We start from the raw sequence: 63,319 nt of genomic DNA, 5'->3' as shown, positions 1-63,319 counted from the left end.
ACCACCACTCCCCTCACAATGGGCTGAATTTGGTCAAAAACCATTACTTCTCCCCTTCCCCTGGATTCTGAATGGTAGCATTCAGGTGTCAAGTGGTTGGAGTGTCCTAACTTTGACCACCATCGAGTGCTATCCTTTCCTTGGGTGCTAACCCACTGCTTCTCCTGGTTCCCAGGCACCCCAGCCTGCTGTCCATGTGCAGGCCAGGAACCCCTGACTGCCTCCATGCTGGCAGCAGTACTTTCCCAAGAACAGAAGCAGGTGCTGAGTGAGTGACCCATGTGCCTACAAAAGAAGAGAGGGCCAGAAGCTTGTGCTGACCCAGACACCAGGGTTACTGAGATTCCATCTGGTTTTTTACGAACTATCTTCCCCACAGGAGAAGTTTGTTCCTGCTTATCCAAACAATGCATTCAAACCTGGCTGTAAAGATTATAGGAAAATATGCACAGGGCAAGGTGGGAATGGAGAGGGGCTGGAGAGCTTCCAGGCCCTCTCTAGGCATGCTGCGTTCCAAGCACATCAATGTGTTCACCAACCTGGAAACTCCCCAAACCGCATTAAGAGTGTTTATATGAGGTTTCATTACCTAGGCATGGCTGATTAAACCATTGGGCGTTGGTGATTGAACCCAATTTCCAACCCCCTCCTCTCCTCAGAGGTTGAAGGCGGGAGCTGGAAGTCCCAACCCTCTAATCACGTGGTTTGTTTCTCTGGTGACCAACCCCCATCCTGAAGCGAGCTAGGGGTTCTATCTTGAGTCATCTGCTTAGCATAAACTTAGGTATGGTCAAAATGGGCTCATTATGAATAACAAAAGACACAGCACTCAGGATATTCCAATGGTTTTAGAAGCTCTGTGCCAGGAACTAGGACGAAGACCAAATATCTATTTTTTATTATACCACACCACATAAAGGACGCCTGGTCAGATTCTTCTTGAGGTTTGGAATAGTGAGGGGTACACAAACAGCTCTCCTAATCAGATCTCATAGTCTCATTCCTATAAGCATCGACTCCCTGGTTTGGCATGAGGTTGGTAAGATCAGCTGTGTGTGCAGCCACTGCTTAGCTCTGGGAATACAATGGGTACAGGCCGTGGTGTCAAATATCTCCATCTACTGGGAGACAGAGAGACATACCTGACTATAGTTATAGGGTGTGTGTCAATTGACTTCTAAACTTGGGGACTATGGACTCTGTCTATAGGGGATTTGGGTGAGTGAAGCTTAACTAGGACCTCTGACAAGGACTGGTGGGTGCCTCCAGATGGAGAAAAGAAAGAACTCAATGAGCAAAAGCAGAAGCAAGGAAAAAGAGCCCGTGTTAAGTAGGTGAGGAGCTGATGTGGAGGTCAGGGTTGACTTGAGGTAGGCATGGACCCCTTGTCAAGGACCTTGTGAGCAGCATCAGTGATTTAAGTAGGGAGTTCTAGAGAATTTAGGTTTATTTTGAAGAAAAATCACCCTAGGCCGGGTGTAGTGGCTCACACTTATAATCCCAGCAGTGTGGGAGGCCAAGGCGGGAGGATTGCTTAAGTTCAGGAGTTTGAGACCAGCCTGGGCAACATGGTAAGACCCCGTCTCTAAAGAAGAAAAAAAAAAAAGTTAGCTGGTCATGGTGATGTGCACCTGTACTCCCAGCTGCTACTCGGGAGGCTAAGGTGGGAGGATCATTTGAAGCTGTGAGGCTGAGGCTGCAGTGAGCCATGATCATGTCACTGCCTTCTGGCCTGGGTAAGACAGCAAGACCCGGTCTCATAAAACAAAAACAAACAAACAAAAAAATCACCTTGGACAAGTGGATTGAAGGAACAGAGCCACTATCAACTCCTCCCTAGCCTACTACATTAATTTCCTGGTCTCCAGGGTTCCAATCAATCCATTCTGGGCCCAGTGTCAGAGCACTATTTAAAATGATGTGATCATGTAACTCTCCTGTTGTAACTTCCGCAGCTTCTCAAAGCCCCCAAATCTTCCAGGTGGCTTACAGCGCCCTCATGATGTGGCCCTCTGCCCACCTTTCCCACCTGATATGCCCTCCACCCCGCTACCCCAGGCTCTGGTCTTTTAGTTCCTTGAGTGTGCAGAAGCTGCCTCCTCCTCTCTCTGGCTCCTTTTCCTTCAGAATTCAGCTTAACTATCACCTCAGGAAGGTCTTAACCCCCTGCTCCATATAAAATAGACGATCCCATTATTTCGTGCCACTATGTCAACCTGTAATTTATGTATTAGTGGGTTTAGTCCAAGATATTAGTCTAAACGGCACCATTTTGTAAGCTCCCTGCTATTCTGCAGACCTCGGTCAAAGTGAAATATTTCACAGGGGTTTGGGCTGTGAGAAACATCCTGCCTAACCCCCTGACCACAAGGCAGACAAAGGCTCAACTAAAGAAACATCCCTCTCATACATTGCTGGGCAAAGGTCCAAGGGACACCATGATGACATCCCACCGGAACAAGGGCCAAACCGCCTCATCATGAGAACATCTTTATATCAATATCCTGCCAGGCAGCAAGCCATACTGCCCAGACGCCTCCCGCTCATACCTATACATTGCCCAGTCGGTAAGCAGTGGTGGGCACTGGCATTAGGCTGGTTCCCTACTTCTGTAGGTTATTATGCTGAACATAAAGCCTACGTTTGCTGTTGAGCTGCCCTCTTTCTCTGTGTGTGTGTGTCTTTCTTTAACCCTTCCCTTCTTTTCAAAACCTAACACGAGTCGGCAAACGTTCTTCCTGAAGAGCCAGATGGTAAATATTGCAGGCTTTGCAGGCTATAGCTTTTCCGCCCTTATAGAAGGAAAGCAGCCACAGTCATACTTAAAGGAATGAACGTCGCTGTGTCCCCATAAAGTTTTCTTTATGGACACTGAAATTTTAATTTCACATAATTTTCATGTGCTAAGAAAAGAAAAAAAAATTTTTTTTGAGACGATGTTTTGCTCTCATCACCCGGGCTGGAGTGCAACGGCGCAATCTCCGCTCACTGCAACCTCCACCACCTGGGTTTAAGCGATTCTCCAGACTCAGCCTCCTGAGTAGCTGGAGTAGCTGGGATTACAGGCGCCCGCTACCACGCCCGGCTGATTTTTGTATTTTAGTAGAGACGGGGTTTCACCATGTTGGCCAGGCTGCTCTCGAACTCCTGACCTCAGGTGATCCGCCCGCCTCAGCCTTCCAAAGTGCTGGGGCTACAGGCATGAGCCACCAAGCCCGGCCAAGAAAATATTTTTGTTTTAATTTTTTTCCAACTATTTCAAAAGGTAAAACTCATTCTTAGCTTCCGGGTTGTCCAAAAACAGACGCGCACGATGACCACGCACCATAGTTTATCGTTTGCCCATAATAATCGGGTTGATTCGGCCAAGGTTTGCCTCCCCCAACAGCGTAAGCACTAGGAATCGCGACGACCACGTCCCTTTGTTTATCACTGCGTACCGCACAGGGCTCCCGGTGCTTCCGGGTAGCGGGATGAGGGTTGGACCAACGCGAGGGTGGGCGGGGTCTGAGAGCTAAGCGTTGCGGGGGCGGGGCGGGGCCAGAGGGGGCGGAACGGGGGGAAGAGGGCGGGCTGAGTGCTGGCTTCCGGCGGAAAAGCGCGCGAGCAAGATGGCTACCACCAAGCGCGTCCTGTACGTGGGTGAGCAGGCGGGGTTGCTAGGCGGAGTCTGGGTAAATGCGACCCCCAGAGGGTCGGGCGTGGGGTGGGACGCAACTCTGAACCAGGAGGACGGCGAGCAGCTGTCAAGGCCGGGTCTCTGGAGGTAGTGCTGGCGGTAGCTCTGGCTCTGCTTAAACTTCTTCAAAGGCTTCCCACTGTCCTCAGGAAAAAGTGCAAACTCCTTAGCAGTAGCCACCTCTTCAGCTTCTTTGCTTGGCTTCCCAATTCTCTGGGTCTCCCGAAAAATGACCCACTTGCCCCCAAGGGTCAGGTTATTTAACAACCTTGGGCCTCTGCTTTTGCGACTCTCTTTCAGTGAACAGCCTTGCCACACACCTCAGGTGTGTGAACCCGAGACTGCATGGTTATTCTGACTTCTTCCTAGCCCGCTGAGCTCCACGGCCCCCGAGGAGCGGTAGAGGAATATTATGGTCCTCCAGATCCTCTCGTTCATTTGTTTTACAAACAGTGCAGCGACGGCTCAGCCCCAGCCCCAGCCCCAGCCCCCGCCATAAAGGAAGGAGTTCCCAGACTAGCCAGAAAAAAAGTGGAATTACCTCAGTAGCACACTTTTGATAAGCGCTGTAGTGAGGATGGACCATGATGATATGGGCCTGGCTGCGGGACAAATGACCCATGCATCTGGAGAAGTGAGGGCAAACTCTGGATGTGGCGATGCCAGAGCTGATGAGCAGGAGTTAGCTACCTAACCGAAGCAGAGGCAGGGCTGTTCACTGCAAGGGAGTCGCAAAGGTGAGAAATAGCCTGACACTTGGGGGCAAGTGGGTCATTATTCAGGAGACCCAGGAAATTGGGAAGCAAAGCAAAAAAGCTGGAGAAGTGGATACTGCTAAGGAGTTTGCACTTTATCCTGAGGACAGTGGGAAGTCTTTGAAGGAGTTTAAGCAGAAAAGTTACGGGTTCAAATCTGCATTTTCCTAAGATCATTCTAGTTGGCTTTGTGGAGTTGATGGAGTGGAGGCAGGGTCAGTTGTGAAGCTATTGCAGTAATCCCAGGACTAGATGAGAATCTGAAAGAAGGGCGAAGAGAGGAATATTTTTCATAAGTGTGGGTGGGCAGAGATGAAAGGGGGATGTTTGTGTACGCAAAGAACTGAATGGAAGGATCCTGTCCCCTGGCTAGCATGCTAACTGGGCTGCAGTGACTTCTGCAAGAGTATGGAGATCAGTGGCTCAGAAGGCCCCTGGCTTATTTGCAGGTGGACTGGCAGAGGAGGTGGACGACAAAGTTCTTCATGCTGCGTTCATTCCTTTTGGAGACATCACAGATATTCAGATTCCTCTGGATTATGAAACAGGTGAGTTAGCGTCTCTCACATCCAGAATCCTCTTACTAGGAAAAGACCTTAAAAAATTAAAGTCACATCGCAATTCTAAATATGCATTCTAAATATGGTTAGTATACACTACAGGAAAGTTCATGAAGGTGCCTGGTGACAGTGATCTTGATGGAGAAGGAATGTTCTGAGGCAATGTGGTTGTGAACTCTGAATACTTTTCAGTCTTCAGCTGTTGGGTTGAGATAAGACAGATTTTTCAATAGACCAGTAGGGAGATAGGTTTGAACTACACTGAGATTTGAATGTTGTTTTAATCTACCTGATCCCACCTGCTCCTTCTTGGCAGCTGTGCTGTTAAATGGGGCAGCAGGAAAGCCTAACCCCATAATTGGAGCGGGGAGTGGGGGACAGGGGTGGGGATTCTTGGCCTCTACACACCTGGGTGGGTTTCCCTTTGACTGGTATCACAATCACAGTTCAGTTTTCTGTTTTACCTTTGTTGTCATTTTTAAGATTATAGTTTTAGGTCTAGTTTTATCATCAACCTTGCATATGATTGTTAGCAAGGTCTTTAAACTCTCCAGAGAGTTTAAAGGCCTGGGGAATCTTTATTTGCAAAATGATAAGGTTATATTGGCTTTTTTTTTTTTTTTTTTTTTTTGGTTGGAGATGGAGTCTCGCTCTGTCACCCAGGCCGGAATGCTGTGGCGTGATCTCGGCTCACTACAAGCTCCGCCTCCCGGGTTCACGCCATTCTCCTGCCTTAGCCTCCCTAGTAGCTGGGACTACAGGCGCCCGCCACCATACCCGGCTAATTTTTTGTATTTTTTTGGTAGAGATGGGATTTCACCATGTTAGCCAGGATGGTCTCAATCTCCTGTGATCCGCCCGCCTCGGCCTCCCAAAGTGCTGGGATTACAGGCATGAGCCACTGAGCCTGGCCTATATTGGCTTTCTTTTTTTTTTTTTTTGAGACGGAGTCTCGCTCTGCTGCCCAGGCTGGAGTGCAGTGGCCGGATCTCAGCTCACTGCAAGCTCCGCCTCCCGGGTTCACGCCATTCTCCTGCCTCAGCCTCCCAAGTAGTTGGGACTACAGGCGCCCGCCACCGCGCCCGGCTAGTTTTTTGTATTTTTTAGTAGAGACGGGGTTTCACCGTGTTAGCCAGGATGGTCTCGATCTCGTGACCTCATGATCCGCCCGTCTCGGCCTCCCAAAGTGCTGGGATTACAGGCTTGAGCCACCGCGCCCGGCCTATTGGCTTTCTAAGGGCCCTTCTAGTCTCTGAGTTCTATGATTAACATTATTGTGCTTGGTCTTTCCAGTTCCTTCAGCATTTTCCTGAGGATAAAGACTGAGCATCTTTATCAGGTTTTAGTATTCATGCTTTATGCACAGTTGATGCACAAAATGTATATTGGATAGGTAATTGATAGGTCAAATGACCTTAGTTTTCTAATTGCGTTGCATGCAATAGTTAAGGTTTTTTTTTTTTTTTTTTTTTTTGAGACGGAGTCTCTCTCTGTCACCCAGGCTGGAGTGCAGTGGCCGGATCTCAGCTCACTGCAAGCTCCGCCTCCCGGGTTTACGCCATTCTCCTGCCTCAGCCTCCCGAGTAGCTGGGACTACAGGCGCCTGCCACCGCGCCCGGCTAGTTATTTGTATTTTTTAGTAGAGACGGGGTTTCACCGTATTAGCCAGGATGGTCTCGATCTCCTGACCTTATGATCCGCCCGTCTCGGCCTCCCAAAGTGCTGGGATTACAGGCTTGAGCCACCGCGCCCGGCCTAATAGTTAAGGTTTTAAGTTTGGCTTTGGTAGATTAGTTGAATACTTATTAATTAACAATACAGTTTATTATTCAGCTATGTCCATTAAAAAAACAAAGTTTATTATTGCTTAAAATATTGTATAAGAAGAATCAAAGAATGAGATTCCTTCTTCCTAAATAGTGATTGGATAGAACTTCTGGTGTTTGGATATGGCATGTGACTGACTTCACTTTGTGACCATCCTGTTTCCTCCCACTGCCCCACATAGTAATTACTTGTTTTTGTTTTTCCATTTTGTAGAAAAGCACCGAGGATTTGCTTTTGTTGAATTTGAGTTGGCAGAGGTGAGAGTCTGTGTTACTGGTGTTTAGTCCTTGGTTTGTGATGTTACAGATTAAAAAGGAAGCTTTTCACCATTTGGTTAGGTTGTTGGGCCTTAGGCTGATGCTGCCAGAGAGATCAGAAGTAAGTACTGTTCTAAGGAAAGCTTCTCTCACATAATTATACTGAACTGTGAATAACACGTCAGACCTTCTGCCAGGCCCTGCCATTCTTGCCCTGCAGAGGAGCTAGCTCCTACACCCCTGTTCATTGAGCATTCTTGCCTGGCAGTAGTGATTATTTCTTGTGCCTTCAACCATATGGCAAATTGTTGCACCACCAGCTCTAAAATCAGCCAGGAAGTGCTCTTTGTTAGAAACATACACAACCTAGGCAAGAAATGTAGAGGCGGCATTTTTCTGGATTTTTGCTACTGAACATGTGTTTAGACACCATAAGCATTTGGCTGCAAGCCTAAACTTGTACCGTTGTCTTTCTTTGGCAGGATGCTGCAGCAGCTATCGACAACATGGTATGACTGGGAATCTTCATTCTAACCAAAGTTGCTTTTTGGTGGTACAGAGGGTCCTTATTCATATATCAGTGTTCTGGACTTCCAAAGTTACAAGGTTGCATGGGGAGGTAAAAATTCTCATGTGAAAATATTCACTGTGAATTGATCACTTATAAAATTAGTTCTTACTCAGACTCCTTCCCCATTTAATAATAATGTAAGTCCTCATCATCCTTGTTGACCAGTCTCTCACTGGCTGTCCCATGTCTAAGATAATTTGAAAACACAGTGCAAATTGATTGCACAGTTAACTGCATATTTTGCAAAATAGGATTTCATGACCAATTTACAATTGAGAAGAGAGATTTAATTATGGCAGGTGCAAATCACTGATACAAATGATTTGGATGTTCTGGAAAGGTCCTTGGGAAAAATGATGATGCTGTTTAGTATTTGTGCCCTCCTTGAGGTCCTTTTAGTTTTCATGTCTGATATGAAGTGCAAAGATATACTGTTGATAGAATTTTATTGGAAAAATAATACTTCAGTGTCTGTTTCCTTCCCTCCGTCCATCCGTCCGTCCGTCTGTCTTGAACTCCTGAGTTCTAGCAGCCCTCCCTTCTCAGCTTCCCAAGTAGCTGGAATTACAGGCTCAAGCCAACAGGGCTGTTACATTTCTTTCTACCGATTAGTGCAGAGTTAATCCTGAATATTAATTGTAAGAAACTTGTTTTTATTATTTTTAGTTTCATCACAGTCATTTCCCTGTCAAACCTTTTTAAATTTTTCACTTTTACCATGAAATCTTCATCAGCACTTCAAGTGGATTCACCTTAAGTAAACTTTCCTGGTACTGATTATCTATGGATAATGAAATGTTCTTTTATTCCTTGTTCTGTTATCCATTCACCAAACATATTCCTCAACTGTCAGAGATCATTTTTCTTTCATTTCAAAGCTTATCTTGACTTTTGAAGGTGAACTCAGATGCTGGGAAACTGCATTTATTCTTGTAATTTTGGAGTGTTCTGAACCCAGAGTTACTTTTGGTAATACAGGTCTTTGCGTGCTGCTATGAAAGAAAGGGGTGTGTGTGATGGTTCTAGAATTCCCTGCAACCCACAGGTGGCTTTGGGGTGGGTGCATAGCTTACTCGTAGGGGCCCAAGGATTAAGGGAGGACAAATCACGAGTGTGTCTCAGAAGTAAATGGAAAGCTGGCTGGCCCTCTTTTAATCTAAGAGAGTTTAAACAGCTGGATTTTAATCTTTTCAGAATGAATCTGAGCTTTTTGGACGTACAATTCGTGTCAATTTGGCCAAACCAATGAGAATTAAGGAAGGCTCTTCCAGGCCAGGTGAGTAGGAGCAACTTCCAGATTCCCTGTGATGTTCTGCAGTTTAGCCTTAATTGCATTTTTTGTCTCTGTTTACTTGGAAGTAGATGCTCAATTCTGCTTCCTGGTAGATAGGAGATGGTTCACATCGGGAAGGGCAGGCACCTCCTTTATAGAGAAACAAAAAGTGAGTTTGAGCTTCTCAGCAAAGCCAGAGTAATTGTTTCTGTTATGAGAGAAATTCCTGCTTGAGCTCATCTTTCCCAGTTTTCTTGATATTCCATTTCTGGGGTGCTCCATCAAGGGCTGAAACCAGCAAAGGCTATACCATTGCTTTCCACATAGCTATTTTTCTTAGCCCTCCTGAGAGCTGGACTTCAGGGCCGTCATTCTGGATTGGAATTTTCCTTACCCCTGGGAGTTCTCAGTGGGGAACTGTCTGGCATAGAGGCCACGTAGCATCTTCCACTTTGCTGAGCAAAGCAGCTACTTTTCAGTTCAAGCTGATAGCTTGAATGAACATTTGTTTGATTCTTTCCTTTCAGTTTGGTCAGATGATGACTGGTTGAAGAAGTTTTCTGGGAAGACACTTGAAGAGAATAAAGAGGAAGAAGGGTCAGAGCCTCCCAAAGCAGAGACCCAGGAGGTGAGAATGAAGGCTCCTGCTTCCAGAGGAACTTAAACTTAAAATTTTTTTAAGTTTTAATGGAAATTTGCGAATATATGTGTGTGTGTGTGTGTGTGTGTATATATATATATATATATAAAAGCAGAGGGAATGAATAATGAATTCTTAGTACTTTGCTAAGTCAATATTGAGTGAATTCAAGGGTGAAGATTTGGGTATCTCGTCCATGTTGTGTTCTATGTGATGAGCGTCTCAGCTCTGCTCAGGTATGGATTTGTGATTGTCAGCTGACAGGGAGGAAGCTGAGGTGCTCCTCTTCACCCCTCCTAATGAGTCCCCCTCCGTCACTGAAGAGTTTGCCACGAGGCTCATGGTCTTCTATTCCTGTGCTAATGGAGGGGAGACAGGATAGGGTAGTGGTACCTTCCTTCAACCTATACATGGGTTCTGAGTTCTCCAGCCCTAAGAGAACCTGCCAGGGCACTTCCTCCTGATTCTCACCATAGGTCTCTGACAGTTGCTTTCTGGGCTTCCCCTCCTCTGGATACGTTGTGAATGTTGTCATTCTTCTGTATTTCTTTCTTGGCTCATGGTTTCTCTCTTTTCTCTCAGCTGAAACAGTAGCAGTCAGTCTCTAATTTTATGCAGTCTCTCTTATGCTGTTGAACTTCATGGTCTCTTTCTAGTCCTGAGCTTCAGATATTTCTGCCTGTAAGTCTCAGGCAGCTTAAGTTTGCCTAAAATGGATTCCCCCGCTTCTCTAATCCTGTCTTCCTGTATTCTCAATCTTGGCTAATTTGCCACCATTCATCCACACATTGACCCACACCAGAAATTTTGATGCAAAGCAGAACTCATAAAGTGGCCATCACAGTCAGTGGAGTCCCCCTGGATCATCCTGTATCCTCTGCTTAGTCTTATCTACTTGGAGCACAAAGCAAGGCCCAACATTCTCCACTGTCTTCTGAGCACTTAGGCCTGAGCAAGAGGGCTGCCCCCTTGCTTCCATGTAGCCAGCCAGCGTATGTGCAGGGCCAAGCATAGAGGGAGGAGGTGGTGGTACTTGGATGGATCTGCCTAACTAGAGGACAGTGGGTGGGCTGGAACTGGCATTTGAAGATATTGAGAGTTGTGGATCATGGACCAGAAAAGTGCTGTTCTGTGACTGAAGCAAGAGGAGGAAGCAGATGCATCTGAGGGCGAGCATGATGAGATAACACACCCATGTATGGGCCTCAGGCAGTGCTGAGACCTCCTGTCCCTGGGCATCCAGCTGGGTGCTACGACCATGGCTCCTGCCTCCTGCAGCCCTGTCAGGGACCAAGGCCTTCCCCGTCAGCACTTGCTCCAGCCTACTCACTGGAATTGTGTTCCGGGTGGGTGTGTAGAATACCCGCACTCCTACTTAGGGGGTGAAGGAGCTCTCTAACTAGCAATTTCTTCTGCATCTAGGGAGAGCCCGCTGCTAAAAAGGCTCGGTCAAATCCTCAGGTGTACATGGACATCAAGATTGGAAACAAGCCGGCCGGCCGCATCCAGATGCTCCTGCGTTCCGACGTCGTGCCCATGACAGCAGGTGAGCGGGATGCTGTGGTCAGAACCGCGGGACGCTGGTGGCTGAGCAGTGAGCCTTTCCCAGGTTCTTGCCGCTTCACTTCTTGTGTCCTTGATATTGCTTCTGACTTAAGTTGATTTGAGGCATCTCAGATCCTGGGATCTAGTAACAGATGGGTCAGAGCAGGTGTTTTTGAAGCTTTGTAAGTGCTGGCTTACTACTTTTTAATAATCTTTTCTTAAAAATACAAGTAAATAATGTATTCTTTTTTTTTAAAGAATACCATACACATATATTCCAATAATATTTAAGACAATAAATTGAAAATTCGTTTTCCCCTCTCTACATCATCCTGAATTCTAGAAGTAACTAGTGCTTTTATTGAGTATTCTTTGTAACTTATTAAATATTGACTTCTGTTTATTCTCTTTTTAATCTAAATTTTATTGTCTAGACATAGAAACAGTCAATTCAGTTTCACAAAGCTTGTTTTGAAAGAACAGTCGTCCCCCAGTGCTGTCCCTATGCCCTGCTGCCGACACCATTTGCTGCTGCTCGGAGCCGATTTCAACTCTTAGGTCTTGATTTTTATTTCCATGTTGATAGATAACAGGTTTATATTTCTACTTCCTGTTTTCCATTTTAAACATTATCTTCTGATTTTCTACTTCAGAGGACAAATAATTAGTTTTTTAAAATCCCCTGCCCCCTCATCTTCCCTGTATAGGTACCGTAGTTTTGGTTAGGTCCTAAGTTATTTTAACAATGTAAGCATCATGTGATAACTATCATGCACAGCATTTTGCTTTGCCTGGAATTGATAGTTGCCTTGTTTTTGCATAGTTTTCTATGTAATCGTTCCTGATTTTCTCCCAGATTCTCCTGCTGGGGGCTTTGCATCCAGGTGTCTGCATCTTGTTAAGGGGAGATGAGGGTGAGGCTGAATGCATCAACGTTCAGTATATAAACTTTCACATAGTCTCCGTTTGTCATTATGTCACCTCAGCCTTCACTATGTGTAGGATGTCCTAGTCCAGAGACCCCCTGCTTTAACCTACCAAAGACTAGACCCCCAGTTGGCTACCAGGTGGGGAAGGGGTAGCCCCCAGCTTCAGAGTCAGGGAGAGGATCCCAAAGATTAACCACTTTCTTAAACGGGCTTTCAGCCAAACTTCCTGTCTCCAGGATTACCTGCACTCTTTCCTCTGAGCTTTTGGAGTGCAAATTGAGTTGCTTCTTGGCTTTTACCAGCTTAAGATTCAGCTTTCTTGGGTCTGCTATATCATTTGGGATTCATTTGTTTTCTACCTTCAGAAATTTTGTTGCTGTTGTCTCTTCCTCCCCGCTTTATAAGTTTATTTTTGGCTGTTTTAGCCATTTTAAAGTGTACCGTTTGTTAGCGGTAATTCCTCTGTTTGAAATTTTTGAATCACCCTAAACAAAACCACTTATGAAAGATACCTATTAAATAATAACTCCCCATTTTCTCCCCCCCTTACCTTCTGATAACCGCTAATCTTTGTCTATGAATTGACCTATTCTAGATTTTCCATGTAAGTGGAATCATAACAATAGCTGTCCTTTTTCGCATCTTGCTTATTTTGCATAGCATAATGGTTTCAAGGTTCATCCTTGTACCATATGTCAGTGCCTCATTCCTTTTTGTGGCTGAATAATATTCCATCATATTTGGATAAATATCTTGTTTATTCATTTGTTGATGGGCACTTGCACATTGTTTTCATCTTTTGACTATTGTAAATAATGCCTGTGTGAATATCCACATATAAGTATATGTTTAAATCCCTGTTTTCAATTCTTTTGGATATATATGCCTAGGAGTGGAAATGCTTAGTCATATGGTAACTCTATATTTAACTTTTTGAGGAAATGCCAAACTATTTTCCATAGTGGCTGGACCATTTTACATTTCTACCAGCAATGTATGAGTGCTTCAGTTTTTCCACATCTTCTCTTTTTTTTTTTTTTGAGACAGTCTCGCACTGTTGCCTGGGCTGGAGTATGGTGGTGCGATATTGGCTCACTGCAACCTCTGCCTCCCGGGTTCAAGGGATTCTCGTGCCTTAGCCTCCCGTGTAGCTGGAATTACAGGCGTCTGCCACCACACCCAGCCAATTTTTTGTATTTTTAGTAGAGACAAGGTTTCACCATGTTGGCCAGGCTGGTCTCAAACTTCTGACCTCGTGATTTGCCTGCCTTGGCCTCCCATAGTGTTGGGATTACAGGCGTGAGCCACCGCGCCTGGCACACATCTCCACAGGTGTGAAATGGTATCTCATTGTGGTTTTTATTTTTATTCCCTACTGACTAATGATGTTGAACATCTTTTCATGTGCTTGTTGGCCATTTATATATGTTCTTTGGAGAACTATCTCTTCAAATCTTTGGCTTATATATTAACTGGATTGTTTGTTTTGTTTTTTTAAGAGACAGGATCTTGCTCTGTCTCCCAGGCTGGAGTGCAGTGGTGAGATCATGGCTTACTGTAGCTTTGAACTGTTGACCTCCAGTGATCCTCCTACCTTGACCTCCCAAAGCACTGGGATTACACCTTGCCTGGCCATTTTGTTGTTGAATTACAGGAGTTCATTATATATTCTGGATATTAAACCCATATTAAATATGATTTGCAAATCAGCATTCTCCTGTTCTGTAGGTTGCTTTGCCCTCTGTTGGTACAGTTTTTTGATGCACATCTTAAATTTTAATTCACATCTAATTATTTTTTCTTTTACCTGTGCTTTTGGTGTGACATTTAAGAAACCATTGCCAAATCCAGAGTCATGAAGATTTGCCCCTATGTTTTCTTCTAAGATCCTTTGGTTTTTCTTTTAAAAAATCAGTTTCCTACCAATTTAGTGTGGTTTTGGAAGAGAAAAGAGCTAGAACATGTATATTCAATCCCCTTTCATCATAATCTCTTAGAGTCCTGGCCAGGTGTGGTAGCTCACACCTGTAATCCCAGCACGTTGGGAGGCCAAGGCAGGCGGATCATCTGAGTTAGGAGTTCTAGACCAGCTTGGCCAACATAGTGAAACCCCATCTCTACTAAAAATACAACGTTAGCCAGGTGTATGGCGCATGCCTGTAGTGCCAGCTACTCGAGAGGCTGAGGCAGGGGAATGACTTGAACCCAGGAGGTGGAGGTTGCAGTGAACTGAGATTGTGCCATTGCACTCCATCCTGGGCGACAAGAATGAAACTCCATCTCAAAGAAAAAGAATCCCTTAGTCCTTACAAGGTTACTATCACAAAGGTTTATAATGAGTATCCCTTATTTTAAAACAAAAATATGAACATTAAACAAGTTTTTTTGAGGTTTTGTTTGTTTTATTTTGTTCTGTTTTTTAACCCCAGCGCTTTTTCCTTTCTCAATTCTAGAGAATTTCCGCTGCCTGTGCACCCATGAAAAGGGCTTTGGCTTTAAAGGAAGCAGCTTCCACCGCATCATCCCCCAGTTCATGTGCCAGGGCGGTGATTTCACAAACCACAACGGTACTGGGGGCAAGTCCATCTATGGGAAGAAGTTCGATGATGAAAACTTTATCCTCAAGCACACGGGACCAGGTGGGAGCCAGCTGGCATGTGATGAGGGAGGCTTAGCAAGGGTGGGATGGCCACGCAGGATGAAAGGACAGGTTGTGGTTCTGGCTGACGGGACTAAGAGTCTGGAGGAGACCCAGCCACCAGACGCAGGAGAACCATGCAGCCTTGCTAGGGTGGAGTTGGCTTGCTTATATTCAGGTATTATCCATCCCCCAACTGTGTCCACACTTCCCATTATCCCAGCTTGGATTCTGTGGTCTGCCGTTGCAAGCGCGTATGCCCTCAACCCCACTGCTCTCCCTGCCCCTGCCATCAGATTTACTTAGTAAAAGCTCGGTGGTTAGTCCCCCAGCAACTAGAGAAAAAACACAGAATTGTACTGAACGATCCCACTTGAAATTTATAACTATAGTTCTTAAGGGGGCCCTTGCCAACCTGACCAGATTTCCCTACTTGATGCTCAGTCCCAGCCAGAGATGATGTGTCCATGCCTGTCTTCACTTCTGAAGCCTTATATCATCACCTTCCCACCTCATCTAGTGCTTCGCCTCCTGCATCTCTCCACTCGTGCATGCTCTTTCTTCCAATTACAGGGGATGAGCTATCTCTCGTAGGCCAGCCCCTCCACCTGTGGACTGGATCCCATCCCTCTCCTCTAGTTAGGAACATGGCTTCTAAAGTTGTCCCCTTCAGTCCATTAGCAAGAAAGCATGCAGTTATCAACCTTTAAAAAAATCTGCATCCGGTTGCCGGGTGCAGTGGCTCATGCCTGTGATCCCAGCATTTTGGGAGGCAGAGGCAGGCAGATCACCTGAGGTCAGGAGTTGGAGACGAGCCTGACTGACGTGGAGAAACCCCGTCTCTACTAAAAATACAAAATTAGCTGGGCATGGTGGCGCGTGCCTGTAATCCCAGCTACTTGGAAGGCTGAGGCAGGAGAATCACTTGAACCCGGGAGGCGAAGGTTGCGATGAGCCAAGATGGCGCCATTGCACTCCAGCCTAGGCAACAAGAGTGAAACTCCATCTCAAAAAAAAGAAGAAAAAAATCTTCATCTTAGTACTCTTGTTCCCTCTCCAGCTATCACCCATGCCTCTGGTCCCCCATCTTTTTTCAAGAAGTAAAAGCATAACTTCTTGAAAGCATGGTACAGACTTGCTGCCTTCGCGTTTTCTCTAATCCCTTTTAGCCAGACTTCTAGTCCCATCTCGCCATTGAAACCACTCTTCAAAGATACCAGTAGCCAGTTCTTGGCGATTATCTTATCCCACCTCCCAGATGTTATCCCATCTCCCAGGAGCATTTCATACTACAGGTTGAATGTCCCTTTCTTGAAATGCTTGGGACCAGAAGTATTTTGTATTTTGAAATATTTGCATTATATTTACCAGTTGAGCATCCCAAATTGGAATATCTCAAATCTGAAATGCTCCAGTGAGCATTTCCCTTTGAGCATCATGTCGGTGCTCACGAAGTTTCAGATTTTGGAGCATTTTGGATTTTCACATTTGGGATGCTCAGCCTATACTAACTCTGTGCTCCTTGATTCCTTCACTTGGCTGGCAGGACTCCTGCCTCTTCTTGTCTCCTTTTACCTAGATGGCTGCTTTGTCTGTCTTTGCTGTCTCCTTCTTTTCCTGACCCTTAAACACTGAAGTGGCTCAGAGCCCATTCTTTTGTTCTCCAGAAGCCTGTTACCCTGTGCTCCGTTTTTCTAACTGGTGGTTTGTAGAGCCCCTCTTTACTATACTGAACCGATATGTGTAGGTGATATAGCCCACTGACCCACACCATTATTTTAAAACTCAATATATCTGTAACTATAGTAGGGAAGAACATCAGAGGAAATAAATGAATTTGCATAGTAATCGAATGTGTTTCCAGATGTACATGCTTAAGCACAGCTGTGTCAGAACACAAAGTGAATTATTCAGGCGTCTGCACCTGTACTCAAATGCAGAGTTAGAAGTGTAGACGGGAGTGTCAACTGATAACTTGGATACCACTAGCAATGATGCTATTGGTGATACGACTTTGTGAAATGGTAAATAAAGTTGATTAGATTCCAAAGTAAAGAATAATCTGTTTATTTACATAGTAGTTACATTCCTAGAAGATTCCATGCAAAACCAAAAGAACTCCAAAACTTTGGGCTTATATGTATAATGCAATTATGTTTTAGGTGCAGATAACTGTAAACACATTTTTTCCCTATACCGATATCTAATGGGCTATTCGTTGTTTTGTTGTTGTTTGGTTTTTGTTTTTTTGAGATAGGGTCTCTGTTGCTCAGGCTGGAGTGCAGTGGTGCAAGACAGCTCACTGTAGCCTCAACCTCTCCAGCTAAAGCAGTCCTCCTGCCTAAGCCTCCCAAACAGCTGGGATTACAGGTGCACGCCATCCATAATGCCCGGCTAATTTTTAAGTTTTTTTGTAGAGATGAGGTTTCATTGTATTGCTCAGGCTAGTCTGGAACTCTTAGCTTCAAGTGATCCTCCCACTTCAGCCTCCCAAAGTGCTGGGATTACAGGCATTAGCCACTGCACCCAATCTCTAGCAGGATGTTTGAAAGACCAAGAGGATATGAGACAATTCATTGTGCCAGACATTGCAGAACATCTAGCATTCCAGGCCCCCACCTGCTAAATGGCAGTAGCCCCCCGCACAGTGTTTCACACAGTCAAAAACACTTTCAAGCCAGGCATGGTGGCTCATGTCTGTAATCCCAACACTTTGGGAGTCTGAAGTGGCAGCCCAAAGCCAGACGATCACGTGAGTTCAGGAGTTTGAGACCAGCCTGGGCAACATAGTGAGACCCCTGTCTCTACCAAAAAAAGAATTAAAAAATTATCCAGGTGTGGTGGTACATGCCTGTAGTCTCAGCTGCTTGGGAGCTGAGGTGAGAGGATTGCTTGCGCCCCAGAGATTGAGGATGCAGTGAGCTGCGATCATACCACTGCACTCCAGCCTGGGTGACAGAGTGATCCCCATCTCAAAAAAAATAAATTCAGATTTCCAAAGGTTTCCTAGGGACAGGACACCAACCCCACTGAGAAGCAGTGCCCTAGGCAGTCACACCCGGTCCCAGAGCTTTCAGCAGTATCTCTGAGTTAAGCTTGTGCACATTGGCGTCTGCATGCTGATGGCTCCCTGAGCTCCAGACTCCTGTCCAGCTGTCTTTACTGGATATCCTGGGAGCATCTCACACTTCACACGTCTAAAACAGCTCTTGGCCTTCTCCCCGAAACTCTTCCTCTTCCCCCTCTTCTCTGTTTCAATAAATGACTCCACCGCTTGATCAGAAACTTAGGAGTCATTGTGGACACATACACACACACATACATACATGTACACAGACACACACATATATATGTACATTCTCTTATGTGACAAATGTCCATGTTACCAGGCCTCACTGTGTCATAGCTGTCATTTTGAATGGCTCTTTTCCACTGACTGTGAGCTCCACCAGAGCTTGGACTATGTTCAGCTCATCAGTGTTCCCAGGGCTTAACAGGGACCTGGTTGCCAAGTAGACACTTAATTGTTAAATAAATGAATTACTGAACGAACAGACCAGTGTAAAGTGATTGAAACACCTCATTCACCATTTCACTGACTATTAACTGAATCAAAGACAAGGTGGCCACATTTGCATGTTGTCTATGCATCCCGGAGTCTGAGCCTGCCTGACTGAAGGGCTGTCGACAGCCTGCACAGACGTCCATTAAGGGCTGGTAGCCAGGGTTGGGGGAGCTGATGGTTGTTCTGTCCCCCAGGTCTACTCTCCATGGCCAACTCTGGCCCAAACACCAATGGCTCCCAGTTCTTCCTGACATGTGACAAAACAGACTGGCTGGATGGCAAGCACGTGGTGTTTGGAGAGGTCACCGAAGGCCTAGATGTCTTGCAGCAAATTGAGGTATGTGGCCAGGAATGGGCCTCCTCCTCACCCAGGCCCTTGGAGCACAGCCCTGTGGGAGGGCTGGAAAGGCTCTGTGGCCTCAGAGAGATGGCCAGGGGCTGTGTCCAGCGGGAGGGGCTGCTGCTGCCCAGGTTCTGGGGTGGAAGTGGGCATATGGGCAGGCAGGGGTTGGCATCCCGAAACTACTGTTAGTTTCCCGCCTTACTCCCTCACTTCTGTTCTGCCCACAAAGGCCCAGGGCAGCAAGGACGGGAAGCCAAAGCAGAAGGTGATCATCGCCGACTGTGGGGAGTACGTGTGAGGCGGCACTCTCTGCTTCCCCCTCCGCTCTTGCCCCTGCACATCCAGGAAGGAGCTGCCAGCCTCAGAGGAGGCAGCACCGAGGGTGCCTGTTTGAAGCAAGCAGCATTTGGTGTATGAGCCCTTCCTCAGGGTCCGCTTGGAGTAGCTCCTCTGCAGGCACAGCCTGGACTATTCCCAAGCGCGGCTGTGGGCCCAGGAGCCAGCGCAGGTGCTCCCCTCCACCATGGGCAGGCTGTGTAAAAAGCCACTGGCTTTTCTCAGCATTTGCTGCTGGGCCTGTCCTGGGACTACCAGTGTGGCTCTTAGGTGTTTTCTTTGCTAAAATAAACCCTTGTTCTTATGCTGCTGCCTCCTGCTAGTTCTTGGGAGTTGCCAGAGATAGTGTCTGTGGCTAAGCTGGACCTCTGAGGCAGGCTGGTGAGTGGGGAGAGCAGAGTATCTTTCCACAGCTTTCATTTCCTCCCTTGGGCTGATCCCCTTAGATGTCAGGTGATGTATCTTCACACCAGGCATCCGTGTCAGGGCAACGGAAATTAAAGACTATGGAAGGTTTGGTCTTCTGCTACCTCTGCTCCCAAACCCAGGTGCCAGTCTTACAGCCAGCAAGTATACTCTCAGTGGTTCGTTTGTTTGTTCACTTTCGCCCTACAGATTTTAAAAAATGAAATTTTTATAACTCAGAGTGCCTTCTCTGTGCCAAGTACTATGCCTGTTTGTCAGGAAACATAAGGCCAACAAACTACATGTGCCTAATCCAGCCCACTGCCTGTTTTTATGAATCAGGTTTTATTGGAACACAGCCACATCCATTTGTTTACATATTGTCCATGGTGGTTTCTCACTGCAGTGTCAAAATTGAGTAGTAGACACAATGCAGGCTATGGTCCCTGTATTAGGGTTTTCTAGAGAAGCAGAACCAATAGGATGTGTATATATGTAGAGAGAGAGATTTATTTTAAGGAACTGGCTCAGGCAGTTGTGGGAGCTGGCAGATCTGGAATCTGCACAACAGGCCAGCAGGCTGGAGACTCAGGAAAAAAACTGATGTTGCAGTGCAAGTCTGAGGCACTTTGGAAGCAGAATTCTTCCTCTAGTGATCTCAGTCTTTTTTCTCTTAAGAATTTCAACTGATTGGATGAAGCCTACTCACATTATGGAGGGTAATCTGCTTTACTTTCTACTGACTTAAATATGAATCCATCTAAAAAATAGGCCAGGCAACTATTGGGAGGCTGAGGCAGGAGGATCACTTGAGCCCAGGAATTCAAGACCAGCCTGGGCAATGTAGTGAGACCCCCATCTCTAGGGGGGGAAAAAAAAAAGCCAGGTATGGTGGTGTACGCCTGTAGTCCCAGCTACTCAGAAGGCTGAGGTGAGAGGATCACTTGAACCTGGGAGGTTGAGCCACGGTCATGCCACTGTACTCCAGCCTGGGTGACAGAGTGAGACCCTGTCTCGAAAAAAAGAAACCATCATCACAGCAACATCTAGACTAGTGTTTGACTAAAAACTGGATACCATGGCCTAGTCAAATTGACACACAAAATAGACCATCACAGTCCCAAGGCCTAAAATACTATCTGAGCCTTTACAAAACAGGATTGCTGGCCACTGAAGAGAACAAATGGTCCCACCCCCGGCTGGGCTCACAGTCTGGCTCTCCTGTGTGCAGCCACTTCTTGGAGCTGGCTTCTCTCCATTCCCCTCCAGGTGCTGGTCAGCCAGGCGCTTGTAAAGAATCTCATCTGCTGAAGGCTCTTAGCAGGGACTGAGCCCTGTAGCTGCTGGACACCTCCTGTGGGTTGGGTCGCTCAGACCATTCAGAATCCACTGAGCTGAGCTTTTGCATCTTGGATTGAGATCTGAATGAGCCGCGAGGCAGGAGAGGCCCCCTGGTCCTCATGAGCCTAGGATAGCTCCTGCTGAGGGATGTTGGCATTCTGGCCCTGCCTGTGGCTCCCATGTGCCGACTGGACTTTCTGAGCTCCAACTGCTACAGTTGGCTGAGTTTCGGGCTCCAGGTAGCTGGGATGTACCACGTGGTTACCCCTCACCCCTGTGGAGCTTCCAAAAGAGACTGTCCCTCAAAGCACAGCTCCTTCTCAGTGCAAATTATGGCCATCAGAGGTCAGTCACAGGTGTTAGGCAGGCATCTATGAAGCTGGGGATGATAGCACTGACTTCAGTGCTTGGATGAGAACCAAGAGAGAGTGTGTAGAAAAAGCACAGCCAGCCTCCCATAAAAGGACAGACTCCTGTGACAATTTTGTCACTCTGTTCCTCCCTGATATTCTGGGGAGGTGGAGGCCAGTGGGCAGTTCTGAAAGCTCAGCAGGTTTGGAGCCACTGGGTGTGGACTTCTCTCTCAGTGCTCCACCTGGGTGTCCACAGATGTTATTCAATGCACACTGGAACCCTGCACAGGTAAACTGAGGCTTTAGTGGTATGACTGCCAAAGGTCACACAGGATGGTTTGGCAGAGCTGGGATTAGAAGCCCAGCCTGTCTCTCTTCAGTAGTAACGGAGTCCTGGGTGGCTTACTAGGCTTTAGCCTCAATCTGTGGCAGGCAGAGTCCACAGCCCTGGGGAGTGACACCGTCAAGGTTCCCATGATTGGCCAGGACCTTTGTGGAGAGACACAGGAGACAAGACCCTGTTCTTCCAGGCCGGGAGGGGAGCCCCAGAGCTGGGCAGCGGAATGCCCCACAGCCTGGCCACCTGCTTCGGATACGCACCATGCAGCAGCTGCCCCTGGCTGCCTTGAGAAAACTGACCTCTCTGGGAAGTGGACCCAGTGGCTCTGTGGGTGCCCTTTCCTGTAGCCTGGAGAGCAAAGCGGCTTTCCCTGGCACTATGTGGCTCCTGTCCCAACTGGCCTTCCAATCCACGTTCCCTTTGCTGGACCAGCACCAGGACTGGGCACAGGGCTTCCTTTTGCTGATTCATTTACCCACTAACTCATTCAGAGTTGAGCCCCATCTGAGTCCCCACATGCTGGCCCTGAAACAGTTGCAAAAGCCGAAACCAGGGATGGCAGGCCCAGGATGAGTGCTGTGGCTGTTGGAGTTTCCTCTCTTACAGCGTGACAGCCACCTCCAGGTGCTCCCAGCATCTGTTGCAGTCATGGCAGCCTCACAGCAACCTCTGAAGAAGGAATTATGGAACCAACTTTTTATTGTTGAAAATGGAGTCTTGTAGAGTTCAGTGATGGGAAACTAAAGTGGAAAAAGCACATCACAAAGAAACATATATAGTACAATTTTGTAAAAATATCTGTTATATGTAAGCATAGGTATTTGTATATCTTAAGAAAAAAAGCCTAGAAATAAAGTCACCAAAATATTAATAGTGTATTTATCTGACTTGTGGGACTACGGTAATTTGAATTGTATTTTATTTTTTATATATCCCACTTTCCTCCAAAACTGCATTATTTTTTTTGAGAAGTGAAAGACATTTTTGAAAAAGGGGGTCAAGTGCCCATCTAGGGTTCCTTTCAAAAAGGGGGTCAAGCACTTGACCTGGATGGGGAGTTCCCCCATGCAAATTGCCACCCAAGACACCTGCTGGGTACAGACCTCTCTCAGCAGGACATGGGATCCCAGTGTCTGGGAACACAAGCAAAGTTTCACATCTACTGCCACAAGTGACACTTGCTAGGCCTTTAAAGGCTATAAGAATACAAGTCCTGCCCTCTGAGGGATGCCATGTGTAGATTGTTTAGGAAAAAGCACAGCTCTGAAATAAATTCATCCCCTGCAGAACACATTTTGGTTTAATGGACGACATAGAAGTGGCTCAAAAATAAGCAAATTCATTTGTAATAATACCAGCAGGTACCTGTTGTTAAGCATTTTTAGGTCAGACATCCTCAAGATTTATGTACATATTTAATCTTTATAATAACTTTGGGAGGAAAGAACCAATATCATACTCTACAAAGGAGAAAGCAGAACCAGGATTCAAATCTATTTGGCACCAAAAATCTGCCTCTTGCTACACTGCCTCTATTCCTGTTTCTTTGGACCTTTTCCAGAACATGTTACTTCCCTGTCTCAGTTAGAAGTTAGTGACTACGAATCCCCTGCTGACTTGGCCTCAAGGCCAGTATTGCACTGCAAGGACCAAGACTGCTGGGCGTTCCTCCTTCGCCTGTTGTGTGTGTCCTCTCTTCCTGTCAACTGTCATTGATTTCTCATTGCTGTCAGTAGATCTGAAATGACCACCACCGTCATCCTTCCAACCCTCATCTGGTGCAACAGGCCATGCCCTAAGCAAAGAAAAGGGAAATGGCAGTATCTGTGCTGCCGACCTGGGCCACCCGCTGCAAATGCACATGCTTGGCTCAGCAAACAGATAACTCAAGGATTAAACTCATGGGCTTTGTGTTCATTTACAATCGTTTCATTGCTCAAGGGATTTTTCTATTTTATTTCATTTGGTGACCATCTGGATGACAAAAGTTGCTGAAAGTCTGCTGGCCAACTAGGTAGACAAAGCCTTATATTTTTCCATTGTTCTGTATGAACCAGGCGGATCACAGCTCCTGTTGGTTCCTGCTGTGCACAGCTTGATTAATGGGTAAGGTGTATTCCGTATCTACAAACCTTCAGGTAGTTTACAGACATTCTTGGTGCATACCTAACTATGCCAGATCATTGGCTGGGCACTAAAGATATAGGTGGAGTAAAAAATTACTTGTCAAAATAACTGGCTAATTTAAAATTTACAATTGCCTAGAAGACCATCTTTGATGTTAAGAAGGAACTGTTAAGTAAATACTAGGATAGCAAACAGGTTTCATAATTTCGTTTTGTTGAGACAACAGTTCTGCTCTTGTCACCCAGGCTGAAATGCAATGGTGTGATCTCCGCTCACTGCAACCTCCACCTCCCAGGTTCAAGCAATTCTGCCTCAGCCTCCTGAGTAGCTGGGATTACAGGCATGCACCACCATGCTCAGGTAATCTGGTATTTTTAGTACAGATGGGGTTTCACCGTGTTGGCCAGGATGGTCTTGAACTCCTGACTTCAGGTGATCTGCCCACCTTGGCCTCCCAAAGTGCTGAGATTACAGGCGTGAGCCACCGTGCCTGGCCAGGTTCCATGTTATGTGCCAACTCTGCTTCGTGACAGCCACTGGTGCCCCACATTCAGGGTTATGAGGCTGCTTCTGGCTCACTGTGAGGAGTTGGTAGACAGATTCTTTGGCTGAAGGTTGTTTGGAAATCAAAAAGTGCAGATAGAAAATGGAGGCCCAGATAAGGAAGCCACCTACAAGGCAGGTCTCCTCACATCCAGGCCAGAGCTGAGATCCCTGTGCTGATAGGGAACTCACCAACTTCCAGACAGCCTGGGGCCGCCCTTTGCATACATGGGAAGGCCTCTTCCTCTGCGCTTGCACACGGAGGCCCTCCCTGGTCCAGGTGGAGGGGCTGCTGTCCTGCAGCATGGCGCCAGCCTCCACCCCTGCTGCCAGACCAGCTCTCCCCAGGCCCCTCCCTGGGGGTGCAGCATGTGAACTCCAGAGAGGCGCATCCTTGGGCACATGGGGAGGTGGAGCCACCCCGCCGGGCTGTGCCTGTGGATGGGGCGGACCCAGGATCTGCTTTTAATGACACGGTTTGGGCAGCTGGACTCTGTCTATTCCAGCAGGTAAATTACAGGCTTAGCAAGTCAGAAATCAAATAAACACTCCAACTCCCAGTGGCTGCTCCAAGGAGAACAGCGGTTTCCAGGAACAACAGAGGCTGAGACAAACCTCCCCACCCAACTCAGCCTAATTACTGCCTGTCACTCCCTGGGACAGGGACCTTTTCTTTGACACAGGACAGCGCTGGTGGGTACCCAGGGTGACACTGACTTTGGTAACCAGCCTGTTTTTGATGGCCCCTGGCCTTGCCCCAGACCTGACCACAGGCTGCCCATGTTGCCGATACATGCTCGGGCGGGGATGGACTGCTCCTCAGCATGGCAGAAGATGGCAACCAGGTTTCACTTTACATCATATCTGTTGGCAGTGGCTGTGCTGACCATTTGAAAATTCCATTCAGATTTGGAAGAAAAACATTCCAGATTGATTATTGATGTCTGCCATGCAGAGGGGAAAGGGAGATGATGGCATCTGTGCTGTGCATTGTCATCCTGGGCCACCCAATGCAACCTCATGCTTGCTCAGCAAAGGGAAAACTCCACAGAACTGAGCTCCTGATGGGGCAACATGGTGGCAGATAGATGGGTCAATTGGAAGCCCCAAGATTTTTCTGTTTCTCTGAAACAAAATGTCCATGCACTTATATGGCTTTCGTAGATGGCAGAGGCAGATGCAAAGCAGGAAGACAAGGGAAGATAAATGCCATTGGCTTTAGCCCTAAATAATGCTGTTCACTCAGCTTTTTCTTGAGTTGACTCCACATGCCTACCTGTGGCCAGTGGATCAGTGCTTCAGATCTATGAATATACAATACTTTAGGGGACGTCCAGTTTTAAACCCAGCCTTGCACCTCGGAGGGGCAGGCAATGGGGAGCCAATCAGACCCTGACTACACATACCACACCCTGTGATGGATGGTGAAGAGCTTGAGGTGGCCAACAGTGGGCTCCAAGTGCCTCTCAGGTCATTCCACATCTATCTCACGACCTGGGCCAGTAAGGGGCATGGATAGGACCTCAGACAGGACTTCTGTGCCAACCCTGAAGAACCGGCCAGGACATGCCTTCGGGGGAGGGGTTTGGGTAGAACACTGCCTGATGATTGAGACCACCTGCGCTGGAGACAGGACAGTCACACAAACGCCTGGCAGGGCAAGGGGAGCATAGGAGCCTGGCATGAAGGAGAAAGGGTCATGGACATGATTGTGAGGGTCCTCCCTGGCAATGCCCCGGCCTGGGGTCTGACTGGGTTTGAGGGTTTCCTGCTTCTGAGGGGCCCAATCCGGATGAGAAGGGCGGCTGCAGCAGGGCCAGGCGGGTGGGTGGACTCAGTGGCAGCCGCAGGCCTTGACCACCATGTTGCGGTGCTTGCGCAGGATGACGTTGTTGCTGCTGTCATAGTAGAGCACAGAGGTGGCGCTTAGCTTGGTGGGCGCGCAGCACGCCTTGGGGACTGCATCTGGTGTCATCAGGTGCACCTGGCCAGGAAGGGGGCACAGGCAGGGACATGAGCCCAATGACCTCCTCCAAGGACCCACCCATCCCTGCCCCAGCTCCACCTGCGCCCTGCCTTGGCCATCTCCAGGCCACATGGGAGCAGCACAATAATAATAACTATTAACAGGAATAAGAGCATCCCTGAGGGCTCCAGGAGTGGGAGCCATGGTGACCTGCAGTGCCCAGGGAGGGACACATGGCAGGGGGTGTGGGGCAGGTGGGCAGGGCACTAATGAGGGGCCTCAAGTCCCAGGCCAAGGGCTCAGACTTCCTCCTGGGGATAATGGGAAGGAGACCGCATGGCCAGGTTTGTGCCTTAGTGAGGTCCCAGAGGGGGAGCCTGGAAGGACCACTTTCTTCTTTTTGTCCTTAAGACACCCAGCGGCTCTGCCTCCCACATCCTGGCCTCCCTTCCCAGGCTCTGGGAGGCGAGGCTTCGGCCCCTCTCCTGTGCTGCTCCTTCTCCCAGAGGACTGCATCTGCCCTCAGCACTTCAAGGCCCTGCACGTGCCTGCACCTCTCCACTCCCCGGGCTCAGCTTGGACCTCTCTTCTGAACTCCAGACTTGCGGATCCTGCTCCCCTCCCCACTTCTGCACTTGGGGTCTAACGGGGCCTCAGCAGAACACAGAATTCCTCCTGCCCTGACATCATAGTCCCCACCTGGGAGGCCTCCTGGATGACTCCTCTCGCCTTCTCCCTTCCCTGGGAGCAGCCCCTGGCTCAACCTCCACCTCCATGCTGCCTCGGACCACCTGCCCCGTCCAGCTGCCATCACCTGCCAGGTGACCACAGCAGCCTTCACTCATCCCCAACTGCTCCACCTTCCACTGCCGCCCCCATCCCCCCTCCCAGTCTCCCCTAGCAGCCAGAGAGAGGTCCTTCTGAAGGGTGACGTGGACCAGAACACTGCTTTGCTAAAGAGCTCCGACAGCCTATTGGGTTACTGGAAATAAAATCCACCTTCATTCGGACCCCCAGGCCCTGGGGGAGCCGGCCCTGCCCACCCTGGTGTCACCTCCCTCTGCCCTCCTCCTACTCACTGCACGCAGCCCCTCCTCCCTGCTGACCCTGAACCTGCCACGCTCACTCCTGTCTTAGGGCCTTGGAATTGCTCCTTCTGCTGGAACATTCCTCCTCCAGCTGCTAACTGGTCCCCTCCTTCTGTGGAGAGGCCAGGCCCAGTCTCTCTCCACTGATGAGGCAGCCGCTCTGCTCTTTCTCACAGGAGGTGTCAGCTCCACGGTTGGTTTGGTTTGGACAAACCGACAAACTGACAGCCTCCCCTAGAGTGCAGCACCTGTTTGCTGCCCAGCAGGTTGTGGGCACTCACTTTAGTTGAGCCCCTGAGGGGCAGGGGCAAGGGCAGAGAGGATGGAGTCCGGGAGCTGCAGGTGCAGTCACCTTCCCGTGCAGCTCCCACACATGCATAGAGGGTGGCTAGGCTGGGCTGCCCCACGCGTCCTCATCACCCCTGAGCCTTTCCAAGGAGGCAGTTCCAGGTGTCCAGCAAATGCCATTTGACCACCCAGAAAGGAATCATTATCATAGCCTTAGAGCTGCTTTAGGTAATTCCTTTTCTCTCACATCAAGGCATCGCCTTTGAACAACCTCCTGCGAGAAAAACGTAAGGCTGTGGAATACCAGGAACTGGGATTCTAGGTAAAAAGTTATAGAAGGAAGCCTCGGTGCCAGAATCCACAAACACACAGAGCACTCCGCGGTGAGCAGCACCAGTGATCCCATCAGAAGCCTGCTTTCATTATTGAAGGTTGCCCCAGACACCGAAGCATCAAAAGCCAGGGGATACAGAGAAAAACAAATGGCCAAGAGCAAAACTGGGGGAAAAGCCAAAGGTTGAGAGCCAAACCGTCCAGATGCTCCGTGCCTGCGGTGTGGCACAGGTGGGTGATAGCACACACACGTCCCACACACCGTGTGCATATATCGTGGGCGGCCAGACTTCCCAGCGTACTCAGGGGCCCGTGTGTGTGAAGATCACACAGTCCCCACACGGGCATGCATGTCCATTTCATGTGCTGTGCCTCTGACCATAAGGAGCTGTGCCTCCGTCAGTCTGGGCACCACATGCAGGTGCATAAGTGTCCCACAGGAGCATGTGCAGTGCATAGAACAAGCACGTGTACACAACTGTTCAGTGTCAGTGTGGGGTGTTTCTGTGTTCAGGTGTGAGTCTACATGTATTAGTGTGGCTGCGTGACGACAAGTTCCAGCAGAGCTGTGGGAATTTACCCATGTTACTGACTCCGTGCAGAGAAAGCCCCTTGAGATGTGGAGCAGGTGGCCTCACTGCCCGCCCAGCCGGCTGGACCAGACCCCTCTCCACAGAGACCCTCACCCCAGGGGGCTGGGCAGGATGGACATGGTACTGACCAGGGACTGCAGGATGGCGTGGTTGGTGGCGTTCATGCAGGAGCCCAGTGGGAAGGAGCACTCCCCCTCACAGTAATAGGCCGAGTAGCCTTGGGGGGCGATGACCCAGTCCTAGAGGACATGGGAGAAGGTGAGTCCCATCCATGTGCCCCTCCTGAGCCCCCATCCTGTCATTGGACTTGTCACAGGACAGCCCAGGGGTGCCCCTGAACCTCCCTGAGCCTCAGGGCCCAAACCCACCCTCGGTCCCTGCAAGGCAGTCTCCCCTAGGAGGTCTGAATCCACCTAGGAACCCCAGCAGACAGGGCTGGGTGGGAGCTCAGGCCCGACATCCCCCATCCTCGCTCTTCGTCCCCCTTCCCAGCCAGCCCTCTCCTGCCCGCACCTCCCAGAGCCGCAGTTGCAGCCGATGCAGGGAGGCACTGCCAGCCTGGCCTCAGTTTCCCTGCTGCAAAGCTGACAGCTTAGTTGCAGTCTTCGTTTTCATGGTTAAAAAATAAAATGCCCTTTCTCACCATATTCCCTCTTTAGAAAACTTGGAAAACAGAAAAAAAAAATAAGAAAAACTGAAGTCACTCATGATTCTATGTCCTCCCTGCAGATTCACTTCTGATCTACAGGTGGTGATTGTCATTTCAGAAACAAGGAGAGTCAGCAATTACCAGCCAGCCAAGGTCCTGGAAGCTGACGTAGAGCTCGTGCCGACGGCAGACCTGCCGCCCGTGGGAGCCGTGGACGTCATCTGCAGGGACAGAAGGGCAAGGTCTTTTCTGGGGTTCCTGCTCTGTGCAGCTACTATGGGGTACCAGGGTCGGGGGATGCCCTGATTTGTCATTTGTCAAATAAACGAATGACAGGAAACCATTTGGTCTCATAAAGCCCATCCCTGGAACTCTGCTTGTACCGTGACCCAGCTGAAGAGCCTGCCATGGCTCCCGACGGCTAGAGTGACACTGCTCAGCACTCCCCTGTCCTTCAGCCTGTGAGCGTCTGGACGCGCCAGGAAACAGCCCAGCAGGACCCTCGGCCATCCTGTGCCGCCTCCTCTCTAGAGACCCCTGTGACTCCAGCCCATCCTCTGCTGCCACACCCATTCCTCAGGTTCAAGTGGCTCATGACCAGGCCAGTCAAGGGCCGACTCCCTGGGAAGGAGGGCACAGGGTCGGGTCAGGCCTGTCCCCGATCCTGAAGGGCTTGGCCCAGTTGGGGAGAAAACTTCACATAAGCAGCCGAGGATACTGCGGGGTGCCCAGGCACAACCGCGGGTCACGAGGGGCTGCGGCTCCCAGGGAAGGGGCAGCTCATTCTGATGGAGGCTCCTGGGAAAGACCTGGAGGAGCCAGGGGGAGAGAGGGGCCTTCTGGGTGGCAGGGACAGCCAGGACAGGCCTCTGGAGTGCCGGTCGCCAGGGTGCATCAGGGCAAAAGATGGGGTCAGGAAAGGTGGCTGGAGAGTGGCCGTCAGCTTGAACCGACCTGAGCCTGAGGGCTCTGGGCCACCACTTGGTTCTCACCCTGCCTCTCTCAACTGGAAGCCCGCAGGGCCTCGGCCCCACCCCGCCCAGCCCTCACCAAAGATCCCTGGGAGTCGGTTGGCCTGCGGCAGCTCGTTAGTTTTCTTCGGCTGCCTCCTTCTCAGTGGCCTCACTGCCCGAGGGGTGCGGATGGGACTCGGACTGGCCCTGAAGAAAGTAACCACGAAAGGCTGTCGGGAGCGCGGGGCCCGTTGACCCAGCAGGCCGGCCAGGCCAGGATCCACGCTGTGCCCTGCGACAGAAAGGAGAGAGGGGTCACTCGCGGGCAGTGGCCCTGCAGCGGACACAGCAGGGATCTCTCTGCCGGGGCCTGGGCAGGTCCAGGAGCGTGAAGGCTGAGGACCCGAGGGTCCCTGCTGAGCCTCAGTTTCCACATCTGAAGCCTGGAGTCCTTGGTCCACCCTCAGCCAATCCACATCTCCTGGGGGCAGATCTGGAGGGTGGGAGGGGGGCCTTGGTGAGCTGCGGGCGGTGTTATTAGTGACAGCCGTGACACAGACACTTGTGAAGTGTTTTACAAGTTTAAAGATTTTTCCTATGGATCACCTCATTGGGTCCTTACAGTAATCCTGCAGCTCCTTCTTCACAGGAGACCCAGAGTCCTACTGCCAGTGACTTTGAGAACCAGCGCTCCCACCTCGGTCAAAGGACCCCGAGGCCTGTGTTCTGTCTTCCATCCCGCACTTTCTGGGGTGTGAATGTCAAATTTATCACCGAGACAGTTGTGGCAGCATCTGCCAAGTTTAGTGAGTGCTTGTTCTGCTGGGCACAGCCCAAAAGCAGGGCATTAACTGTCTCCCTAATGCCCATAAGGGAGACGCCAGGCAAAGCATAGACATTGGAATCAAGTCCCAGAGCCCAGGTTTCAGCCTGGGGCAGTCCCATTCCAGACCCCAAGTTCTTATGCACGAGCTGGGTTTATGGACAGAAAAGAAAGAAAGAAAAGGCTGAAGCAGAGATCTGACCTGGGCCTCAGCCCCAGGAGAAGTGAAGCCTGTAAACAGGGGATTGTCCCCCACAGCTGCTTCCAGACTGAGGATGCCACTAAAAACATGATAACTAACCCTGGAGACACCAAGCCTCACCAATAAAACTGTGCATCCTCCTATACTTGTTTGGATTTCAATAACCTTTCTATTGTAAAAGCAATTAAGAAACTTTTGAGGCCAGGCAAGGTGGCTCACGCTTGTACTCCCAGCACTTTGGGAGGCCAAGGTGGGAGGATTGCTTGAACCTAGGCATTTGAGATCAGCCTGGGCAACATAGTGAGACCCTGGTTCAACAAAAAAATAAAAACAAAAATTAGCTGGGCATGGTGGTGAACTACCCGCGAGGCTGAGGTGGGAGGACTACTTGAGCCTGGGAGGTTGAGGCTGCAGTGAGGTGTGATTGTGTCACCACACTCCAGCTGGGCGACAGAGTGAGCGTCTGTTTCAAGAAAAAAAAAAAAAAAAAAAAAACTTTTTTCTGGTTGTTTAAAGAAGTCTCCACAATAAACATTTCAAATGTATAAAATCCCTTGGAGCAGTACACTGTAATTTACTTGATATTGGCTCATCATTAGACATGTAGGTTATTTCCTGGCTTTCATGATAAAGATGGAGTGCAATGGAGCCTCCTCGCTCCGTGCATGGGTGAAATTTCCTGATACTGAATTGCAGAAGCATGATTACCAGCTCACTTTCATGTCTCCTTAAACAGTGCCAGTTGTTCATTTTATACGAGAGCACATTTCACCTCCACGTTATAAGCACAGATGTACACACGTATGTACACACATGCATATGTTTGTATAAACACACAGATGCACATACTCTTAGAAATTATACATACAGATGTATTTATTCCTACGTAGTTCTTCAGTACACCCTACAGGTCAAGGACACTGCCTGCCCCACCCTCAGTCCCACTCAAAGGTCAGCCCTTAAGCAGCTGTGCCTCAGCCCTGGTGTCCCTTGGCCACTTGATTGAACAACCAGTTAATCCAGAGACTAACCTTTGACGTGTGACATCATCTGCCACAAACAAATGCGCTGGCAGGAGAGCCTCCCTCCCTCTCAGGAGCATGGACAAGAGCTGCTGAGACAGGGAGGCTGTGAGCTGCAGATGCTAACATGGAGAGGAGGCCCAGAGAGAATCCACTGGGCAGGGCTTGAGTCATGGTGAGTCAAGGTTATGGGGAAGCAGCAGAAATACAAGGAACAGAGCCAGGGCACAGAGGAAAAGGTAAGTGAGGTCACAATGGGGAGAGAACAGAGCAGCCTGAGTGGGCTGGTGACAGTAACCAGCCCGGGCACTGGAGTGTCACTCTGCGGACTGGCTGACACATGGGGACGACCTGGGGCCCAGGGCAGCCCTCCAGGCTGCATGTGCGGCTCTGTCCTGCGATTCCCTGGGGAGCCCTGGCAGCGTTGGGGCCAGAGGGGCCATCAGTCCCGCATGCTTTGCTCACTATTTGCTTCTGTGCAGCTGTGTTCAAGGGTCTTACGGTGGTGTCCCAGACACAGGATAGAATGTCGCATTAGATCAGTTACACCACAAACCCTCACAGAGCCCCTCTGAGCCAGGCCTGGCTTGGGTGCTGGGAACCCCTCTGTAGGCCTCACAGGCCAGGCAAGCCTGACTGGGGACCGCTGGAAGCAGATAATTCCAGTTCCCATTTTACAGAAGTAGAAACTAAGGCCCAGAGAGAGTAGCAACTGTATGTCCAAGGTCCCAGACCAAGGTGGGTCGGAGCCAGGATTGTCATATAATTTTCCAGCAAACAGCAGGGCACAGTTGGGTATGGCTGGGCGAGATGGGGGTGGCGAAGGGGACTAAAAGCTGGTCTCAGTTCAGAGCCCTGCATCTGGCAGGCCTGGAGAAGCTTCCCCACCCCCAGCCCTCTCCTTCCAGAGCTCAGAGCCTCCCTTCTCCATCAGCTCTGCTTCTTTCCCACCCATTCTTGGGCAGGACTCCCTGGCTCCAGCTGGCTGCAAGGAAGGCCAGACAGTCCAGGTGGGGGGCTCTCAGGCTGCCCAGCTGTGGGCAGACCCCTTCTAGAAAGGCAGAGGCGGAGGCCTAGAGGGTCACTTGTCTGCTTCTAGATACCTCGGCCTTTTCCACATTGCTTCTGGGAAACTCCTGACACCTAGGGCAAATCAGGTGCCCCTCGCCAGGAGCCCCAAAAGGCACCCCACTGCCCACTAGATGACATTTCATTTCAAGCCCCGACCCAGACCATAGTCCCTGGCCCCTTTCCCACACCCCCAGGCTGTTCCCTCCATGAGTGCCAACTCTCCCTGCCCCGCTCTCCTTCCCAGGATCTGGCCTTTCCTGCAGGGCGGGGCTCCAATGGGCCCCTTGGAAAATCTGTCCTTGACCAGCGAGAACTTACTGCTCTGACCACATTCCCCCATTGGCCTGGGAACCCCCAGAGCTACACTTACGCCATGCATGCACCATGCCAGGCTTGGTTGTCAACAGCAAGCGCCCACACGTGCGCGCGCACACACACACACACACACACACAATCTTTTCTTAATTTTAGTTTTTCAGACTATAGATTCAGGAGGAAATGCCTCACAGCCTCTTGGGTTACAACGGTTCATCACACAAGCGGCCAGTTTGGGCCTCCATCCCAGAGAGGAAGGCCTAAATGTCTGGTCTGGATGACGCAGGAACAATTCAAATGAAGTTGAGAAAACTCATCTAGTCCCTTGGTTAGGGTTCTAGAACTCCTCCTGTCCTAGGCTGTAGCCTTTGGCCACACACAGATAGAGGAAGCTTCCTGGTGGATTTCAGCACCCGCAGCCTCTCCCCTCTCAGTCTCTCCCATCACCCGGTCCCTTCCCTTGGAGATGGTCCTGCTTTCCTTCTAGAGACATCTAGAAGTTTGACATCTGATAGGTCCCAGGAGGAGAGATGTGGGAGGAGGAGGGGAGGCTTCATGGAAACAAATTTTAACAAGAAAGGCCCCAGAAGAAATATCAGCGAAATTCTGTCTAAAAAAGAAAAAAAAAAATTACAGTAAGCTAAGGTTAATTGGTCCAACTCAGTGGCTCATGTCTGTAATCCCAGCACTTTGGGAGGCTGAGGCAGGTGGATCACTTGAGCTCAGGAGTTCGAGACCAGCCTGGGCAACATGGTGAAACTCCATTTCTACAAAATAAATAAACAAACAAAATAATCAGGCATTGTGATGTGTGCCTGTAGTCCCAGTTACTCAGGAGGCTGAGTTGGGAGGATTGCTTGAGCCCAGGTGGCAGACGTTGCAGTGAGATCACACCACTGCACTCCAGCCTGAGAGCCGGATCCCGTCTCAAAAGAAAAAAAAGAAAAGAAAAAAAAGAACAAAGAAAAAAAAAAAACAAGCTTGTTAAGACAGCATGTCTTCCAATCACAAACTCACATCTTTGCTCGCCTATTTCTCACTGCAGTAGTAAAATGGCTCTTTAGGTGTACTCTGGGTGGAGTGATTTTCTCCCTCATCAGTTTTTATCCCCATTTCATGGTTCGAGTACCAGGGAGGCGCTTGAATGAAATCCTGCTGTTTATGCGCTGGCGCTGTGCACGCTCTGTGTAAACATCACAGAGCAAAGCGGACACCCATTCCTCACCACTGCAGACCTGCGCCTTGCTGTGCTCGAGGAACACAGTAAGGAGCTGATCTGTTTTCCTGTTGTTTTTAATTAAAATCGCAGCTCTCTGGAGGAGCACAGTCCACCTAGGGAGGAAAGTTGGAGGCCAGCAGCAAACGCCTCCCTGCGCTGGGTAAATGCATTCCTGCGGTAACCGACGTCCCCTGAGGAACCCGGTGGGACCCCCTGAGGAGTGCACCCCCCCCCCAGATCTGGGTCCCATCAGGGTGCCACCTGCTGCATGGGCCTGAGGTTCGGGCACACAGCAAAGGCACACCCCGTGCTCTTTTTGACGTCGTCCACGGTCAGGCCCTCCCAGAGCTCCGTCAGCGTCAACCCTCTCTTCCTGTGCACGTCAAACACGGCCTTCTCGGTGATGATGCGGTCCACGCACTGCTTCCCGGTCAGTGGCATGGTGCATTTCTCCATGATCTTAGGGATGTTGTCCTTTGTGCAGTGCTCCATGGTGACCACCACTCTGGTCTTCGGACTGGACACCAAGTCCATGGCACCGCCCATGCCTTTCACCTTCTTGCCAGGGATCATCCAGTTTGCCAGGTCGCCGTATCTGGAAACCTGCATGGCTCCGAGCATGGTTAGGTGGAGGTGTCCCCCTCGGATCATGGCGAAGGAGTCGTCGCTGGCGAAGAAGCAGCCCCCGGGAAGCACCGTGACGGTCTGTTTGCCTGCATTGATGACGTCGGCATCCACCTCATCTTCCGTGGGAAACGGGCCCAGGCCCAGGATCCCGTTCTCGCTGTGAAGATGCACGGTCATGCTGGGGCTGATGAAGTTGCTGGCCATCAGGGGGATGCCTATGCCCAGATTGGCGTACATGCCGTCCTCAAATTCCAGAGCTGCGCGTCTGATGATGCGCGTCCTGGCGTCCTCTTTGATTTTGGCGTCTCCATCTTCCTCTTTCCGGATCGTCAAGCGCTCAATTCGTTTCTCGTATTTCTGCCCCTTTATCACACGATCTACATAAATGTTTGGAACGTGGATGTCTTCTGGGGGAAAAGTCCCCACGTCCACGATCTCTTCCACCTCCACCGCCGTGACGTCTGCAGCTTTGCACATGGGCACGTTGAAATTGCGGGCGCTCCCCCTGAAGACCACGTTTCCTGCCCGGTCGGCCTTCCACCCTTTCACCAGGGCGAAGTCCGCCCGGATGGCGCGCTCCAAAAGGAAGTGGTCGCCTTGGAACTCCCTCACCTCTCGGGGCTGGCTCATGATAGCCCGGTGGCCGTCCGGGGTGTAGCGGATGGGGGCGCCCCCTTCCTGGACCAGGGTCCCGTAGCCCGTGGGGGTGTAGAAGGCGGGTACCCCGGCGCCCCCCGCGCGGATGCGCTCAGCCAGGGTGCCCTGGGGTGTGAGCTCCAGCTCCAGCTCTCCTGCCAGGTACTGGCTCTCGCACAGCGTGTTCTCACCCACGTAGGAACAGACGATGCGGCGGATCTGCCTGGAGGCCATCAGGAGGCCCAGGCCGAAGTCCTCCACGCCCACGTTGCTGCTGACCACCTGCAAGTCCTTCACGCCGGTCCTGAGCAGCGCGGCGATCAGGTTCTCGGGGATCCCGCAGAGCCCGAAGCCCCCGACCATGATGGTCGCCCCGTCAGAGATGTCCTTCACCATCTCCACCGGGTCCGTGTAGAACTTGGCGCGGGGCCGGGGACTGGTGGTAAAGCGGCGGGCGCAGCCCTGGGATAGCGCGAGCCCTGAGCCGCGGGCGGGAACCCCGCGCCCGAGCGCCGACGCCAGGAGCCGCAGCGCCGCCATGGTTGGCCCGGGTCAGAGGCCAGGAGAGGCGGTGTGCGCCCCGCGTGCGCCCCGGGGTCCCGCGTCACAGAGCAGAGAGGACGCCAGCGCCCTGACGCACTCCCGCCCAGCAGGTCTCCCCCGCCAGGCGCAGGCTCTAGGCCAGGCCCGCGACCCACCACAGGGAGGGGGCCGCTCCCCCGCTCCGCCCTGGGCTGGGGGCCCCCGTGTCAGTTCTCCGTGTCCAGCGCACAGGCCCAGGGCGCAGGACAGAGTTGAGGTCAAGCTCCACGTGGAGGGCACCGGCCTGATCCCCTTCTGCCCCAGTGGAGCCTCAGGCACAAACTCCAACCGCCCCGCCCAAGCTTCCCCCAGCTTCCCCAGCTCATTAGAGACAGCAAATATCTAATGAGCAGGCGCTGCTGGGTGACACCGACAGTCATGACCACCCTCACTGGGCATCACTCTGTGCCAAGCACCCTCCTTTAATCCTGTGACAACACGGAGAGTGAGTGCCCCCCCCACTACAGTCCCCCAGAGCTCAGGTTCACCCCTCACTGTGAGAGTGGGGACACTATCCCTCACCTTCATCAGGAAGGGTCCCCGCTCTGAAGAGTCTCCAGCCTTGTCCTCTGCATCCCCCTGCCCTCTCCACCTCCTCCACTCCAGCTCCCTGCTCCAACTTGTGTGGAATTTTGCAGTTTTCTTCCCTCTGCACAGAATCACTCCATCACCACAGCAGGGTGCAGGCGTCTCCTCACCTGTAAAGGACCTGCCTTGTCCCGGGTTCTCTCCAGCCCCAGCCCATGTCTCTGCTCCCCTTCCCCAGCAAAGGTTCTGGAAAGAGCTGTCTCCTGCCTCCACTGCCTGTCTCCCTCCACCTCCCCAGTCAGACCCACACTCCACGGAGATTTGGGCCATCAGCAACCTCTGTGATGGCAAAACCCTCGGTCACTTCTCTGTTCTTGCCTTCAGTGCCCACAGCTGGACACAAACGACAAACCCTTGCATCTGGAAACACTTGACTCTGGTGTCTTGGTCACCTCGTCCTCCAGGTGTCCTGCTCCCTCCCTGGCTGGTCTCTGTGGGCTCGCTGTGGCCCCTCCTTGTGAGGTCTCTGGATGTTGGAGGTCCCACTGCTCTGGGCCAGGCCCTCTTTCTTCTCCATCACTACCTCCTTCCCTAGATGATCTGGTCCCACCCCATGCTTTAAATCCACTTACATGCCAGCACTTCCCTCGCCTGGGTCTTCACACTCACCTGTCCCTGGAATGGCATTTCCATGAGGACCAGTGAGCTCAGTAACATCCCAGGGGGCTCAGTGATATTCCAGCCAAAAAAGAACCCTTGGCCACACACCTCAAATGTGCCCTTCATTTATCTTTCCCCAAAAAGAAAAATCTATTGGAAAAAATCCACTGGTTCCATCCACACATCATTCAGGCTTCCTCCCGTTCCCTCACCTCCTCGCCAGCTATAAGCATGTCCTGACACTGAAATCGACTCATCTTTCTCCATCTCCACTGCTACCAACAGGCCGCTCACAGCGCCCACCTGCACCACTGTGGGGCCCCCACGAGTCTCTGTGACTTCACTCTTGTCCCTCTCAGTCTGCTCTCCCCACTGAAGTCAGGGGGTTCCTTATTTTATGCATATATTCAGTAAAGTTTTAATTTTACAACAGTTGATAGTTACATAAAAATTTGCAAAGATAGTACAGAGGCTGAGGTGGGAGGATCGCCGGAGCCCAGGAGTTGGAGGTTACCGTGAGCTGCAATTGCACCACTGCACTCCACCCTGAGCAACAGAGCCAAACCCTGTCTCAAAGAAAAAAAAAAACCACACAAGGAGTTCCCATATACCTGGACCCAGTTTCCCCTGGGAAATGTTAATAGTTTACACTAGTAGGGTACCTTTCTCATAACTAATGGACCAATACTGATATCTTATTATTAAGTAAACACCATGATTGATCTGGATTTCCTAACTTTCCCCTAATGCCCTTTTGCTGGTCCAGGATTCCACCCAGGACCCCACATGCACTGAGCTGGTCGTCTTAGGTGCCTCTGGGCTCTTCCAATTTCCCAACCTTCCCTTTTTTTTGATGAGCTTGGCGGTTTTGAGAAGTGTTTGCCAGGTATTCTGCGGAACGCCTTTCTCTTTGGGTTTGATGGTCTTCTTGTGGTTGGACTGGGGTTTCAGGTTCACAGCGGGGGGGCCTCTGAAGCTCAGTGGTCTGCTCCTTCCCTTACACCCAGTGCACATGCTAGCCCCGTGCCAGTCACTGCAGTGGGGCTTCCTCACCTGGCTGAGGCGCTGCGCGTCAGGTACCCCACGCCCTGTCCACAGGGCACTTTCAGGAAGCAAGTCATTGTGCGGCCCACGGAAGGGGTGGGGAGCTCTGCTCCACCCTGAGAGGGGGTCATCTCAGAGGGTTCTCTTTTAAAACCTGAATCAGATCCTGTCGTCCACCACCGCTATTAAATAAAATCAACGACGCTAAGAACCTCACCGCCTGGCCCTGGTTCACCCTGACTCAGAATGGCCCCTGGGACCCCCACCCTCACTGCTGCTCCATGGCGCCCCCTTGCCGGGCCTCAAACACGCCCATCTCATGCCCACTTTGGCCTTTGTCTTCCTACTGCCTGGCATAAAAGAGGCTCTCCCCAATTTCACCTGTGGAATGAACAAGGGCATGAATCCCCATCCTACAGAAGAGAAGACAGGGTCTGGAAAGGTAAGTCCCAGCCAAGGTCACTGAGGCAGGGCACTGCCGAGCTGGGCTTCAAACCCAGCCTCCTGGCCTCAGTGTCTGAGGATACAGCCACTTCCCCTCCTTCCCTTCCCAGGACAGAAACTCCCAGGGTGGAGGCTCCTCCGTGGGAGGAACCGCCTGATTCCTGGGAAGCAGAGGGAGAGGAGGGAGCGCCCCCACTGGGCCAGACCTTGTGCCTTGGACCTCAGTGACCCTCGCAGCGGGCACAGCTGGTGAGGCCGGGAGCCCAGGGCCACAGGAAGCTGCTGCCTGTGCTGGCACAGAGAAGCCCCAGGGGCTGCTCCCACAGAGCCCCCAGCCTCACCGTCCTCAGTCTCCACATAGAGGCGGAGTCCCAGGTCCTTGTGACGCTTCAGCAACCAGCGGTCACTGGCTGCTGTGACGTCCAGCACCAGCCAGCCCTCGTCCCCAGCTCGGAGCGTCTGAAGATCCAAAAAGAACAAGTCAGACTCCCTGTGGACACGAAAGAACAATTAACCGGCGGCCGGCACAGCTGCCTCTGTGTCTTCAGGACCCGCTGGGGGCTGTCACCGGGGCATCTCCTACCTGACTCTGCCTGTGCCCCTTCTGAGCCTCATCTCACCGCCTCAGCCCACAGAGGTGTACACATGAGGAAACTGAGGCTCAGTGGTTCAATGAGCTGTTCAAGTCCCCATAGCCAGGATGGCAGGGCAGGGACTTGAAGGCAGGACTGTCACTGGGGCTCTTCCCGCAGTGCAGGGGGCTCGGGCCAAGCATCTTTCCCGTCTTTGAGGGTCTCTTTCGGGTCCTCTGGGAAGTGTTCCACCAACCCCCACTCCCTGCTGGGTTGCCTTGACCATGAGACTGTGAGGCGGGCAGGGACAGGGGCACCTGGGCCAAGGGGAAGGCACCTGTTGGCCTGCTCCTGGACCACCTGGAACATGCTGACGTGGAGGGTCCTGTTGAGCAGGTGGATGCTGGGCACCTTGTAAATCCGGAACTCCGCAGCTGTGACCGCCTCCCCATCCGGGATCTGGGTCAGGTCAAAGCGGAACTCCTTCCAGTGGGGCTCCCAGTGGCCCAGGGCATGATCTCGCTCCACTAGAAGACAAAGCAGAGCTGGGCTGGCGCTCGGAATGGCTCGGACTTTGGAGTGGGCAGAGCTGGTGTGAGCCACCGCCCCCAGCCACCCACCACTCAAGGTGGAGGGGACCCAGGGAGGCCTGGCGGGGCCGGTTTCCTTTTGTGCAAACGTTTGTTCCAGGCTTGGTCCCAGGGAGCAGACAGGGCTGAGAGGCCCTGCAGCCAGGCTCAGCCTGAGCCCTGCACCTGGCTGGTGCTCAACAGACCCCAGGCTCCAAACCCCAAACTCCCAATGCTCCCCTTCTCGATCTGGCTGATCCTGGGACCCGGACATGAGACAGAGGAGGGGGCCTCCTCTGGGAGCTTCCAGGCTAAAGGGAAGATGGACATTGGACCCAAGGCAGAAAAGGGCCCCGGCCCTGCAGGGAAACCTGGTAGACAGGGACAAAACCGACATCACCGACGGCATCTCGGGGGACACAAGCCATCCAGAGCCTGCCCACTGCCTGGATGGGAGGTGTGGCAGGGGAGGGCTCAGGGCTGACAGCTGAGCTGGGCTGAGGCATGAATGCAAATCTGCCATGGGTCAGGGAGACGGGCCCTGCAGGGGCCGGCCAGCCAGGGCAGAGGGCCAGAGCAGAGGGGCCTGAGGGCAAGGCAGGGAAAGCAAGCACCAGGAAACAGCAGAGGGCAGGAGACCGACATTTCCTTTCTGGAACAAGGTGGAGGAGGAAGGAGGGAAACGTGGAAAGGAACAAGAAAAACCAGGGCAGGAGTGACAACTCCCGGAGAGGCCAGTCAGGTGCTGGGGAAGTTGGAGGGTCTCACTGGGCGGTGGGATCTGAGCAGGTGGCATCTGAACTGGCTTTGAAGGGTAGGATGGGGTCTTGGTAGGTGGAGAAGGTGGCGGGGAGGGTGCTCTAGGGAGAGGGGACCTCACATGCGCAGGGGTGGAGGCGCCCACAGGTCAGCAATGCTGGGGACAGCACATGAGCTCTGCTGCGGCCTGCCTGCTGAGGGTGCCAATCCCGGGCCAGGAGCCTGGGCTTCGCTTCTGGCCAGTGGGGAGCACAGGGGATGGGGGCAGCAGGGGGGCGGCGTGAGGGGCGGGGAATTAGAAGACACGGTGGAGGCGAGGGTAGAGGCCAGGCTGGAGGTGAGATGGGCAGCAGGGCCCCGTGGCGGGGGCTGGCCTGCCAATCAAACAAAGGCTGCAGTTGTGGAATAAAGCCCACATTTCCCCAAGTGTCTGGAAATACCCGGGACGCTATATTTAGGGAAGTCTCACTTTAGCATCCTGTCCCTCTCAAACTCTAAAAATCTGTGTTTCCGGAAAGCAGGGGTGGGAGCCGCCCAGTGCCTTCCCCAAAACCCAACACTGAGATTTCAATGATATGTTAGTCTTTTAAAAAATGTTCTCTGGTTACTGGGCTCAGTGACCACAGTCAGGTTTGTAAAAGCACCAGGCTGTGCGGGCCGAGGCGGATGTGGGGAGCACTTCCTGTCCTCGCAGTGGGGACCTGGTCCAGCCATGGGCAGGCGAACAGCTGTGCAGGGCAGGGGACGGGGTCAGACGTGTGTGGGCAGGAGGAGGTGGCCGCTCATCCCAGCCCAGGGCGGAGAAGGAATGACCGTGCCTTGTTCCACAGCACCCGAGGGTGTCTTCTGAAGTCTTACTTTTTGGTCAGAAATAACACTTTGAATTATGTTTTTCTAAATAAATGTATTCTTTCACTCATCTAATAAGTTCATCATGTTTAATTTAGAAATACATTTATCCAGTTCTTACTGTGTGTACAACACTGTTCTGGGCACTGAAAATACAACAATGAACAAGATGGACATTGTCACACAATGTGTCCATGGACACACACATGGAGTTTATGGCCTAATGGAAGACATGAAATATCAACAAAAAGCAAGTAAAATATAGGATGTCGTTTCTTGGTTCTACTGTAAATGCTGTGAAGGAAACAGAAAAGGTTATGGGCTTACGAGTAATGGGTGCTTTTCACAGGGCTCCGCATGGCCTTGGAGAAGGAAAAAGATTAAGATCAGACTATTCTCTCAGGCGTTGCTGATAGGAATGCTGTGTAGAGGAGGAATTTAGCAACACCTAGCCAAATTACATATGAATTTACCCTTTGACACAAGAATTCCAAAGACATATTGGCAAAAATATGAAAAGACATTTGCAGAGAGCAATTCGTTGGTCACAGGAAACAGACCAAGCTATACCTGGTTCCACAGGCACCTCTAAATGTTTATTTCCTACAAAATCATAAAAGCTGCCCCAAATGGTCTAACGCTGAACCGGCTTCTGTCTGGGGAAGCAGCAAATGAATCTGCTTTCTAAACCACCTAAACCACCTTAATGTGACTCCCGGGAAAATAAACAATCATGAATCGCCAACCTGTGCTGATGGAACCCTCAGCTTCCTCCTCCAGCCTCGGATAAAGCAAACTTCGGAAGCAACCCCATGCTTCCAGGAAAGGCCCGGGTGGGCAGCAGGTGGCTTCCACTGGCCACATGTGGGGCCCTGTGCTTGCCACTCCAGTCTAGGCCTCCAGATGCCAAACTCTGCGACCCTCAGCCCAACATCAACAAGAACTCTGGCTATTTTTGTGCTCTGGGCAATTTAGTCTCACCCAGACAACCTAAATTTGTCTTATTTCTGACCAAAAATATGGGACTTCAAAAGACACCCTCATCCTCCAGCTCAGAACAGAATCTTGTGGCCTGTGAGCGGTCCCACCTCCCCTCAGACCCTCCCCAGCCCCGAAGGGCCCACAGGAAGAGTGTCCCAGGGCCCTCCCTGCGCTGGCCCTGCCATCTGTCCCTTGGGCCTCTTGTGCCTTCTGCCTGCAGACGCCTCCCGCAGAGTCCCTCCTGGAAGCTGCTCTCCCCAGGCGGCCCCGTCCCTCTCAGTCCGGCTGAGAAGCCTCCCAGTCCTCAGACCCCAGGCAGGTCAGGCTTTCAACCTCTCCTGGCCCCCATGCCAGGGCTTGCTGTCTCTGGTTCAGCTGTTCCTCTGGACAGCGAGCCCTTGGAGGGCTGGGATGGAGCCACGTGGGTGGACACGGGAGGCTCACATGTTGGCTCATCGGCCGCTGTGTTCCAGGGCCCCAGAGCGGGGGTGCCCCAGCGCCTTCTTCCCAAGGGCCTCTTGTCCCCAGGACAGCGGCTCAGTGTCCGGCACTCAGAGCGCCTTGGGCTGGGTATCACTGCCAGTCTGGGTGTGGCTACCATGTCCCCGTGTGACTCCGTCAGAAGCCACCGACATTCCCATTGCTGTGGACCTGCCTACTCTCCCGGCCTGGCCCCTGAAGGTGGACAGTGGCTCCCCCAGAGCCCAGGGCACATGGGATGGGCCTGCCTGGCTGGTCCCACAGGCAGCAAAGGCGGGGGTTGGGAGGGGCCACTTCAGACCCAAAACAAGGCTTGGGCCCCACAGCCTCTGCAGGCCAAGGGAGGGTGGGACTCATGACCTGTTGGTTCTACATCCTAAAGGGGCTTCTCCCACCCAGAAATCTCAGCACCGTCTCCAGGCAGGCCCAGGCCTCCATGCTGAGGTATTTCCAGCCGGGTCTCATCACTGGCTTGCTTCAAGGGCTGTTTCCATAAATGGTGCTGGTCTCATAATTACCAGTCCAGGCCTCAGACGGCTCTGGACCCCAAATTAAAAGGGAACACCCACACATACCACCACATCAAGCCCGCCAAGGCCAAGAATAGATCCCAGGAGATGTGAGCAAGAAAGATGCAATTCCTCCAGTGAAATCCCAGGAAAGAACTGAACTGTGGGAATTTTCCAGAAAGAAGTGGTCAGTGACACATCCTCTCTTGCCTGTGGGAAAGAGGTTCCGGGAGGAGGGGGGCTGGGTGCACCTCCCCACCCTGTGCCTCACCCCGGAGGAGCCCCCATCAGCAGGCAGGGGGTGGGCACATTCTTCGGTCAGAGCTGGAAAGGCCTTCAGGCAACCCTGCAGAGATGGGGAAACTGAGGCCAAGGAGGGGCAGAGGGTTTCCAGGGTTAGATTAGAGGCCCGTGTCAGATTAGAGGCCCGTGATGTGGATGTTCACACTTGGGGCCAGTGTGAAACGAGTGGCCCTGGAGTTCAATGGGACATATTGGGATGGGGGGTCACCCGTCAACAAGGCCCTCCTGTCAACAGACACCTGAGAATGCCCGTGAAGCCACCTTCCTCCAGGCGGGGCCCTGCGGGGTCTTGGGGTCCCAGGGGAGGGCCCAGGGAGCTGTGGCACCCATTGTTAGCCCCCACACAGACAGGGAGGGCCGGCCCCACTCTGTCCCACCTGACCAGGCCCAGCCTTCTCCCCACTCTTGACACTCCCTGCCTCTTGCTGAGTTCCTCTTTCCCTCAATTTCCTGCCACTCAAGGGCTGGGTGCACCATGGGGGCGTGCCGGGAAAAGTCAGACTTGGTCTCTATTCTCAGGTTGTTCAGGGGATGCTGGGAAGTAGGAGAAAGGGGGCTAGGTGTGCCCCTGCATCACACAGACAGAAAGCGACTGGAATCCCAAGAGAAGTGCACGCAATGCAGGACAAGTGCTCTGGTGACGGTCGTAGTCACGTACAGGGCTTTGGAAGAAGGAGGCAGAGAAAACTTTCCTTGAAAACATGTTCAAGAGGGGTGGAAGAACTCTGAGGAAGAGAACTGAAGAGTCACCTAGGGAAAGGCTGAGAGGCGGGAGATGCTGTTCCAGGTCGCACTTTTGAAGCACTGACCTGTGTGTCAGGCACCATGCTGGGCACATGTGGTACCTCCTTTCTGTTCATGCTAACCTGACTGTGTTAGTTATCTGTTGCTAGGTAACTCATTATGCAAATGTAGCAGTTTAAAACAACAAACACATATTGTTGCACATTGTTCTCAGGGCCAATAATCCAGGAACTTAGCTGGGTAGGCCTGGATCAGGGTCTCTCATGAGGTCACAGTCAAGCTGTCAGCTAGGGCTGCAGTCTCTGAAGACTTAGCTGGGGATGACTGATGCACTTCTAAGCTCTGTCTTTAGCTGCTCACCATGTGGCCCTCTCCACAGGGCTGCTCACCTCATGACCTCCCCCAGAATGAGGCATCTGAGAGATGGAAGCCACAGTCTTTTATAGACTAATCCTGGCAGGGACCTATCACTAGGGTCATATTCTATTGGTCACACAGACCAGCACTGGCACATGTCGGAGGGGACACAGAACTCTGCGCATGCCAGGAGGCGGGACCATTGAAGGCCATGGTGAAGGCAGCACCACGACAACCCTGTAGGGAACATTATTCATCCCAGGTTATAGATGAGCGCACTAAAGATCCCGGAAGTTAACTGATTTGCACAAGGCCGCAACTGGAGGCATCCAAGGTGGGATTCAGGTCTAAGTCTGTCTGGACTCCAAAGTCTACATTCGTTTCTCCTCATTCACGGCCTCTCCAAGCTGCAGCTATGTCAAGGGAACACCAAGCGGTGCAGTTGACTAGAACGCTGAACTCGGAATGCCAGGCTGGGGAAACCTGAATTCCATTCTGGCTTGAAGGGACACACAGAAGCTCCTGAGCAGGAAAAGCCATAATGGGATTTTCACTTCAAGAACTGACATTTCAAAAACATGCAAGAGGCCAGGCGCAGTGGCTCACACCTGTCATCTCAGCACTTTAGGAGGCCGGGGTGGGTGGATGGCTTGAACCCAGGAGCTGAAGACCAGCCTGGGCAATATCATGAGACCTCGTCTCTATAAAAAGTGCTTAAAAATTAGCTGGGCATGGTGGTGGGCACCTGTACTCCCCAGCTACTTGGGAGGCTGAGGTGGGAGGATCATTTGAGCCTGAGAGGTTGAGACTGCAGCAAGCTGTGATCGTGCCACTGCACTCCAGCCTGGGTGACACAGTGAGACCCCATCTCCCGCCAGGAGCCATGCCTCCTCTCCTTTGGCCTTGTTTGTCTCCCAGAAAAATGAGAGAAGGATCTTGTCGGTCTTCTGCACTGTTGAACCCTCACACCCATGTTTGCCAAGTGGGTAATGGACATTTCTCCCATTTGGGGATCATTTATATTGAGTAGTCTTTGGGCCTCTCTTTCTCAGTAAATGAGTAGACTTTGGGTTGGGCTGGGGCTGTGCTTTTATTAGCCCCCAAGATAAACAGGAAGGGGAACAGCACACAGTAGGTTTGCAGCAGTGCTTGCTAAGGAGTGTTCATAGACTGCTCTTAAAGCCCTGAACGAGTCAACTTTCTCCATACCCGGGTCTTGCTGCCATCAACTTCCCCAGAACCCTGGTGTGCAGGGTCCAGGACTGTTGAGAAGGAACGGCTGCTGCTCAAGATAGAGCCAGCAGTTAAAGGAAATTACCAACTTTTGCTTCTGGTCTTGCCACTAACCAGCTGGCCTTGGGCTAAAAACAAATAAAGCTGACATTTATTGAGCACTGACCAGCCACTCTTTTCATAATTTTACACAAATTAACTCATTTAATACTCTTAATCATCCAATGAGGTAGCTCTCCCATTTTACAGATGAGGAAACTGAGGCTCAGAACATTAAATAAATTAGACTATAATCGTATAAACTGTATCTTAGGTTAAGCTCTCTGGGCAACAGACACTGAGTCAGAAAATTTACTGGGAAAACTGGAAACTTTACTGCTTTTTGTAGTGAATAAAGGGAGCAAGTTTCAGAAACAACCAAAACAAAGGACTCAGACAACTGTGACCGCACGGGGAGCTCTGGGGCTGGTGGCCCTTCAGAGCTGTCTCTCCTTAAGGCAAGGGGGCTGGGCACCGATACTGCCATAGACCAGCTATTGGATGTGGGGTGTCCCCAGGGATGGTGTCTAACCTCGGGCAGCTTCTTAGGGCTCAGTCAATCAATACCTAGAGAAGGGCCAGGCATGGTGGCTCACACCTGTAATCCCAGTACTTTGGGAGGTCGAGGCTGGTGGATCACCTGAGGTCAGGAGTTTGAGACCAGCCTGACCAACATGGTGAAACCCCATCTCTACTAAAAATACAAAATTAGCCGGGTGTGGTGACGGGTGAAATTCCATCTCAAAACACAAACAAACAAACAAAACCTAGAGAAGGACTCCCCTGTGAGCTGTCAGCAGCCAGCACTCCAGGCAGCTGGGTCGTGAGCGACTCAATGCTGAAGAGAAGCTCTGGGAAGCCCCCCACAGCATCCACTACAAGGAGGCCTAGGTGGAATGGGGATTTCACCCAGGCAGCCTGGGTCAGATCCTGGAGCTATGCTTTTTACTACTCTGCTCTAGGTCCCTAAGTAAATGACTGGGGGTCGGGGCATAATCCCACAGGTCCTTCCCTCATAATATCCACAGTCACTTATTGAGCAGTGCCAGACACTTGCTAAGTTTTGTTTTTGGTTTTATTTTATTTTATTTATATATTTATTTATCTTTTCAGATGGAGTTTCGCTCCTGTTGCCGAGGCTGGGGTGTAATGGTACGATCTCGGCTCACTGCAACCTCCATCTCCCAGATTCAAGTGATTCTCCTGCCTCAGCCTCCCAAGTAGCTGGGATTACAGGCACCCGCCACCACACCTGGCTAATATTTGTATTTTTCGTAGAGACGGGGTTTCACGATGTTGGCCAGGTTGGTCTTGAACTCCTGACTTCAGGTTATCTGCCCCTCCTCGGCCTCCCAAAGTGCTGGGATTACAGGTGTGAGCCACCGTGCCTGGCCAGACACTTGCTAAGTTTTTATGTGCTATAACCTATTTAATCATTGTATTATGATACAGGCATTATTATTATTATTTAGACAGAGTCTCACTCTCCCAGGCAACCTCCATCTCCCAGGTTCCAGCAATTCTCTCCCCTCAGCTACCCGAGTAGCTGGGACTGCAGGTCCGCGCTACCATGCCCGGCTAATTTTTTTTGTATTTTTAGTAGAGACAAGGTTTCACCATGTTGGCCAGGCTGGCCTGGAACTCCTGACCCCAAGTGATCCACCTGCCAAGGCCTCCCAAAGTGGTGGGATTACAGGTGCACGCCACCACACCTGGCCAGATACAGGCATTATTATCCCAGTTTTTAAGATGAGGAAACTGAGATGCTGAGACTTTAAATGACCTGTTCAACAGCTCATAGCTCTCAAGCAGTAGACCCAGAATTGAAAGCCAGTGAGCCCCACTCCAGGGTCACTAACCACCACTCTGCTGCCCCACCCCCAGGGCCTACCCTCCTACAGCTGTGTAGCTGCTATCTGCTCCTGTGGGTCTGTGCATCCAGGACCCGGGGCCAGTCACTTATACTCTTTGAGACTCAGCTTCCTCCTCTGTGAATGAAGGCAGTCGTAATCACTTACTCCAGGGATGAGAAAACACTGCAGAAATGGGTAGGACTAGTCACTAGGGATCCAAAGTATGCACCGTTCTGGTGGCCAGACAGAACTTTGGGGAAAAGGGACCCACCTTAAACTCTTGGACAGGCAAATACCTTTGGGCATACAGTCACCCTAATATTTGACTTTTAAGATGGATAAAAGATTTATTGTTAAATTGAAAAACAACAAAGTTGCAAAACAGTGAGCACTAATGTCCCATGCAGTTAAAAAAAGAAAGAAAAGAAAACGCTGGGCATGGTGGTTCACGCCTATAATCCCAGAACTTTGGGAGGCAGAGGCAGGAGGATCAGTTGTTTGAGACAAGCCTGGGCAATAGAGTGAGATCCCATCTCTACAAAAGATTTAAAGCAATTAGTTGGACATAGTGGTGCACACCTGTAGTTCTAGCCGTTCAGGAGGCTGAGGTGACAACATTGCTTGAGCCCAGGAGTTCGCAGTTGCAGTGAGCTATGATCATGCCACTGCATTCCAGCCTGGGTGACAGAGACCCTGTCTCTGAAAATAATAATAATATACAAGTGTTAATATTTGTATTGATAAAATATCATGGCTGGTTGGGGGTAGGGAGTGCTGCATTAAAGGATTAAAACACTGATATTCTCTGAGGTACAGGGAGGATTACTTGGGGTTTCATATCATATGTTTCTGAATATATGGTCTGAGCTTTCTATAAGGAAATTATATAATTAATTTATATGATTTGAGTGTTCTAAAAGGAACATGCAGTAGTTCTATAAATCCCAAAACAAACATATTTTTTAAGCAGTAGTCTCAGTTTACATCACAGGTTCCCATTCAACACAGTCCATTTCAGCAGCACACACTGCATTTAATGGTGGGCCAGGCCCTGGGCTGTGTGGAGAGGCAGCTGCTATTCTGGAGAAGAGCAGAGGATGCAGAGGCAGGGAGACAGCCCGCTGTGTGGCCTTGGGAAAACCACGAACCTGCTCTGAGCCTCTCTCTCTTCTCTTTCACACACAGATGTGACGGCAATCGTGAGATACCAATGAAGGAACAGACGTGGAGGCTCTGGGCACATGGGCATCGCTGGGTATCATCTCACACCAACCCAGAACAGCCCCATAAGATGAGTATCTCCATTTTACAGAGGAGGAAACTGAGGCTTGCGGAGGCTGACTGGAAAGCCTAGATCACACTGAGATCAGGTGTCAGTGTCAGGATGTAAATTCTGTGTGTGTGGGTCTTAGGTCAGAAACCCCCAATCTAGCCCTGTTTGTCTCACCATTGTTCAGCCCCTCCTGTTTCCAGATGGGGCGTGTGTGTCACCCGACAATTACCTTTAGGGCTCATATATGCATTATGTGTCTCTCAAACTAGAGAGTAATCTTCCTGAGGGCAGGGACTTTACTTTTTTCATTGTTGTATCTCCAGCAACTAGAACTGTGCCTGGTCCTTGGTAGGTGCTACAGAACTATTTGCTGAATGAATGAATGGGAAAATGAAACAGGTCCCTAGTAAAGAACCAAAGGCAGTGGCCCTGGGGCCCACGGAGATGGTGCCACCCTTCCAGGTTACATGGCTGGCAAGGGCAGAGCAGGACCCGGGCCAGGTCCTGAATTCCCACTCAGTCCTGTTTCTCCCAAATCCAGACGGCTCTGTTCATCAACACCCCGGTCCATGGCCACTGGAGACCACAGGAGCAAATCTGTCTGGTTCAGGAAGGGGTCAGGACGAAAGTGAAGCTGCCTGCATTCTGATCCTGGCTGGACTTCTGCCTGCTAGTCCTGCGTATGCCTCAGTTTCTCAATCTGGAACATGGGCACCTGCCTCTCCGCTGACATGGGTGGAGAAGGATTGAGAAGGAGTGTGCAGAGGTGGTCCTTCCTACCATCCTTCCTCCCTCAGGAGGGGCCGGGCCGGCCTGAGGCACTGGGGCCAAGCCATGGCGGTGTTGTGAGAAGGCGCCTCTGCCACAGAGCCACAGGGTCAGGGATGGGAGGCACCTTGCTTTTCGGATGCCATCACCGTAGAATGGACGAGAAAGCAGAGGCTCAGGGAAGGGAAGGGCCGTGGCCCAGGACATGCAGGAGTTAATGGCGGGCCCAGGCAGCACAAGAACCTGGGTCCTGCCTCCCAGTTCAGGGCTCTCCCCTCCCTGAGCAGAGAGACCAGGGACAGAATCCAACTGCTCCATCACTGTCCTGCCCAAGAGAGCCCAGGTCTACAGGCTGATATGGATGACAGGCCAGCCGGGGCCCCGACTCTGACCCCAGCCCTGGCCTCCCATTGCAGCAGACTCTGAACATCAGGACGCAGGCTTGCCTTCCTAAAGCACCTGCTCTGCACAGAGACCTGAGCCATGGCGGGAGGCCTGTGAGAATCCTGCCCCCTGGGTCCCACAGGCTGTCATCAAGAGTTGGGCCCTAGGGGCACCAGGCCTGGCTGTGCAGGAGCCAGATGAGGCTGATAGGAGAGGTGGAGCTGGTGGGAGCAGGTGTGGGAGCCTGGGTGTGGGCGGTGTCACCACAGCGACCCTGCTATTAGATCCCGTGGTGGCCTGTGCCTCTGCCCGCATGCCTGTAATCTCAGCTACTCGGGAGGCTGAGGCAGGAGAAGGGCCACCGACCTCCAGGGGCCTCCAAACATGGAGAAAGCATCCTGGTATATGTCTAATCGGCGCCCCACCCCCACCCCGCCCCATGGCCTCAGTAATTACCAGTTAAAGCTACTCTAACTGAGAGAGTTCTACTAGTGCAGTTAGCAGAGCAGAATAAAGAAGCCCTTCTGACAGCTGGCCACGCCCACCCGCAGCCTGGGCTTCCACTAACAACAACCTGCTTGTTAATCCCGCAGCGCTGGAGGCCCCGGGTCTGCACGAAATGCCCAGAGCTGGGGTGGGAAGAAGCTGGGATTTGGAATCCACAGCCATGGATGTCATACCGGATGTGCTGTGTGGCCCTGGGCTGGCCATTTAACCTCTCTGAGCCCATGAAACAGGGCTGGCAAAAGAGTCTCACATCAATTAAAGGAGGAATGGTAAGGCTGTGAAAGTTCACATGCTACTTTTCATTCTAAAAACAGGCACAAACATTTTTTGGTTGGCTTTTAGAATCCATTTCTAGGTTTTACATGTGTACAAGACACATGGAGATGTTCCTGTCACCTCCAAACTAGGCCACAGCTGGGAGGGCCTGGGGACAACAGTGCCCAGGTCCAGGTTCACCTTCTGAGGGGGAATGGCACAGGCTTTCCATTCCTGCCCCTCTACCAATCACATAACAACCCTGAGGACAGATCACCAGGCACCTCATTTTACAAGGAGCAACCAAGGCTGAGAGGGTGACGAACTTCCCTAAGGTCACACAGAGGGGTAGGCCCTGCGCAATTCCCAGCAACAGCCCCACCAGGCTGGGCATGTCCTGACCCAGGGGATGCCAGGGGAGGCAGGACATGGGCTGAGTGGTGACTCATTCTGATGGTCGACTCCCCCCGGGGACATTCTTGGACGACTCCATCCACAGCTCTTCTTGGTCCTGAGCCCAGTGTCAGCCTGTCCTGATGACAGAGGCCCAGTCCCAGCTTCACGATGGTCTCCTCTGTCCCACATCCCCCACCCTGTCCTCTAACTAGGAAGGCAGCATCCAGATCCCACCAGCCAGATTCCTGTGCCTGCACTGGGCGCTCACCGATGGTGAACGGCTGTCTCCTGCTGCTCACCTCCACCACCAGCTCTTGGGTTGTGGGGAGCAGAGGCTTGGCCATGCCCTCTTCTGCCCTAGTGTAGGAAGCAAATGGCTGACGGCCCCACAAAACCTGCTGCGGCTCAGTCCCCTGTGTTCTTCAGCCCAGACTCCTCAGAAAGCTCTCTGCACCCTGAAAACCTGACCTGACAACAGAAATGTCATCTCACTGGGCACCGGATGGACAGTCAGGCTTCCTGGCTGTCCTGGCTCAGCGGCTTCGAGGCTACACTGTTCTAGGCATGGCGCTGCCTCTCTGAGCCTCACTGTCCTCATCTGGGAGATGGGGATGAAGACCGTGGCTGTTATCAGGGTTGTCGTGAGGATGAAGAATTAATGGGGCAGTTACCCTCTCCCTCCTCTCAGCCCCACAGCTCCCCTACTTTGGGCTGAGCTGTGGTCCTTGGCCCCCAGACCCTGGCCTGTCGCTAGCCACAGACAGGAGGCAAAGCAGATGGGGGACCTGACCAACGGTAACTACACGACCATAGACCAAAGAGTTTAGTACTGGAAAAAAAAATCTCTGAGATCTTAAGAAATAAATCGCTCCAGGCTTTGATACAAGATATTTGCAGACAGGAAAAGCCAGGCTTTGCCTCAGAGAACAAAGTGGGTCCAGCTACCCACTGGGCCATTCCACAGGCCCGGACACTCACCCTATACCAGATCACATCCGAGGTGTTGGGCCCAGGGTGACAAGGCCACAGTCCCTGCCCCACTGAACTGAGCCTGCTCCTTCCCCAGCCGCTCCCCTGACAGCCGCACCTCACCCAGGCTCCGCACAGGGAAGAGCCTGCTGGGGACTCAGGGCAGGCGAGTTAGCTCTGGTCACTCTGATGATGTGACCACAGGTTTCCACGCTGAACTTTGTCCCTCTCCTCAGTACTGCCCTTATCACAGTGACAGCATCCCGGCCTCTGTTTACTCACCTGTCTCCCCAGGACCAGGCTGTCTGCCTGGAGCACCCCAGGTGGGCAAGGACATCACCTGATTCTTACTCCTGGGTGTGTTTGGGGCAGGGTGAAGGCAGCGCCTGGGAGTCCACAGTTCCCCCCACCCTGCTCCTGACCACCCCGCAGCCCAGGGGGCCCCATGACCCTTAGACCTTCCCTATCCACGGCGGTCCCACTCCCCTGTGGTTCGCGTTCACCGTCTGTGACACCCCGTTCGGCCAGGGCCCGGCGGATGCGCGCACTCTCCCCTGTAGCCAGTTTACTCCGAGGGTCCCCGCGCGGGCGGCCGCACTCACCCATGTTGACGAAGCTCATGACCAGGTCGGCGCGGCCCAGGCGCCGCTCCGCGGGCGCGTCGTCCTTGTCGTCGTCGCCGGCCATGGCGTGGTACAAGTCCAGCATGAAGAGCGGCGCGGACGCGGGCAGCTGGGAGGCGGCGGGTGCCACGCGGGGCCGGGGCCGCCCAGGCAGCCCGAGCACCGACAGGATCTCGCGCTGCACGTCCCGGCGCTCGCGCTCTCCCAGACGTCGCTGGGGACAACCAGGCGGGGGTCGCAGGCCGGGGCCGCCCCCGCCCAGCGCGCACAGCGCCAGGCCCAGCAGCCAGAGCGGGCCGGGAAGCGCGGCCATGGCGGGCTGGGGACGCTCAGCGGGCGCGCATCGGCTCCGCGGCCGCCCCTGGGCCCCGGGACGCCCCGACGGCAAGGAGGCTGGGCTTGGCGGGCGGCGCGGCGGGGCGGGGAGGGCCGCGTCCGCGGCCTCAGCACAGTTCCTGGAGCGCCCCCGGCGCGGCACCTGTCCTAGCTCCGGGACTAGAGGACTCGGACGCCACCGCCTCAAGGCCGGGACTACTCTGCGAACTGGGACTGTCAGCCAATTCGTCTGTTGCCGCCGTCCCCACCAGTCCGACTGTGGCCGCGGTCGGCGCAGCGCAGGGCCGACGGGCGAGCTCCGGCAGCGACCCGCGGGGCGCGATTCCCGCGAGTCCCTGCCGCGGCTCAGCCGTCGGTGTCGCCCGCCTCCATCCCTGGACTGACCAATGGAGGCGCGGGGGCGGGGCCTGGGCGCGGAGGCCACGCCCGCGAGTGACCAGTGGAGGCGGCCGGTGTCGCGGGTGGGGCTACCCCGAGGTGCGACCTCGGCGTGCCGGGTGGGCGGCCGCCGGGGCGAGGGGTCCGCAGCCTGGGCGTCAGCGTGGTCATGGCCATCGTGACTCCCGCCGCGGGCCTCGGCGCAGAGATCCTAGGGCCGCGGCGCCGTTCCGGTCCCGCCGGTGGTGCCACCTGGCCGCCCAACCGTGGCGTGCGGGGGTCGCCACCGGGCCCGACACGCAGCCGCAGTCCGGTCTGGAGGACTGGGCGGTGCCAGCCAAGCCCCGAGGGTAGGGCACGTTCCTCTGCCCGCAGCAGCCGGCCCGGGTTCCGGCCACTGCGGCCCTTCGCCGCTTCCTGGCGCCTTCCCCGAGGCCCCTGCATGCGCTGCGGCAGGCGCCTCCTTCCCGGCACCTGCTCGGCTGCTCTTCCCCGCGCCCCCACCTGGTTCCCGAGTGCGCCCGGGCAGCGCCCCGGGCGGGCCGCCCCCGCCAGCCCTCGCTGCGCGCCCTGCGCCCCCTGCGCCCGCAGTACTGATCCAGCTTCGCGGAGGAGACGCGCACCCGCATCCTGCCTTAACCCGGCCAGGGGCTCTGGGGCCCTTCCCGAGCACTCGGGAGCCACCTGTGCACGTCTTCTCAGTCGCCGCGGCCCCGGTGCAGGCCTGGTAGGAGAAGGATCCTCGCGGAAATGCCTCGACTAACTCAGACCCTTTCTGCACACCCTGCTCTTCCCTGGGCATGCTCTCGCCTTACTTATTCCTGTGTGGTTCAGGCGTTGCGGAAGGGGAAGGCACCTAGACTACACTGGGAAGGCCCCTGGAGTTGACTTGGAGCGCCAGGAAAGGTCAGTGGAGGAAAGTGCTCCAAGCAGAGGGAAGAGCTTGTGCCAAGGCTCTGAGACCCCGGCCGGGGAGCCTAATAATGGCAGGTAACAGTTAGCACTTGCCACGCGCGAGGCATGTTCTGAGTGCGTGTTCCGTGTCATTTCTGTGACGCTCGCACATGGTCAGAGGGTACATACCATTGGAACCTCCTCTTTTAACAAATGAGGAAACTGAGGCACAGAGCGGTTAAGGGAATTAAGGTCACACAGCATTGGAGCTGGGCTTGGGCAGGGGGGCAGCTGCTCAGTGGAACCTGGAGAGCCCAGGGGACAAATGGCCGAGGCTGGAGGAGCTGGCAAAGGAGGGACAGCAAAGGGCCTCACAGGGGCTATTCGAGGGCCCTGGGCACCAGTGATTATGGTGCCCCCCACCATGTGGATTGAGGATTAAACCTCCAAGCAAGTGTATAATGCCCCCAAAAATCACATTTTGAAGTCATCACTTCAATAAAAATTTCTATATTAAATAAATTATTAATGTAAATAGTCATTTACTGGCACCTTAAGCACATGCTTAGTCTGTCTTTTACCAAAGAGGTAAATTTCTGCAAGGCCAGGTAAATAATAAAATGAAATAAAATAAAAATTATTATTACACTATTCAGAGCACTAAAAGAACTGCTTTTTCCTGATTACAAAGGTAACTTGGTTATTGTAGAAACTTTTGAAAATATAGAAAAGTAAAAATATTACCCCCAACAAATTTTAAAACCACCCAAATCCCTGTTTCCAGAGATAACCACTGGTAATATTTGATGTATCTTTTTCTTACACGTATGTGTATATTTTTAATACAAAAAACAGGATCTTACTTGCTTTATTCTCTTCACATTATATTGCAGTATTTCACTATGCCATTAATTATTGCACTTTTTTTTTTTACTGACTTCATGGTATTTTTCCATCATATTGCTGTCATAATTTATTTAATCAAGCTTATGTTACAGGATATTTTTATATTTTTATATTATATACAATGTTTTATGAACAATCTTGTAGAATAATCTGTGCTCATCCATGGTGATTTTCTTTAGGATGAATTTCTAGAGATGGATTTTTTTTTATATATACGGAGTCTTGCTCTGTCGCCCAGGCTGAAGTGCAATGGTATGATCTTGGCTCACTGCAGCCTCCGCCTCCTGGGTTCAAGCGGTCTTTGTGCCTCAGCCCCCTGAGTAGCTGGGATTACAGGCATGCGCCACCATGCCTGGCTAATTTTTGTATTTTTAGTATAGGCAGGGTTTTGCTCTGTTGGACAGGCTGGTCTCGAACTCCTGGGCTCAGGTGATCTGCCCACCCCAACTTCCGAAAGTGCTGGGATTACAGGCGTGTAGAGATGGAATATTTGAATCAAAGAGCATATACACTTTTTATGGTTTTTGATACATATCTGTTTCCCCGATAGCATGAGGGTGCTTATTTTCTATAACCCTTACCAACACTAGGTATAACTGTTAAATACATAAATAAATCTCTGCTGGTTTGACAGATAAAAGCATCTCTCCGCTGTTGTAACTTGCACGTGGAGGGTTACTACACACGGCTCTCTTGGTTTTGAAACCCTGTCCTCCCCTGGCTTCAAGGACGCCTGCTCCCTTGCTGACCTCTCCTCCCCGCCCACTTCCAAAACATGGGTGTCCTCTGGATCTGTCCACAGTCCCGTTCTCCCTCTTAGACTCCACCTGCTGATGACCTCACCCACTGAGGCTTCAGTGCCACCATACAGTCACACCCAACTCCAAATGTATTAGCAGGGCAGGCCTTCCTGCTGGATGCCAGAGGTTATATCCAACATCTGATTAGACACGACCAGGGCTGGGAACCAAAACCCTGGCACCAACGTAGGTCCCTCCCTCCCGAGGACAGTTCAGTCTATTGATTCTACCTCGAATGCCTCTTGAATCCCTGAGCCTGTGCACGCCCCCTTGCACTCAGGTGTTTCATGGAGCACCTCCTCCCCACGGGTCTCCTTATTTCTCATCTCACCACCCACCCCACCCAGCCCCCACTGATTCTGCAGAATGCATTTCCAAATGAAAATCTGAATCCTTCCATGGTCTTTCATTGCTTATAGCAGAATTTCCCCAGGTGAGATTCTGAGGGCTTTCCTACAAAAGGGGTTCAGGACACACTGCACTATCTATTGCCCCCTTGGGAGAGCCCTCATGCACTTAGCACTTTGTAAGCTCCAGAAGTCCTGCAGTAAAAAATATAAATAAGTAAATTAAATAAATAAATAAATAAATAAATAAATAAATAAATACCTGCTTAGCCTTAAGTCGGCTTCTTCCAAATGCATGTGACTATGGCTTTTTAGTTTTTTGAGGACCATATCTCGGGGACCAGCAAGGCACAATGTGATAAGTGCCCAGGACCCAGTGGTCGGGCATCATCACCTGGCCCCTGCTGCTGACCCACCTCCATGGTCTTATCTGGCCGCTAACCCCATATATTGGCTGCAGTCCCATAGGAATACCTGTGGTGCCCCTACTTGTCCTGCTGTTGACACTTCTGTTCACCTGAACATGTGGTTTCCTGTACCAAGAAGGGAAATCCCTTTCCCTGTCTGGTCAGGTGCTACCTCCCTTTAAGATGCAGTTAAGTAACACCTGCTTTTCCTGATGCCCTCTTCACCTTCATGAGCAGAGCCATTTCTTCCTTCCCTCACTCTCTCAACCACTTCTTTTACCAAATAGAAGGGCATGTATTCACATGTTTGTTCCCTGCACTAGGCTGAGAGCTTCTGCAGGCAGGGACCATCATCTTAATTTACCTTTGGATCCCAGTGCCAGGCTTGCATTTAGGGTTTCAGTAAGTATCCGTGAAACAGAGTAGCCTCTGTTTCTCTGAAATAGCCTCTGAAAACAATAGTCTCTCAACAGTTTCAAGGAATGGATCTCGGATCTCGCAACCTTCATGAACTCACTAAGAAGTGCTTCCATTAAGAAGTGCTCATTATTTCACAGGGATGAAGAACAGAGGCACCAAGCTGTGTTGAAGGAGGCGTCAGTGACCAGCAAGGCTCACTCTCTCGCTGTGTGACCGGCTCTCTTGCACACCAGCCACAAATGCAAATCCATGAATTTTCATTACTGAAACCATAAGGTTAAATTCATGACTGCTAATACCTACTACACATAGAATATGAAAAGAAACAATTTTAAAAAGCAGAGAAAAGTTTTCCATAAGAAGGGTACTACAGGAAAGCCTGAGCGCAGTGGCTAACGCCTACAATCCCAGCATTTTGGGAGGCTGAGGCAGCAGATCACCTGAGGGCAGGAGTTCGGAATCAGCCTGGCCAACGTGGTGAAACCCTGTCTCTACTAAAAATATAAAAACTAGCTGGGCATGGTGGCGGCGCCCGTAATCCCAGCTACTTGGGAGGCTGAGCCAGGAGAATCACTTGAACCTGGGAGGTGGAGGTTGCAGTGAGCTGAGATTGTGCTTCTGCACTCCAGCCTGAGTGACAGAGCAAGACTCTGTCTCAAAAAAAAAAAAAAAAAAAAAAAAAAAAAGGAAGGAAGGAAGGGAGGGAGGGAGGGAGGGAGGGAGGGACAAGAAAAGAAAAGGAAGGAAAGAAAGAGAAACATGCTACAGGAATGGAGATTATCTCATGTTAACAGAGACACATTTAACCTTTGCATTTGTGATCTGAGGACCTTTTAATTCTATTACAAGATCCTATAGTGAGGTTCTAGGTCATGACTGTGTCAGCTCCAGAGACCACCATGAGGTAGGTGCATTGTAACGCCTCATTAAATGACTGCTGAGGGCCCAAGGGGTGTCTCACTTGCCTTCCCGGCTGGGTGCTGCTGGGAAAATTCCAGTTCATCATGTTCCCAGGGTGTGCTGACAGGTCATAAAGAAACAAATAAACATAATGAGGCAGTCCTGTCTTCATGGGGGGGTCTTTAGTCAATGGGTCAGGTCACCTTCTGTTAGTGGACTAAATGCTCCAATTAAAAGTCAGAAGATGGGCCGGGCATGGTGGCTCACTCCTGTAATCCCAGCACTTTGGGAAGCCAAGGGGGGCAGGTCACTTGAAGTCAAGAGTTCGAGACCAGCCTGAAACCCCATCTCTACAAAAAATACAAAAATTAGCCCGGCATGGTGGCGTGCACCTGTAGTCCCAGCTACTTGGGAGGCTGAGACAGGAGAATCACTTGAACCCAGGAGGCGGAGGTTGCAGTGAGCTGAGATCATACCACTACACTCCAGCATGGGCAACAGAGCAAGACTCCATCAAAAAAAAAAAAAGTCAGAAGATGGGTGAGGTGACATGCACCTATAATCTCAGCTACTTGGGAGACAGAGTTGGGAGAATCACTTAAGCCCAGGAGTTCAGGCCAACCTGGGCAACACAGCAAGACCCTGTTTTTTAAAAAAAGTCAGAAATTGTCAGATTAGTTAATGAAAAAAAGGCAAGAATAAATGACATGCTCTCTGTAAGAGATGTTCTGTAAATATAAATACACAGGTTGAAAGTAAATGAGTCGAAAAAGATATATCATGCAAATAAAGGAGGAAGAAGCCTGGAGTGGCAATATTAATATCAGGTAAACTAGACTTCAACATAAAGAACATTAGCAGAGATAAAAATGGATTCATTTCATCAGAATGCATCCTACTGAAACAGGAGGACATTATGTAGCACAATAAGACAGGCCCAGAGTGCACTAAATATTGCTGTGTATGGTTTCAAAGTGGTTTCAATGTTCTCACACTTATTTTAAAAGCCAGTGGAAATGGGTATTTTTGAAGATTTCTACCTGGAATTAAATTCATTTTGTGACGCACCTGTAATCCCAGCACTGTGAAGGCTGAGGCAGGAAGATCATTTGAGGTCAGGAGTTCGAGACCAGCCTGGCCAACGTGATGACACCTTGTCTCTACTAAAAATACAAAAATTAGTCAGGAATGGTAGCATGTGCCTGTAGTCCCAGATACTTGGAAGGCTGAAGCAGGAGAATTACCTGAACCGGGAGGCGGAGGCTGCAGTGAGCCAAGATGGCACCACCGCACTCCAGCCTGGGTGACTGAGTGAAACTCTGTCTCAAAAAAAAAAAAAATGTATTTTGTGAACCAAATGAGAATAGATCAGCGGTGGGGCAGGGTGGGAGTGGAGGGAAACTCAAAGTGAAATTTACACATTGCCAAATCGGAATCAAATCAAAACAATTTTGGTAAAATCTTTGTGACCAATGCAGAATCCCAGCAACAGTTTGTTTAGACGCACAGAGTAAGGAGCTGCCTCTCTGACCAGCAGCTTACAGGATCTTTCATGGCGTCCTTTCTCCCTAGAGGGTTGGCAGAGCAGAAGGCACACTTCAGTTTGCAGCCAAGCAGCCCTTCCCTCCATGCAGCCCAGAGCCTGCCCCTCATGGTAAGGGCATCCTTGAAGTTCATGCCTAGGTCAAAGTCCCCATACACAGCCTGGTTCTCAGCCGGCCCAGAGCTTCAGCTTGTACAGCTAGTCTACCAAGGCCTGCAAAGCATCCATGAACTGGCCCCAAAACAGCAGGGCCTCCTCCAACTTGTGCTGCCTAAGAAAAGTCCAATGTTTTTAGGGGCCCATTTTTTGTTTTCTTTTTCTTTTGAGACAGAATCTCACTCTTTCGCCAGGCTGGAGTGCAGTGGAGCAGTCTCGGCTCACTGCAACCTCTGCCTCCCGGGTTCAAATGATTCTCTTGCCTCAGCCTCCCGAGTAGCTGGGACTATAGGTACACACCACCATGCCCAGCAAATTTTTATATTTTTAGTAGAGACGGGGTTTCTCCGTGTTAGCCAGGATGGTCTCGATCTCCTGACCTTGTGATCCGCCCGCCTCGTAGATGACACTATCACCAGAGTGAAAGGCAACCCACAGAATGAGAGAAAATATTTGCAAATCATATATCTGATAAGTGATTAATATCCAGAATATATATATTTACTTTTTTCAGAATATATTTTTTAAAACCTCGTACAACTCAACAAAAATAAAACAAACAACTCAGTTTTAAATAGGCAAAATACTTAAAAATTCCTCCGAAAAAAGATCTACAGATGGCCAATAAGCACATGAAAATATGTTTAATCTCACTAATTATTAGGGAAGTGCAAATGAAAACCACAATGATACCTCTTTATAATCATTAGGGTGGCTATTATTCTTTTTTAAACAGAAAGTAACAAGTGTTGGTGAGGATATGGAGAAACTGGAACCCTTGTGCATTGCTGGTGGGAAGGTAAAATAGTGCAGCTGCTGTGGAAAACAGGATGGCAGCTTCTCAAAAAATTAAATATAGGGCCGGGTGCAGTGACTCATGCCTGTAATCCCAGCACTTTGGGAGGCTGAGGTGGGTGGATCACCTGAGGTCAGGAGTTTGAAACCAGCCTGGCCAACATGGCAAAACCCTCTCTCTCCTAAAAATACACAAAATTAGCTGGTCGTGGTGGCACACACCTGTAATCTCAGCTACTTGGGAGGCTGAGGTGAGAGAATCACTTGAACCTGGGAGGCGGTGGCTGCAGTGAGCTGAGATCATGCCACTGCACTCCAGCTTGGGCGACACAGTGAGACTCTGTCTCAAAAAAAAAAAAAAATTAAATATAGAATTACCATATGATCCAGCAGTTTCACCATTGGGTAAACTATAGATACTTTATAGATTTGCCTTACAAGAATGGGAGGGAGGGAATCAAAAAGAACAGATATTTACACATCCATGTTCATAGCAGCACTATTCACAATACCCAAAAGGTAGAAACAGCCTAAATGTCCATCAACAGATGAATGGATAAATACATGTGGTATGGCTATACAAGAGAATATTATTCAGCCTTAAAAAAGAAATGAAAATCTGACACACACTACAACATGGATGAACCCTGAAGACATTATACTAAATAAAAGAAGCCAGACACAAAAGGACAAATATTGTATGATTCCACTCATGTGAGGTACTTAAAGTAGTCATATTCATAGAGACAGAAAGTATAGAATGGTGGTTGCCAGTGGCTAGAGAAAGGGGAGAATGGAGACTTATTGTTTAATAGGTACACAGTTTCAGTTTGGAGAGATGAAAGAGTTCTAGAGATGGACAAGGTGATGGCTGCAGACAATGTGAATGAACTTAATGCTGTGAACTGTACACCTCAAAATAGTTAAAATTGTAATTATATATTTTAATTTTTTTTTGAGACAGAGTCTCACTCTGTCACCCAGGCTGGAGTGCAGTCATAGCTTATTGCAGCCTCTATCTCCCAAGCTAAAGTAATCCTCCCGCCTCAGCCTCTTGATTAGCTGGGACTACAGCTATGCCATCAGGCCTGGCTAGTTTTTTTTTAAATCTTATTTTTAGTAGAGATGAGGTCTCACTGTGTTGCCCAGGCTGGTCTTGAATTCCTGAGCTCAAACAGTCCTCCTCCCTCAGCCTCCCAAAATGCCGAGATTATAGGTGTGGACCACTGTGCTTGACTCATAATTTTTTTTAAGTGCTGTAATCCTAGTGCTTTGGAAGGCTGAGGTGGGAGGATCACTTGAGGCCAGGAATTCGAGAACAGCTTGGGCAACATAGCAAAATCCTATCTCTTCAAAAACAGTAATTTTTTAATTAGCCGGGCATGGTGAGACATGACTGTAGGGAGGCTGAGTTGGGAGGATCACCTGAACCCAGAAGTTCAAGATTCTGGTGAGCTATGATCATGCTGCTGCCCCCCAGCCTGGGTGACAAAGCAAGATCCTATATCAAAAAATAAAATAAAATAAAATGATCAAGAGTAATGCCTACCAGGGGTGTCCAATCTTTTAACTTCCCTCGGCCACATTGGAAGAAGAATTGTCTTGGGCCTCACATAAAACACACTAACACTAATGATAGCTGATGAGCTTAAAAAAAAATTGCAAAAAAACCTCATGGTCTTTAAGGAAGTTTCTGAATTTGTGTTGGGCCGCATTCAAAGCCGTCCTGGGCTGCATGTGGCCTGTGGGCCTCGGGTTGGACAAACTTGGCTTTGACATTTGTACTCAAATCACTCTCTAGAATGGACTAAGCAGAGTGCAGGCACAGGTACAGAACACCTCTGACATCTTCCAGTCCAATAACTACGCATATGGACACATCCTAGTGACCCAAAGCCTTTATTCATTCCTTCTACCCCTCCTGTCCTGTGGTAGAGGGTGGTG

The 63,319-nt window shown here is 51.0% G+C and overlaps 3 protein-coding genes across 49 annotated transcripts; 1 reads left to right on the top strand and 2 right to left on the bottom strand.

The window, feature by feature from the left end:
- The first annotated feature begins 3,600 nt into the window (after positions 1-3,600).
- Positions 3,601-31,472, top strand: PPIE (peptidylprolyl isomerase E). 47 transcript variants are annotated; one of them, XR_013403722.1, is made up of 15 exons: positions 3,601-3,634; positions 4,884-4,982; positions 7,035-7,078; positions 7,561-7,587; positions 8,844-8,925; positions 9,450-9,550; positions 10,985-11,108; positions 14,490-14,675; positions 18,434-18,576; positions 23,730-23,844; positions 26,405-26,814; positions 27,623-27,933; positions 28,305-28,553; positions 29,025-29,186; positions 29,303-31,472. XR_013403722.1 is itself a non-coding variant. In XM_077962611.1 (11 exons), the coding sequence occupies exons 1-11, from the start codon at positions 3,612-3,614 to the stop codon at positions 26,584-26,586; spliced, it is 1,134 nt and encodes a 377-aa protein (XP_077818737.1). In that variant the 5' UTR covers positions 3,601-3,611; the 3' UTR covers positions 26,587-27,035. The 47 variants fall into 47 exon arrangements, 4 of the variants coding, with proteins under 4 accessions (XP_077818737.1, XP_077818748.1, XP_014991461.2 ...); XR_013403646.1 differs by having other exon boundaries at positions 3,601-3,642; XR_013403641.1 differs by having other exon boundaries at positions 3,601-3,642; positions 28,217-28,553; positions 29,063-29,186.
- Positions 22,039-54,305, bottom strand: BMP8B (bone morphogenetic protein 8b). Its single transcript, XM_015135949.3, has 7 exons — positions 53,473-54,305; positions 39,980-40,169; positions 39,412-39,560; positions 29,995-30,189; positions 29,086-29,165; positions 28,424-28,534; positions 22,039-26,011 (listed from the first exon to the last, which is right to left on the bottom strand). The coding sequence occupies exons 1-7, from the start codon at positions 53,804-53,806 to the stop codon at positions 25,862-25,864; spliced, it is 1,209 nt and encodes a 402-aa protein (XP_014991435.2). The 5' UTR covers positions 53,807-54,305; the 3' UTR covers positions 22,039-25,861.
- LOC106995511 (succinyl-CoA:3-ketoacid coenzyme A transferase 2, mitochondrial) lies at positions 33,469-36,490 on the bottom strand. The gene has a single exon (XM_077962458.1). The coding sequence runs from the start codon at positions 36,350-36,352 to the stop codon at positions 34,799-34,801; it is 1,554 nt and encodes a 517-aa protein (XP_077818584.1). The 5' UTR covers positions 36,353-36,490; the 3' UTR covers positions 33,469-34,798.
- Positions 54,306-63,319: the final 9,014 nt, after the last annotated feature.

Source organism: Macaca mulatta, chromosome 1 (assembly GCF_049350105.2).
Source record: "Macaca mulatta isolate MMU2019108-1 chromosome 1, T2T-MMU8v2.0, whole genome shotgun sequence".
Classification (NCBI taxonomy): Eukaryota; Metazoa; Chordata; class Mammalia; order Primates; family Cercopithecidae; genus Macaca; species Macaca mulatta.
The sequence above is the reverse complement of the archived record's forward strand: the minus strand, read 5'-3'. Positions and strand labels throughout refer to the sequence as shown.

Excerpts from the sequence above, each read along its gene's own strand:
- PPIE (XM_077962611.1), top strand. The coding sequence starts at position 3,612 with ATGGCTACCACCAAGCGCGTCCTGTACGTGG. Across the intron at positions 8,926-9,449 it reads GGAAGGCTCTTCCAGGCCAG|TTTGGTCAGATGATGACTGG; the intron begins GTGAGTAGGAGC and ends CTTTCCTTTCAG. Across the intron at positions 14,676-18,433 it reads CCTCAAGCACACGGGACCAG|GTCTACTCTCCATGGCCAAC; the intron begins GTGGGAGCCAGC and ends TCTGTCCCCCAG.
- LOC106995511 (XM_077962458.1), bottom strand. The coding sequence starts at position 36,352 with ATGGCGGCGCTGCGGCTCCTGGCGTCGGCGCTCGGGCGCGGGGTTCCC.
- BMP8B (XM_015135949.3), bottom strand. The coding sequence starts at position 53,806 with ATGGCCGCGCTTCCCGGCCCGCTCTGGCTGCTGGGCCTGGCGCTGTGC. Across the intron at positions 40,170-53,472 it reads CATGAGCTTCGTCAACATGG|TGGAGCGAGATCATGCCCTG; the intron begins GTGAGTGCGGCC and ends TTTGTCTTCTAG. Across the intron at positions 30,190-39,411 it reads CTATGTGGAGACTGAGGACG|GGCACAGCGTGGATCCTGGC; the intron begins GTGAGGCTGGGG and ends TTTCTGTCGCAG.